The 72089-nt window shown below is 43.0% G+C and overlaps 2 protein-coding genes across 5 annotated transcripts; both read left to right on the top strand.

The window, feature by feature from the left end:
* Nucleotides 1–24086: 24086 nt before the first annotated feature.
* Nucleotides 24087–39263, top strand: LOC110617723 (small nuclear ribonucleoprotein-associated protein B'). Of its 4 annotated transcripts, none has more exons than XM_043957711.1 (2): nt 24087–25113; nt 28207–29106. In XM_043957711.1, exon 1 carries the CDS (start codon nt 24237–24239, stop codon nt 25107–25109), a length of 873 nt encoding a protein of 290 aa, XP_043813646.1. In that variant the 5' UTR covers nt 24087–24236; the 3' UTR covers nt 25110–25113; nt 28207–29106. The 4 variants fall into 4 exon arrangements, with proteins under 4 accessions (XP_043813646.1, XP_043813645.1, XP_021616388.1 ...); XM_043957710.1 differs by lacking the exon at nt 28207–29106 and adding an exon at nt 27527–28110; XM_021760696.2 differs by lacking the exon at nt 28207–29106 and adding an exon at nt 38953–39263 and having other exon boundaries at nt 24088–25113.
* Nucleotides 39264–50197: 10934 nt separating this feature from the next.
* Nucleotides 50198–52907, top strand: LOC110616893 (myb family transcription factor EFM). Its single transcript, XM_021759411.2, has 4 exons — nt 50198–50641; nt 51028–51681; nt 51816–51892; nt 52081–52907. The coding sequence occupies exons 1-4, from the start codon at nt 50449–50451 to the stop codon at nt 52594–52596; spliced, it is 1440 nt and encodes a 479-aa protein (XP_021615103.1). The 5' UTR covers nt 50198–50448; the 3' UTR covers nt 52597–52907.
* The last annotated feature ends 19182 nt before the right edge of the window (nt 52908–72089 follow it).

The raw sequence follows: 72089 nt of genomic DNA, 5'->3' as shown, positions 1-72089 counted from the left end.
TTCTTTTTCTTTGAATGAAATTTCATTTTCATTTACTTCGCTTGTTTTTTCCTTTTTGCCTTCAAGCCCATCAGAACTAAAATTCTATCAATTGACTGAACTTTTGACTTATAAATTTATCTATTTCACTAAGGCATTCTTATCTGTAAGCTCTTTCCGAGCTGGACTAGCCGTACCCATGAGCTCTGTTTTTAACAGTGGGCTGAACTCTCGACCTACGAGTTTTTATGATTCTTGTAAGGACATCCTCATTTTTCTCTTATTACTTCGTTACTATGAGCTCGGGCATACAACCTTTGTTTAATAATAATAATAAGTCAGATCATGTACCTTTAAAGGTGATGAGCAGGGCTGGCCTTTTTGCTTTTAGTTCTGATTTGATAAGAACTGAAGCTGGGGTCTCATCTGCTCACGCCATTGGATTTCTCTTCGAGTTGCCCCTTTACCTCCTCAACATTTATTACATGAGTGGTGAGGGGGTAAATCCCTAGACTTTATTTGTAACTGCACGGCTTCATTTTAGATGATTTTGCCTCTCTTTCTGGTTATGAGCTCGGATATCTAGTCCCTCTTGAAGTGACCCTTTGTCAGTCGGTGCGGTCTCGGTTGTATGCTCCACTGGAATGGGGAGTTCAGCTTTTTTGTCGTTTTTCTCTCCCAGGGTCATTTTTGCTAAGTGTTTGTTTACTGTGAGTTAATCCAAGCTGTGGGCAGGGTCTCTTACTTTTGTCTTGAGTCCGTCCATTCAGCGGATTAAGGAGCTCGGATTTTTGTTCTTAGCATAAGCATTTGCGCTACCAGTGTGACGGGCTCAGTAGTTCGGAATTTCGTCTTCCTCACTGTGAAGTCAATATTTAATTTCTTGCTTTCTTAACGAGCCTTATACGGGCTATGTTTCAGGGATCCTGGCCGTTTTTGCTCCAGGAGATCTTACGGGATCCTGGCCGTTTTTGCTCCGGGGAGATCTTGGTGATCCCGCCGGCCGTTTTTGCTCCAGGAGATCTTACGGGATCCTGGCCATTTTTTCTCCGGGGAGATCTTGGTGATCCCGCCGGCCGTTTTTGCTCCAGGAGATCTTACGGGATCCTGGCCATTTTTGCTCCGGGGAGATCTTAGTGATCCCGCCGGCCATTTTTGCTCCAGAAGATCTTACGGGATCCTGCCCGTTTTTGCTCTGGGGAGATCTTGGTGATCCCGCTGGCCTTTTTGCTCTTCCTTGAGGTCTTGCGCAAGATTCGGGCTCCTTGGCCTTACTGTCGCTTCGTCTTCTCAGCCGGTTTTGTGGTGTTGGGGGCCTTTTGGGAGCTCGGCCACCTACCTAACTGAGGTCTTGGGCATTTATGCCTGTTTCATTTTTCTTTTTTATTTCTTTCATGAAAGCAATGTGAGTAGAGACAAATAATGAACCTTGCCTGAATATTTTATTGGCCAGTGTTCCTACGCCTTCGTGAGCTCCGCACATTCCCCTGTGTATCTCTTCCATCACCTTTATCGCCTCCTCCGGGCTCACACATCGGAGCCATGGGCTGGACTTTCCCCTTCTGTACAAGGTCCCTCTTACTGCTTGGTAATTAGCAGCTCGAGCTGCTATCTTTCTTGCTTCATCCTTGTCTTCGGGGAGTTTTCCTTTTTCCAGATATTCCAGGTACGGGGTCATCCAGGTCTGGCTTTGTTCTACCTGCAACACGGTGGCTGTTTTATTAAAAGCAGGTGTGCTGACATGCTGTATGTACACTTCATCAGGGAGTTGTTCTAGTTCTTCCTTGGATAACCGACTAAGCAGGTCTGCTTCTTCGTTTTCTTCTCGAGGTATTCTTTGGTATTTGATGATAGCTCCCCGACCCTTGAGCTCGGCTTCTATGGCTTTTACCTTTGCTAGGTAATTCTGCATGGTTGGATCTCTGGCCTAATATGCCCCAGTTACTTGATTGATCACTAGCTGGGAGTCACTATTCACTTCGAGGTCGGTTGCCCCTACTTCCATTGCCACCAGCATCCCATTTATTAGGGCTTCATACTCTGCCACGTTATTGGAGGCCTTGAATTCCAGGCGTAGGGCGTAACAGACCTTAAATTCTCCAGGTCCCTTAAGCATTATTCCAGCGCCACTGCCCCCGGCGCCTGATGCCCCGTCTACATACAACTTCCAATTGAATTCTTGGGAAGGCTCTCCTTCTCTCCCATTCCTCGACGCTTCGAAAGATGACTCTCCCCGCTCTTCATTGAATGAGCACTTGCTCAGAGGCCGCCAAGTATATCAGAAGTTCTTCTCCTTCCAAGGGACTACTGAGCACATGGGGCGAGCTGAGGTAGCCTTTGAGCTCTTTGAAAGCTTCTCGGCAGTCTTCTGTCCATTCGAAGTTCGGTACTTTCCTCAACTTCTTGAAGAATGGCAAGCATTTCTCTACCGACTTTGACATAAAGCGATTTAACGCCACTACTCTCCCAGTCAGTCTCTGGACATCCCTTACACAGGTCGGCTCTGGCATATTCAGTATAGCTTCTACTTTCTCCGGATTGGGCTCGATGCCTTTCCCACTCACCATGTATCCCAGGAACTTTCCTCCCCTGATGAAGAAGGCACACTACGCTGGGTTCAGCCTCATTCTGTACTGTTCTAATACCCCAAATACCTCCCTCAGATCTACCATGTGCTGCTGGAAAGTTGGGCTTTTGACCACCATATCATCTACATAAACTTCTACGTTTCTGCCGATCTGATTTTTGAAGATTTTGTTCATCAGTCTTTGGTATGTTGCCCCGGCGTTTTTTAGCCTGAAGGGCATGGCTTTATAGCAGTAGGTCCCATCTTCTGTTATGAACAAGGTCTTTTCTTCGTCCGACCTGTCCATTGGAATTTGATGATAGCCAGACATAGCATCCAAAGAAGACATGTAAACGAAACCGGCCGTAGAGTCGACCATTTTATTAATATCAGGGAGGGGATAACAATTTTTAGGACATGCCTGATTCAGGTCAGTAAAATCTATGCACATCCTATATTTGGACTAATACAGGATTTGCCAACCACTGCGGGTACATGACTTCCCTAATAAAGCCTGCCTCTTCTAACTTCCGTACTTCCTCCCTGGTGGCCTGTTGCTTCTCCCTTCCTTGAAGAGAAAAGACCAAGGAGGCATTTACAGGTTCGGCCGCCAAAAGTGAAGTTCGACTGCCGAACGTTGCATGGTTTTGCTGCCTCCGAAGGCCATGTTCGGCTGCCGAACGTGGTGGAGGTTTGCATGTAGGTTTGGCCGCTGGAAATGGTTGACCAAGCTGCCTATAAAAGGCCCCTTGTCCGAAAAAAGGGGGAGTTTTCTCTCCATTCTTGGGCTAAGGTGAGTTCATGCTCTCCTTGGGTTGTTTTCATGGTTTTTCTTCAAATCCTTCAAGGTTTTCATGAGTTTTCTCCTTGTGTTGAAGAGTTGTGAGCTTGGAGCAAGGAGGTGGAGCTTGGAGACTTTTGGAGCTTGGATCTCCAGATCTTCAAGTTTGGGGTCACACCAACTCTTGATCTTCAAGAGGTAAGTGTAGATCCTTGGCTTTTATAGTGTTTTAAGTGAGTTTTATGAAGGAAAAAGGGTTAGGATTGCATGGTTTTGCATGGTTGTGCATGATAGGGTTTATGTACCCTTTATGCCTATGTATGCTTTATGTGTTGTTTGTTGGAGTTTACGCTTGTTTTAAGCTCCGTTATGCATGGTTAAGGGTTTATGCATGTTGTATGCATGTTTTGGAGAGGTTGGATGCATGTTTTGGGTGTTTGGAAGGTGTGGGAGGCTGGTATGCATGCGAGGCTGAGTTCTGGATGGACTCAGGTTCGGCCGTCGAAGGTGGTTTCGGCCGCCGAACCTGCCTGTGAATGCATGGTTTGGCCGCCTAACCTTTCCCCCGAAAGTTGAGTTTCGGATCTGGAGCAGACTTTCGGCCGTCGAAGGTGCCGCCGAAAGTGCCTGACTTTCGGATCTGGAGAGGGTGTTCGGCCGCCGAAGGTGCCCTGTCCAGCCTTTCTTTGCTTGTTTTTCCATGCATGCTTGAGGTGTTTTAGGGGGTTTATGGGGGAATGTTCAGAGCTATGTTAGAGTTGTTTGATCCCTCATTTGAGTCCACCTGTGTAGGATCGGACCTGAGGAATCGAGGTGTTTAGCAGTGTTAGCTGCTTCAGAGTGAGTCCAGAGTTAGCCCAGCAGTTGCTAGAGGTGAGTGGAACTGAACTATGTTTTTAATGAATGTTTTAGCATGTTCCATGCATCACAAATGCCATGTCTATAGTAGGTTGTATTGCATTAGTAACCACGAAGATGACGCATTGCATTATTTGTTGTGGATGTGGATGGACAACAGGATGACTCATTAGCCTTCTAGTTTCCGGGTCGTTACAGATTGGTATCAGAGCCCTAGGTTCATATGATCGGATCTATAGCTTGTTTTTGGGCTCATAGAGGTTATAGTAGGGCAAGCACAATAGGAAAGATCATGTCCACTAGGAGAGGATGTGGAGTCCTGTCTTGTATGATGATGTGTATTGCCATGATTTTATGCATGTGCAGTGTGGATGATATTGGATGATCCTCTAGCCCTCAGTATCATATGTGATGATATGATATGAGCAGAGAAGACCAGGTGTGGCTTAATCACCCCTGGCACAGAGTTTATGCTATGTAGAGGGCTATTGGTGCCAAGTTCATCCTTGATATGCTATGTATGTGATTGGGTTCATGTGTTTTCACTTGGACCATATGATATGATATGCTATGCTATGTTTGATGTGAGGCTTCATGTGTACCCGCATGGGCCATGTGAGGCTATGGTTTCTATGTGTGTGCTCTTTTTCTAGTAGGCAGGATGCGAGGTACTCGTTGATCTACGTGATTGACAGGAGTTCTGCTCAAGAGGAAAGGTATAGAGACTTTTCCCCCTGTTCTGCCAAGAGCGCAGTAGTGTAGCATCAGCAGAGAGGGTTCAGCAAGGGACCCTAAAAGGTCTTTTGATGCAGTCAGAGGAGGACTGGATCCTAAAGGATGTTAGCTGATGTGTGAGTTTAGCAGAGTTGAGTGTTCAGAGAAGAGGTAATAGCTAGAGGTTAGTGTTCCATAGAAGGGTAAGAGAGTTGCTAGGAGGTGCTCTGGCCTCGGGTTTCACAACCTCAGGTACAGGGAGAGTTGATCTCTCATCTCTGAGTGCAACCCCCCCCACAAGAGGTGTAAAGTGGGGCAGAGCCTTAAGGAAGAAGTAAGAGTAAGTTCAGGAGTGGTTTTAGTTCGGTCTGGGATTAGGTGGTGGTTGAGCTCTGGTCCAGATAGTTCTGGATGCACGAGGTGTAGTAAGCTACACGAAAGAGTCTGTCGGTATGGGACTACGGCATGTTATAGATGCGAGCAGGAGGGGCACGGTCACATGGCATGTGAGTGTCCTACTGCGCCCTGGTTGGCATAGTCCCAATGGACGACTTCAGGCAGTGTGGCTCAGCCAATGGCTCCAGCCATGTTTCAGGGCAGTGGTTGAGGCAGAGGGAGAGGGTTGCCTTTTCTTCAGTAGGTTCCCGCAGAGAAGGTCCGTCAGCTTCAGCTCGGATCTTCACCCTGACTTAGCAGGAGGCTAACACATCGAACACGGTGACGTCAAGTACGTTCACTTATGGATGTTCTGATGTGTATGCTCTTTGAAACCCTGATGTTTCTCTTTCCTTATTGCTTTGAGAGCCGTAGAGAGGTTGGGTTGATAGCTTCTAGGCTTAGAGTGTTCTCTTTGGGTTAGTAGACCCAAGTGTGATCCATCAGTGGTAGAGTCAGTCTGCCAGTATAGTGTGAGTAGGTGCCTTCCAGCCGACCTTATGGTTCTAGCTTTGATTGTGTGATGTCATTCTAGGGATGGATTGGCTAGCTACTCATGGTGCTACCTAGGTCTGCAGAGACAAGGTAGTCAGGTTCAGAGAGCAGGATGGATCAGAGGTTGTCCTTGGAGGAGACAGAGTAGAGGTGCCTAGAGGTTTGATGTCAGCCCTACAGGCTCATAGTTTGCTCAGGAAAGGTTGTCAGAGGGTTTCTAGCTCTTGTTGGAGAGTTTAGCAGTCAGGGTAGGGAACCAGCCTCAGTGCCCGTAGTTAGAGAGTGTTTAGATATTGTTCCCAGACGAGCTATCAGGTTTACCACCTGTCAGGAAGATAGAGTTTGGAATAGGAGTGGTATCTGGACTCAGAACCATTTCTATCCTTCCCTACAGGATGGCACCTGCAGAGTTGAGGTAGTAGTAAGAGTAGTGGTGAGACTTGGTAGACAAGGGTTTTATCCGCCCTAGTACCGCACCCTGGAGTGTTCCAGTGTTGTTATGGGAAAAGAAGGATGGATCCTTGAGACTTTGTAGCGACTGTAAGCCGTTGAACAAGGTCACTACCAAGGACAGGTATTCCCATTCAGGATTGATGATCTATTGGATCAGCTAGTAGGAGCTGGTTGTTTGCCTAGATAGGTCTGAGATTTGGGTACTACCTGTTGAGAGTTAGAGAAGAAGCCAGTTTAGTAGAGATGAAGAGAGAAGGGCAAGGATCAGATTGGGCAGCGGAAGCTGTGAAGGTTCAGGCGAAGGTTGAGATATTGCTGGCAGTGTCTCCTAGACAGGGTGATTCGTTATGGGGAGGAGAGCCATTTGGTTTTCTATGTTTTCTTGAAAGTTCGTGTTGGATCCGAGTGAGGTTCGTTCTGAACTAGAGGTGAGGATCTCAGGGGATCTCACCTATGTTGAGTAGCTAGAGCGGATCATAGACACGCCGAGTAGAGGAACAAGGAAATGCCGAGGTGGAAGTCCCTTAAAAGCACCTCAGTTGTTTAGTGTGTTTGGGAGACCGAGAGTTTTTGCGCCAGTAGTCTTGTGCCTCTTTTTATGTGAATATTTATGTGTTTATGTGTTCTTCCCTTGCATGAGCTAGTTGGGGAACATTCGGGGATGAATGTTCGTAAGGGGGGGAGATTGTAATACCCGGCTAGACGCCGGCATCGGAATTCTTACTTTTCGGCGGGATTTCCGTTGGAAGCTGGAATTCGAGGATGTCGGGGGTTCCTAGAAGGGTAAACGAGAAAGGTTTTCAAAAGGTTTTTAAGTGTTTTATGGTTTTGAATGTAAAGGATTTGAGGTTTGAAGAGAAAAGACCAAGGAGGCGTTTGCAGGTTCGGCCGCCGAAAGTGAAGTTTGGCCGCCGAACGTTGCATGGTTTTGCTGCCTTCAAAGGCCATGTTCGGCCGCCGAACGTGGTGGAGGTTTGCATGCAGGTTTGGCCGCCGGAAATGGTTGACCAAGCTGCCTATAAAAGGCCCCATGTCCCGAAAAAGGGGGAGTTTTCTCTCCATTCTTGGGCTAAGGTGAGTTCATGCTCTCCTTGGGTTGTTTTCATGGTTTTTCTTCAAATCCTTCAAGGTTTTCATGAGTTTTCTCCTTGTGTTGAAGAGTTGTGAGCTTGGAGCAAGGAGGTGGAGCTTGGAGACTTTTGGAGCTTGGATCTCCAGATCTTCAAGTTTGGTGTAACAGCCCGGAAATCGAACTGCTACCGGCACTAGGATCCAGATCGACTTAAGGTCGCCGGGACCCGTAGTAAGCCTGCTATCCTGTCTGTGTACCTGTGAAATCCCATACATGATCATACATTTTCTGTCAAACATTAAAACTTTTCTTTCCTCCTAGGGCTTAACCTGTGCATGCACTATTTCTGATCTCTCTACTCCTAGAGTTAAGCCTGGTTTTCTCATAGACATCATCAATAAAGGAAACATACATATCAAAACTGACCATGTATATACAACAAGGGATTACAACTCTCTAAGTCAAGCACAAGTCTATACACTGTACACTATCTCTTTACAATTTCATGTCCATACTAACTATTACATAACTTTTCTTCTTCCATACCCTGCTGGACTCCCTCTGGACTCTGAACCTGCAAACCTGGGGGATAGGGGAGAGGAATGAGCTATACAAGCCCAATGAGCAGAACTATAAAACATGAGTTAAAAACATGATCTCATGAAATGCACTACATCACATCATCTCAGGGATCAGACATGACCACCAACAATCCCACTCAAGGATGCCTGACCTAGCCAGGTCTTACAACCTCCGTCTGCCTGGCCCGGCCAGGTCTTACACTCTGCCTGCCTGGCCCAGCCAGGTCTTACTATCTCTGCTGCCTGATCTAATCAGGTCTTACCTACAGATGGCTGCCTGGCCCGGCCAGGTCTTATAACAGAGTTTGGGCTATTGGAGTCGCATTGGTCTATCCACAGCCTCATACGCATCGTATTATGCAATGCATCATATTCGTGAAACTAATGCAATCATCCTACTAGACTCATTATGATGCATGATATATGCTCAAAGCAGTTTAAATCTGAAAAGAGAAGTTCCACTCACCTCTGGCTGACTCTGTACTAACTCTGCAGGTTCTGACACAGTGCTCACTGCTGACTTCCCTGATTCCTCTGGTCCGTTCCTACACAAATGAGGGACCAAACTAACTCAAGACCATCTCTAAGAAACTCCCCAAAAACCCTCTAAACGATCCCCAAACAATCACATAAAACATGCAAAAGAAAGCTGGATAGGGCACTTTCGGCGGCAGGTTCGGCGGCCGAAACCCCTCTCCAGAGACGAAACTCATGCATGTTCGGCGGCACCTTCGGCAGCCGAAAGTCTCGTCTAGAGACGAAACTCAACCTTCGGCGTTACTTTCGGCGGCCGAACCTTGCCTCCAGAGATGAAAGTCCCAAGTTTCGGGGGCAAGCTTTGGCAGCCGAAACTGCCTCCACAAGGGGTTCGGCGGCCGAACCTTCCTTCGGCGGCCGAACCTGGTTTTGCCCGCTGGGCAGAACCCTGCTCTGTTTCATGCAAAACTTACCCAAAACGTACCCAACATGCATCTCAACTACTCCCAACTAGCACATACCATCAAACATGCATAAAGAGGTCCAAAACTAGCCTAAAACCTCAAACAAACACATCAAACAACACTTAACATGCTTGAACATAAACATCTCCCAAAACCTCACCTAAACCTAATCATGCATACTACCCATCAAACTCCCATAAAACCTTTAAAAATCACCAAAGAAGTTCAGGATCCACCCTTACCTCCTTAAGAACTTGAGGATAAGTGATCCTAACGTGGAGATATGAAGAAATCCTCTTCCAAAGCTCCAACCTTCCAAACTTGCTATTTTTGCTCAAAACCTTCAAAACACACCAAAACGCTTAAAACCATTGAAAGATTTGGTGAAAAACATGAAAAACATGAAAGTCAACGTGGGAGAGGCTTGAACTCACCTCTGGCTGCAAGTGGCGGAGAAATATCCTCCTTCCACCGACCCTTGGCCCTTTTATAGGTGGCTGGCCAGACCACCTTCGGCAGCCGAACGTGAATCCGAAACCATGCAATGTTCGGCGGCCGAAAGTGACCTTCGGCGGCCGAAAGTGACCTTCGGCGGCCGAACCTTTGCATTTCTCCCTTCTTTCTTTTCTTTCAAAACTCATTTCTTTTCACACTTGAAAACATTCAAAACTCTTAAAACACTCATGAAAACATAGGTCTTACCCTTCTCGAGGATTCCGACACCCGAGATTCCACCAGACGACAGGAATTCCGAGGCCGGACTCGAGCCGGGTATTACATTCTTCCCCCCTTAAGAACATTCGTCCCCGAATGTTCCTCACACAACTAAACAGATAAACACATAAACACAGAAAAAAGGGGAAAACCGAACCTTAAAACAGATATGGATATTGTTGGAGTATCGAATCCCGTGTCTCCCAGGTGCATTCTTCTAGGTGTGGTGGTTCCACAGGACTTTCACCATTGGTATCTCCTTGTTTCTCAGCTTTCGAATCTGGGTGTCAATGATCCGCACTGGCTGCTAGACATAGGTGAGATCGCTTAAGATTTCCACCTCAGGCTCACTAAGAACCTTCTCTGGATCTGACACGAACTTTCTCAACATAGAAACATGAAATACCGGGTGAACTCGTTCCATTGATGCAGGTAAATCCAGCTTATACGACACAGGCCCGATCTTCTGCAAGATCTCAAAGGGACCTATGTACCGTGGAGCCAATTTACCCTTCTTTCCAAAGCGAACCACTCCTTTCATTGGAGACACCTTGAGCAATACCATATCCCCCTCCTGGAACTCTATCTGCTTCCTACGGATGTCTGCATAGCTTTTCTGTCTGCTTATAGCTGTTCTAATCTTTTCTCGGATTACAGGCACTAACTTGCTGGTAATCTCAACTAACTCTGGCCCTGCAAAAGCCTTCTCTCCTACCTCTTCCCAGCAAACAGGTGTTCTGCACTTCCTCCCATACAGAGCTTCATAAGGAGTCATTCTTATGCTAGCATGATGGCTGTTGTTGTAGGCAAACTCCACCAGAGGTAGATGCTGCCTCCAAGAACCGCCAAAGTCTAACACACACATTCTCAGCATATCTTCTATGGTCTGGATGGTCCTCTCTGACTGACCGTCTGTCTGTGGATGGAAAGCAGTGCTGAAATCCAATCTTGTACCCATAGCAGCTTGCAGACTCCGCTAAAACCTGGAGGTGAACTGCGGTCCTCTATTTGATACTATCGACACTGGAACTCCATGCAGCTTGACTATCTCTTCTACATATACCTGCGCTAACTTGTCCACAGAATAGTTGCTCCTGACTGGAATGAAGTGAGCAGATTTCGTGAGTCTGTCCACAATCACCCATATGGAGTCTAGCCTGTTGGACATCGCCGGTAACCCCACTACAAAATCCATCGCTATGTGCTCCCATTTCCACTCTGGAATCGGCAGTGGGTTAAGCATTCTAGCCGGCTTCTGGTGTTCTAGCTTCACCCTTTGACATGTCTCGCTGGCTGACACAAACTGTGCCACTTCCCTCTTCATCGCTGACCACCAATATACTCTTCTCAGGTCTTGATACATCTTGGTGGCGCCAGGGTGAACGCTATACCTCGCACTATGAGCTTCCCTCATAATGTCTTCCTTCAAACTGCTATCATCTGGTACACATAATCTCTTACCGTGACGAAGAATCCCCTCACTATCAAATCTGAACTCTGCACTGTTGCCAGACTGAACAGTCCTGGCAATCTTCACTAACTCAGGATCTTCGTACTGTTTCAGAGCCACTTGCTCTAGAAACACTGGTGTCACTCTCATCTGTGCAATCAAAGCACCTGTACCAGATAACTGCAACTGGAGCCCTTCATCCATGAGTCTGTAAAAGTCCTTCACCACCGGTCTTCTCTCTACTGCAATGTGAGATAAACTGCCAAGTGACTTCCGGCTTAAGGCATCAGCTACAACATTAGCCTTACCCGGATGATATTGGATCTTACAATCGTAATCACTGAGCAATTCTACCCACCGTCTCTGCCTCAAGTTTAACTCTCTCTGACTCAAGATGTGCTGCAGGCTCTTATGATCTGTATAGATCTCACACTTTACCCCATAGAGGTAATGCATCCACATCTTAAGTGCAAAGATAACAGCTGCCATCTCAAGATCGTGTGTCGGGTAGTTCAGCTCGTGCCTCTTCAGCTGTCTAGAAGCATAAGCTATCACTCTGTCATTCTGCATTAACACACAACCTAATCCCACTCGGGATGCATCACAGAACACTGTGAAATCATCATCACTGTTCGGCAGAGCTAACACCGGTGCTGAAGTCAACCGTCTCTTCAACTCTTCAAAACTCTCATTACAATCCTCTGACCACACGAACTTCTGATTCTTCCTAGTCAGTCTGGTCATAGGAGCAACTATCTTCGAAAAGTCCTGAATGAACCTCCGATAGTAGCCTGCCAAACCCAGAAAACTCTTGATCTCTATCACTGACGTGGGTGTAGGCCAATTGGCTACTGCCTCTACCTTCTTGGGATCTACTGTTATTCCTTCCTCTGAGACGACATGTCCCAAAAAGGCAATGCTCCTTAGCCAGAACTCGCACTTGGAGAACTTGGCATACAAGCCATGCTCTCGCAAAGTTTGCAAAACTACCCTCAGATGCTGGGCATGCTCCTCGGCATTCCTGGAGTACACTAAGATATCATCTATAAAGACGATCACAAAACGATCCAAGTACTCCCTGAAAACCCTGTTCATGAGATCCATGAATGCTGCAGGGGCATTAGTCAACCCGAACGACATCACTAGGAACTCATAATGCCCATATCTGGTCCGAAAAGCAGTCTTGGATACATCTCCTTCCCTGATCTTCAACTGGTGGTATCCAGATCTCAGATCTATCTTAGAAAAACAACCTGCTCCTGATAGTTGGTCGAATAGATCATCGATCCTGGGTAAAGGATACTTGTTTTTTATAGTGACTTTGTTCAACTGTCTGTAGTCGACACAAAGTCTAAGAGGTCCATCCTTCTTTCTGACAAATAATACTGGAGCACCCTAAGGGGAGATACTCGGGCGGATGAAACCCTTTGCTACCAAATCTTGTAACTGTTCTTTCAACTCTCTTAACTCTGTTGGCGCCATCCTGTAGGGAGGAATAGAGATCGGTCTGGCACCGGGCATCAACTCTATCTCGAACTCTATTTCCCTATCAGGTGGTAGTCCTGGAAGCTCTTCAGGAAACACATCTAGGAATTCTCTAACAACTGGTACTGAGGATGGTTCCCTAACCCGACTATCTAGCTCTCTCACAAAAGCTAGGAACCCCTGACACCCCTTCCTCAACATCCTACGAGCCTGAAGGGCTGATATCAAACTCCTAGGTGTCCCTCTCTTGTCTCCTCTGAAGACACACTCTGACCCATCCTGGTCTCTGAGACTCACTACCTTGTCCCTGCAGTGCAAGGTAGCACTATAGGTAGATAACCAATTCATCCCTAGAATGACATCAAAATCTGTCAACTCTAGAACCACAAGGTCAGCTGGAAGGCATCTACCCTCAATAAACACTGGACTGAACTGACAGACTGACTCTGCCAATGATGGGTCACATCTAGGTCCACTGACCCAGAGAGGACACTCTAACTCGGATACAATCAACCCCAATCTCTCTGCGGCTCTAGAAGAAATGAAAGAGTGAGAAGCACCGGGGTCCATCAAAGCATACACCTCTGAACACCCAATGATGAGAGTACTTGACACCACTGTGTTCGAAGTGTCTGCCTCCTGCTGCGTCATGGTGAAAATCCGTGCTGGAGCTGACGGACCTGCACCTCGGGAACCCATCCCTGATGAAGAGGCTGCCCCTCTTCCTCTACCTCTGCCACTGCTTGGTGGACAGGCTGAAGCTGCTGACTGGACGACACTACTTGCGGTCATCTGCTGGGATGGTGCAACCAAAGTCGCCTGAGGACATTCCCGTGCATAATGTCCCTCCTGCCCACATCTATAGCAGGCTGTAGATCCCAACAAATAAGCTCCTCTATGCGGTCTCCCACACCTATTGCAAACTGGAAGATCTGTGCCAGAGCTGGAGCCGCTACTCATTCCTAGACCCGTCTTAATCCTGTTCCAGAACTTGCCTCTCTTTCCTCTGAATTTATCCCATCTCTTTTTGCTCGCACTTGCCGTACTCTGTGCGGAGGAACCTGGTTTCGCACCAGAAGTTTGTGCCTTGAATTGCTTAACTACACCCTGACTTATGGCACTGGCCTCCATCTTTCTAGCAGCATCCACAATGGAGTGGAAACTCTCCTTCTCCGCGTGGAGAATCAAGGAGAAATACCTGGGATGAAGCCTCGTGGCATATCTCTTTGCCTTCTTCTGATCCGTATCATACGCCTGACCCACGTATGGTAACAATTCCAGGAACTTATCTGTATACTCATCAATGCTCATCTCCTCCGTCTGTCTCAACTGTTCAAACTCCACAACCTTTAGCTCTCTGGAACTGTCAGGGAAAGCCCACCCAGCAAATTCGTTGGCGAACTCTTCCCATGTCATACTGTCTATTCTGGGGTCCACATAGTTCTTGAACCATTCTCTGGCTTTCTTACATTTTAATGTGAACCCTGCCATCTCAATGGCCCTGCTCTCATCTGCTCCCAACTCACTTGTTATCATCCTGACTGCACTGAGATACTCAAAGGGATCATCTCCCGTATTGAATTTAGGAGCATCCAACTTTAAGTACTCCGTCATCTTCACCTTATTGCCCCCTGAAGAACTGGGTTGTGCTTCAACAACCGGGGCTACTGGTTCAGGTGGTGGTGGTGGAGGTACTGTTTCTCTGGATTCAGGCTGTACTGGACTTGGATGAACAGGTGGGGGTGGATACATGTGATATGGTGGATAGAAGGAAGGATAGGGCATATATGGCATGTAGGGTGGATATGGGGCAAAGCTGGAGAAATCCGACGTGCCTCCCATCGGATCCCCTAGGCCCTGTTGAAAGGGTGGATAGCCAAACCCCGAGGCCTGTGCGCCTCCCTGAGACTCCCCCATACCTTATTCTGACCTTCCTACACCCATACTTACATCTCTACTCTGAGCCTCCTCCATAGCAACTCTCTCTTCTTCTGATCTTCCCCCTCTGCCTATTCCTCTTCTACTCTCGTCAGAAGACCTTCTCGGGTCTCTTGACATTCCCTCCCTACTTGACCTGTGAGTCCTTGCCCTTAGCAATGCAGGAGGACGAGCAGCTGTACCCTCACTTTCAGGTGGGACTCCAGTCAATCTCGCGGATCGACGAGTTCCGCGCATCTTAACTCTCTCTGGAAAACAACACATCACAGAGCACATAAGCAACACATAAAGGAAAACAACACATGCATCATGGCATTACTCATCATCAGATAGACAGGACGAACATCCTATCCTAGTGGACATGTTTTCTTATTGTGCTTGACCCACTGAACCTCTATGAGCCCAACTCTATCTCTATAGGTCCGATCATATGAACCTAGGGCTCTAATACCAATCTGTAACAGCCCGGAAACCGAACTGCTACCGGCACTAGGATCCAGATCGACTTAAGGTCGCCGGGACCCGTAGTAAGCCTGCTATCCTGTCTGTGTACCTGTGAAATCCCATACATGATCATACATTTTCTGTCAAACATTAAAACTTTTCTTTCCTCCCAGGGCTTAACCTGTGCATGCACTATTTCTGATCTCTCTACTCCTAGAGTTAAGCCTGGTTTTCTCATAGACATCATCAATAAAGGAAACATACATATCAAAACTGACAATGTATATACAACAAGGGATTACAACTCTCTAAGTCAAGCACAAGTCTATACACTGTACACTATCTCTTTACAATTCCATGTCCATACTAACTATTATATAACTTTTCTTCTTCCATACCCTGCTGGACTCCCTCTGGACTCTGAACCTGCAAACCTGGGGGATAGGGGAGAGGAATGAGCTATACAAGCCCAATGAGCAGAACTATAAAACATGAGTTGAAAACATGATCTCATGGAATGCACTACATCACATCATCTCAGGGATCAGACATGACCACCAACAATCCCACTCAAGGATGCCTGACCTAGCCAGGTCTTACAACCTCCGTCTGCCTGGCCCAGCCAGGTCTTACTATCTCTGCTGCCTGATCTAATCAGGTCTTACCTACAGATGGCTGCCTGGCCCGGCTAGGTCTTATAACAGAGTTTGGGCTATTGGAGTCGCATTGGTCTATCCACAGCCTCATACGCATCGTATTATGCAATGCATCATATTCGTGAAACTAATGCAATCATCCTACTAGACTCATTATGATGCATGATATATGCTCAAAGTAGTTTAAATCTGAAAAGAGAAGTTCCACTCACCTCTGGCTGACTCTGTACTAACTCTGCAGGTTCTGACACAGTGCTCACTGCTGACTTCCCTGATTCCTCTAGTCCGTTCCTACACAAATGAGGGACCAAACTAACTCAAGACCATCTCTAAGAAACTCCCCAAAAACCCTCTAAACGATCCCCAAACAATCACATAAAACATGCAAAAGAAAGCTGGATAGGGCACTTTCGGCGGCAGGTTCGGCGGCCGAAACCCCTCTCCAGAGACGAAACTCATGCATGTTCGGCGGCACCTTCGGCAGCCGAAAGTCTCGTCCAGAGACGAAACTCAACCTTCGGCGTTACTTTCGGCGGCCGAACCTTGCCTCCAGAGACGAAAGTCCCAAGTTTCGGGGGCAAGCTTTGGCAGCCGAAACTGCCTCCACAAGGGGTTCGGCGGCCGAACCTGGTTTTGCCCGCTGGGCAGAACCCTGCTCTGTTTCATGCAAAACTTACCCAAAACGTACCCAACATGCATCTCAACTACTCCCAACTAGCACATACCATCAAACATGCATAAAGAGGTCCAAAACTAGCCTAAAACCTCAAACAAACACATCAAACAACACTTAACATGCTTGAACATAAACATCTCCCAAAACCTCACCTAAACCTAATCATGCATACTACCCATCAAACTCCCATAAAACCTTTAAAAATCACCAAAGAAGTTCAGGATCCACCCTTACCTCTTTAAGAACTTGAGGATAAGTGATCCTAACGTGGAGATATGAAGAAATCCTCTTCCAAAGCTCCAACCTTCCAAACTTGCTATTTTTGCTCAAAACCTTCAAAACACACCAAAACGCTTAAAACCATTGAAAGATTTGGTGAAAAACATGAAAAACATGAAAGTCAACGTGGGAGAGGCTTGAACTCACCTCTGGCTGCAAGTGGAGGAGAAATATCCTCCTTCCACCGACCCTTGGCCCTTTTATAGATGGCTGGCCAGACCACCTTCGGCAGCCGAACGTGAATCCGAAACCATGCAATGTTCGGCGGCCGAAAGTGACCTTTGGCGGCCGAAAGTGACCTTCGGCGGCCGAACCTTTGCATTTCTCCCTTCTTTCTTTTCTTTCAAAACTCATTTCCTTTCACACTTGAAAACATTCAAAACTCTTAAAACACTCATGAAAACATAGGTCTTACCCTTCTCGAGGATTCCGACACCCGAGATTCCACCAGACGACAGGAATTCCGAGGCCGGACTCGAGCCGGGTATTACATTAAGTTTGGGGTCACACCAACTCTTGATCTTCAAGAGGTAAGTGTAGATCCTTGGCTTTTATAGTGTTTTAAGTGAGTTTTATGAAGGAAAAAGGGTTAGGATTGCATGGTTTTGCATGGTTGTGCATGATAGGGTTTATGTACCCTTTATGCCTATGTATGCTTTATGTGTTGTTTGTTGGAGTTTACGCTTGTTTTAAGCTCCGTTATGCATGGTTAAGGGTTTATGCATGTTGTATGCATGTTTTGGAGAGGTTGGATGCATGTTTTGGGTGTTTGGAAGGTGTGGGAGGCTGGTATGCATACGAGGCTGAGTTCTAGATGAACTCAGGTTCGGCCGCCGAAGGTGGTTTCGGCCGCCGAACCTGCCTGTGAATGCATGGTTTGGCCGCCTAACCTTGCCCTCGAAAGTTGAGTTTCGGATCTGGAGCAGACTTTCGGCCGCTGAAGGTGCCGCCGAAAGTGCCTGACTTTCGGATCTGGAGAGGGTGTTCGGCCGCCGAAGGTGCCCTGTCCAGCCTTTCTTTGCTTGTTTTTCCATGCATGCTTGAGGTGTTTTAGGGGGTTTATGGGGGAATGTTCAGAGCTATGTTAGAGTTGTTTGATCCCTCATTTGAGTCCACCTGTGTAGGATCGGACCTGAGGAATCGAGGTGTTTAGCAGTGTTAGCTGCTTCAAAGTGAGTCCAGAGTTAGCCCAGCAGTTGCTAGAGGTGAGTGGAACTGAACTATGTTTTTAATGAATGTTTTAGCATGTTCCATGCATCACGAATGCCATGTCTATAGTAGGTTGTATTGCATTAGTAACCACGAAGATGACGCATTGCATTATTTATTGTGGATGTGGATGGACAACAGGACGACTCATTAGCCCTCTAGTTTTTATTGCATGTAACAGAAGTCCTGAGGAGCCCCCTGAGGGCCGAGCATAGAGCTATGTATGTAACAGAAGTCCTGAGGAGCTCCTTTGAGGGCCGGGCACAGAGTAGAGGGAGTTTTGAGTCAGTCCATCCTTTATATGATTTAATTGTAATGTGATGCATTCCATGATGGCATATGTTTTAATGTTTTTATAGTTCTGCTCATTGGGCTTTGTAGCTCACCCCATTCCCTTAACCCCATGTTTTCAGGGCCAGAGAAGTCAGAGTCAGCAAGAGTAAGAGCAGGGCTATGGTTATGTAATAGAAGTGTAGTGGACATGATGTAAAGTAAGGTTATGGTATGTAAAGACATGTTATAACATGTAATGTAATCAGAGTTATAGTATTGTGCTTGGCTCGAGTTGGATAATCCCTTTGTACATGATGTTTTATGTTAATGTTTTATGATGAAATGTTTATGGACCGAGCTTGACATATAGTATGCTGACCCAACTAGAGCATTTGATGAGGGCTCTAGTATAGGGGTTCTATGTTTTCAGACATAGGGCATGCACAGGTCAAGCTTGGTAAGTGAAAAGTTTAAAGTTTTATGGAAATGTTGAGCATGTACGGGATTATACCAGATGTACAGAGTGCATAGTAGACTTGCTACGGGTCCAGGCGGCCTTAAGCCGATCTAGATCCTAGCGCCGGTAGCGGTCCGGTTTCTGGGTCGTTACAACCACCCTCTTCTTCTGCTTCACCGGTTTGGCGTCGGGGAGGACGTTCAGCTTATGGGTCATCACCTCAGGGTCAATCCTGGGCATGTCAGAAGGCTTCCAGGCGAAGCTAGATGAGTGACCTCGGATCAGGGCTATGACTTCAGTTTTTTGTTCTTCAGTGAGGCCGACATTGAAACTGAAGATCTTATCTGTCTCTGCTTCTGATAAAGGAAAAGTCTCCAGTTCTCCGACCGGCTCTGTTCTGGTTTCTTTCTCCTCATCCCTGACCTCTAGCACCCCTGAGTCGAGTCTCTCTGCTGTCGAGCTTGGCTCTGCAACTGTGGCTAAGTACACCGCTCTCGCCTCTTCCTGGCTTCCCCGGACTACTCCCACTCCTGCCTCCGCTGGGAACTTCAACGCCAGATATCTAATACTGGTGACGGCCTCGAAGTCAAACAGCGCGGGTCTCCCCATGATTGCGTTGTAGTTCAATGGGAGTTTGACCACTAAGAACACCGCATAATGGGTACGGGTTCTTGGCGCTTAGCCTAAGGTGAGAGCCAGCTTTACCTTCCCCTCCACGGGCACTGGTACCCCTTCGATCCCTTTGACCGGTGCCTGATCCCGGACTAACTGCTCCTCGGGGATTCCCATTTGCTGGAAAACCCGGTAGGGCAACAGGTTCACCTTGCTCCCGTCATCCACTAAGATCTTCTTAACTCAGTAGTTGTGAATGACGGCTTCAATGACGAGGGCGTCATCATGGGGCATCTGAACACCCTGAGCATCTTCCGGAGAAAAAGTGATGGCCACTGGAGTGTGTTCGACGACCTGCATGACCTCGGCGCTACTGCTCTCCCCCTCTCGACTCCTCTTTTTCCCCCTACGGCTCATCCGACCTCCTGTTCCCCCCAACAATCATGTTGATGGTCCCACTGGACCCATCATTCACTGGTCCAGCTCCCGCTCTCCTTGGCACTGGGGCTGCCGGATTGGGCTGAGGCCTCTGTCCCTCCGGTTTCTACATGAAGTTTTTGAGGTGCCACTTTTTATCAGCCTCTCGATCTTTGTGATCAACTGGAAGCAGTTATTGGTGTCGTGCCCGTGCATGCGATGGTACTGACAATATTTGTCAAGATCTCGCTGGTTTGCTTCCGTTTTCATAGGCCTGGGCCATTGGAGGAACTCCTTACCTTGGATGGCTATGAGCACTTCGGCTCTAGAGGCATTGAGAGGGGTCGGCTTTTCTGGAACCCACGGAGGGAGTGGCCTCTGTTCTGAAACCCGAGGAGGGAGAGGTCTTTGGTCCCTTCGCTCCCAGGGTTGTCTGTAAGGCTCAGGCCTCTTGCCATACTTTTTCTCGCGCCTCTCCAGCCTCCCTTCCTCCGGTGCTTTCTCCTTATATGTCGCTCCCCTGGCGAACCTGCTTGTCACCAAGGCATCATCCTGCCTTATGTATTTTTCAGCCCGCTTCATCAGCTCGGCCAGTGAGGTCGGAGGCTTCCTGCTCAATGAGCCAAAGAACTCGGCAGAGGTCGTCCCCTTTTGCATGGCCTCCACCGCCCTTCCCTCATCGAGCTCGGGAATCTGCAGGGCCTTCGTGTTGAAACGAGCGACGTACTCCCTGAGCGATTCGTCTCTCCTCTGTCTGATCGTCTCCAGGTAACTCGTCTTCCTATCTGCGGGCACCCTGGCGATAAACCGGCTGATGAAGCGAGTGGCCAAATCTCCAAAGCTGCTGATACTTCCGGCCTCAAGGCTGTTGAACCACGCCCGTGCTGGCCCCGAGAGTGTCGTTGGGAATACCTTGCACATCAAGGCATCTGACAAAGTCTGCAGCTCCATGAAAGTCTTGTAGTTCAAGACGTGCTCCCGGAGGTTCCTAGCTCCGTCGTACGCGGCCGTAGGTGGCATCATAAATTTCTTGGGAACAGTCTCTTGCTGCACCCACTTCGAGAAGGGTGAAGAGGTGGGCAGGAGAGTTTGGTTCTGATCCTTCGTTCCCAACTCGGCCAAGAGCTGCTCTCTCATTTTTTGCAGCTTTTGGTCTACACTTTCCTCCTCCTGCCTGGGTTTCTTCTCCAGGTGGTACTCTTCCTCTTCCATTTCGCTTCTCGTCCACCTGGTTGTTCCGGCAGAATAACTGTCGGCCCCATCGTTCTCAATCAACTCCCTCGCGCTCTTTTCGTGAACCCTTGCTTCCGGTTCTTCTTCTTCCCCAGCTCTTCTCCCCCTTTCTCCGGTTTCTCGACTAACTGTTTGGGGATGGTTGAGGGTAGGTTGAGGGTCATTGGTCTGGGGCTCCTCTACCATTGGCAATACGTTTGCTGGGGTGCTAAGGCCCCGTTGCTGCATTATCTGCCCCAGCCAGTGGGCGGTGTTTTGTAGTTGTAGGGCGATGGTTTGGAGGTCCTGGTCGGACAAGGTAGTGGCAGAAGCATTCTCTGCCAGGCTTGGCGAAGGGTTGAAAGGGATGAGTGGTTGATTGTTTGGAGTTGTAGGACTGGAAAAGGAGAACTGCTGCCCCTCTTGAGCAGAGCTCAGGTCATTTGGAGTGACGTTGTTTTCGTTGTGATTAGCCATTGTGGATCTCAGTGGGTTTGTTTAGAGTGGAACTCCGGTGATGAAAAGATCTCCTTCGTTCCCACAGACGGCGCCACTTGATGATCTGAGATCCAGAAGATAGGGTTTTACAATGGGTTCTGTAAAACTGGAAAAAGCTTAGACCTAGAGGAGAGTATTTCTCCTTTTATATATTTTCTTTTGTCCGCTAGTGACGTGTAACAGAATGTACGTCATTGGGCCACCTGTCCCTGTCACGTTGATATGGACGTACGATCGCTGCTCCATGCGTAACGGCCCCCTGATTCTCCCCGGGCACGCATGTGGATGGTCCCACAAGGCGAATGGGCTGAATTCCTTCCTGGTTCCGAGCTGGGCCGGAAGATAAGGTTAAGATTAGGCTCCTAATGGGCCTGGCTTTAGACCGGAGCGAGGAAATCCAGCGGTCATCAACGGGTATGGCAGCTTTGAAGGCAAATATTAGTAAAGCCTATCACAGGCTCGAATGGACGTTTCTGAGGGATGTTATGTTACGTATGGGGTTTTGTGAAGCATGGATGGATATGATACAGTATTATGTTTTGACAGTTAGTTATAAAGTTTTGCAGTAAGGTCAGATTTTAGGGCCTATTCAACCTGCGAGAGGATTACATCAGGGCGATGCTTTATATTATGTGCGGAGGTGTTATCCCGCATTATTCAATCTCGGTTGAATCAAGAAATCTTCATGGTTGTTGTGTTCGAAGAGGGACGCCAGAGGTTAGTCATTTATTTTTTGCGGATGACAGTGTATTGTTTTTTAAGGCTACGGAGAAGGAAGCCAGAGTTGTTAAAGATGTGCTCAAGGTTTATGAGAATGCTTCAGGTCAACCGGTAAATTTCATGATGTCTCTTATTTGTTATAGCCCAAATACCCCATTGAATATAAGGAATACAGTGGGTGGTATTCTACAGGTAGCTGAGCATGATAATCTAGGTAATTATTTGGGCCTACCAACTGCTATAAGGCATAACAGGAAGGAAATCTTTACTTTGTAAAAGACAAAGTTTGGAAAAGATTGAATTCATGGAGGAATAAGTTGCTATCTAAGGCAGGGAAGGAGATTTTAATTAAAATAGTTCTCCAAACAATTCCAAATTATGTCTGTGTCTTTATTTTTATTACCAAAAGGGACATGTGAGGATTTTGAGAATTTTTTGTTGACTTTTGGTGGGGAAGAAATCAAAGGGGTTTGAATAATATGCACTGGATTGCTTGGTCAAGGTTGTGTTGGTATAAAATGAAAGGAGGATTTCAATTTAAGTGCATTCGTGAATTCAACTCAACTTAGCCAAGCTGGGTCGAATAGGATGGCGGCTGCTGAAGCATCCTAATTCACTTAGAGCTCAAGTTCTAAAGGCCATGTATTTTGCTCATACGAATTTTTTAGAAGCCGATATTGGGTAAAACTATAGTTTTGTGTGGAGGAGTATTTGGGAAGGGAGGCAGGTGTTACAAAAAGGGGTGTGCTGGAAGGTGGATTCAGGAAAGGATATTTCTATTTGGTTTGATCCTTGGATTCAAAATCTTGGGAATCGATTTATTTCTTTGGTTTTATCTTTTGATAAGCATGTCTTTATGGCTCGGGATTTAATCAAGCAAGAAATTCAAAATCTTGGGAATCGATTTATTTCTACGGTTTTCTCTCTTGATAAGCATGTCTTTATGGCAAGAGATTTGATCAAGCAAGAAAGCTGGGACAAGGAGCTTATTGTATCTGTGATTAATGAAAGGGGTGCTCAACAAAGTTTATCTATCCCATTGAGCAACCAAACAAATTATTATTTCTTTTGGCTCTTTGAAAGAAGAGGTTCCTTTTTGATTAAATCCGCTTATCGAGCTCTTCTATCGACACCAGACACAAATCCTGATCAGCATAGCAAGCGAATATGGAGGAAGTTGTGGAAATTGCCATTGTTGCCGCAGGTGATGAGTTTTGTATGGCGTGCTGGCAATAATGTTATACCGACAAGTGTTTCACTTTTACAAAGGTGAGTCCCAGTGCCAGAGATTTGTCCGATGTGTAACCTGGCTGAGGAATCAACGATGCATTGAATCCTTCGGCTTTTGGATGGTACCGTCCTGCGGTTGGGCCATTCTTTGATTGGCTTAAGGCAATGATTTTGCTGTTTAATGAGCTTGATACTAACTTTGTTCTAGGTGTTTGTTAGGCTATATGGAATGCAAGGAATGCTGTGGTCTAGTCGGATAATTATAGAGAACCGATTGGCACATGGCTCGCTGCACAACACACACAAATTGATTGGCAGAATGCTCAAGTGAAGGCTCTACACGTTCAGCAGCAGGGTAGGGAAAGATGGTGGTGAAAACCATCAGCAGATTGGATAAAAATAAATATTGATGCTACGACAAATGTTGGTGGTTGAGACACAAAAGTTGTGTTTATAGTTCGAGATGATCAAGAAAACTTCTTGACTGCAAGGAATAGTCGGATCACTGGAGTATTTTCACCGAGGGTGGCTGGAGCTTTGGCTATGAAGAAAGCATTGAGCTGGGTACGTGGGAGGAATTGGTTGAATGTGGTCTATGAGGGAGATAGTTTGGAGGTTATTCAGGCTCTTGAAGGTTATTGGGGCTGAACTTAACTTCTTTTGGTGCTTTTATCAAAGAAATTAAGCTGTTACAAAGAGAATTACATGATACTTATAAATTTGCTGCGATTCCTCGACAAATAAATTTGATTGCCTTCACGCTAGCTCAGACTATTAGAGATTTTAATAGCATTGGTGAGTGAATACATATACCACCCAACTTTGTAAAAGATGTTTTATTAGCTTATTTTTATTAATAAAACAACCCTGTTCTATTCAAAAAAATTGAGGGATTTTAAAATATAATAAACTTAAAGATTCAGGGACTTAAAAGTAAGTTCCCAAAGTTTATGTTTCTCATCGCAACCTAAAACCCATGCTCATTTTACCTTTGATCCCGAACCCCAATTCCACTTTTCCTTCTCCAGAATCCAGACTGGTACCAAAAGATTTACACGTCGGAGGAACTCGAAAAACCCTAGATTGGGAAAATGTCGATGTCCAAGAGCTCCAAGATGCTTCAGTACATCAACTATCGGATGCGGGTTACCATCCAGGACGGCCGCCAGCTGGTCGGAAAGTTCATGGCCTTCGACCGCCACATGAATCTCGTCCTCGGAGACTGCGAGGAGTTCCGCAAGCTCCCACCCGCCAAGGGCAAGAAGAACAACGAGGAGCGAGAGGACCGCCGCACTCTAGGCCTTGTTCTCCTCCGTGGTGAAGAGGTTATTTCGATGACCGTTGAGGGTCCTCCTCCTCCTGAAGAATCTCGAGCTAAGGCTGTTTCTGCTCATGCCGTTCCTGGTCCCGGCATTGGCCGAGCAGCTGGCCGTGGGATTCCCACTGCTCCTCTCGTTCAGGCACAGCCTGGCCTTGCTGGTCCTGTCCGTGGCGTTGGTGGGCCTGCACCCGGCATGATGCAGCCGCAGCTCTCGCGTCCTCCGGTCCCACAACTTTCTGCTCCGCCTATGACTTACCCTGCAGCAGCGGCTCCACCGGCTGGTGCCGCCCCCGTCTTACGTCCACCTGGCCAGATGCCTCCTCCTGCTTATCCTGGTCAAGCTCCTCCAATGGGTCGGGGTCCACCTCCACCGCTGCCACCTCAGTTTGCCGGTAGGCCACCGCAACAGGGTTTCCCAATGCCACCCCAGTTTGCGCAGAGACCAATGGGAATGCCGCCTCAGCAACAGGCACCAATGATGAGAGGGCCTCCTGCTCCACCAAGACCTGGAATGCAACCCCCACCTCCTCGCCCTGGAATGCCTCCTCCGCCTGGTGGTGTTCCTGTTTATGGACCTCCCCGTCCTGGTATGCCACCTCCACTCAATCCCCAACAGCAGCAGCAGAATCAGCAGCAACAGTGATTAGGTATGCCTAATTTTTTATGTTTGGGACTTTGCATCCTGGCGGTTTTCCTGTTTGAGCTTGTTACTTTCTTTAAGAATTTTTGTTCTTTAAGCTTCTTTCTGGAATTTTTGTTTGTGACTTTTCAATTTCATTTGATGAATTGTGGATTAATCCGTTAATGTGTCTATAGATTGCAGAATTGCCTTATTGTCGAAGTTATTATTTTATCACCTTTCTCTGTTCCGTTGCATATTCTGTGTCTTTTTGGTTATAGGTTGGCAATCATTTGAGACGAGGAAAATTAATACTGACTGAACATTGCTATTTTGGATGTTAGAGCATCCATGTGATATGAATTCTAGTTAAATATTTGATGTTTACGTTCTGACACGCTTGATTGTTTTAGTTACTGATAGAGAGGTTATAAACACTATTATTATAACCTTAAATTTAAGGTTACAAAATATGATAATATTCAAAGTTATGGGACAATGGGTAAAATTACCCAATAAACATCCTTCTATGCAACAAAGAGGTTTAACCTACAGCTGGCAAAGTAATTTAGGACGAATCGAAAGCACTTACAAACATGAAGTAACAAAACTAATAGTGCTATCTACTCCAATTCAAGCTACTAAAATGTATAATAAGTTCTCTTTTTAGTCTTTGACGGGCCAACTCAAATTGGCTTTATGTGAGAGATTGAAGAAAGTATGATATGCTTGGTTTTTCTTGTGCTTGGAAAGCCCCATATCAATTTATGTTGGATGAAAGGAAAAATAAAGTAAGATGGGAAGGAGTGGAATAGTCTACTGGACATCTCATTAATGTTTGCATCTCTTTCTAATTTTCCCTCCACGTGTCCCATTTATTAGTTCTTGGCAAAACCAAGGAATAAAGGAAATGTGTCACGAAATCCATATACATGTTTCTCTCTTATCACCTTGGAGTTTCAGTTACATAGAGTCTCGTGTTTTGAGATCCAATAGAAGGATGGATTAGGGTATGTGTGTGTAAATCTAGCCCAAATAGCTTATGCCTCCATTTATTATTTTTTTTTCCTTTCGTCCTCCAGTGACGTGTGACCGCCACTTTGCTACAGTACAATATGTCGTTGTCATGCAAAGTCGTACGTATAGACGCACTTGTCTTTTTCCATCGTCATGCGGCCATTTAATTCCTTCCGGTGCCTATGTTGACATAATCCCGGATGTGAGGGGTTTGTTGCCCCACTGATCCATCAAGTCATCTCTCTTAGTTGGGTCTGAGCCCTGCTTTGTCCGTCTTGCTGGCACGGGGCTTGGACTGCGCTTACATGGATGGACCGACCGGCGTGTTGGCTTTCACAGAGCTATAGCCTGGTCTTCCTTCATGGGTTTAGCTGTGGCCTGGGTATTCAAAGCCCAACTGTTATCAAGTGCTCCTTTATCCACTCATTAATTATTCCATGATTAATGAGGGGTAAATCTCGAAATCCCAATTATTACTATGCGGCTCTAGGAGTGCTTTTGTCAAAACGTCTTTTCTCCACATTTACCCATTTCAAATTCATACTTTTGATTTTGCTCTCGATTCTTCTTCTTGTGCTGCTTCTGCTAACTTGCTCTCCTTCTCCTCTGTAATCTCTGCTTTCTCACTTCGAGGTACGTCTCACTCTTATCATGGCTTCCGTTAGAATCCCTAATGTCATGGGTTTGGTGTCCTTTGTTACCCCTTCTTCCCTTTTTAATTTCTTATTCAGCGAGTACGTTGTCACCACTATCTATAGGATTAGACTCCCCTTCCTAATGAGAGGATTGTTCTTCTCAATCCACCTTGCAGGCTTAATAGACGCCCAGCAAGGATGTAGCTTAGTTTTCTTTGTTAAGCAGCGGGATTTCGGGCTGACATTCCCTTTCACCCCTTTTTTTATTGTGGTCTTCCGTCACTTCGGAGTGACCCTCCGTATGTTGTCCCCCAACTCCATCCTCATGTGTTATTTTGAGTATGTCTGTTTGTGTTGGGTTTTTGCCCCCTCTGTTGCATTGTTTTCCACCTTCTTTCGTCTCGTTAGATCCAACCATGTGTTTTATTATTTTGGTTATTAGGGAGGGTTGTCTATTTTCACCGAGTACAAAGACTTGATAAAGGGCTGGGCTGAGGCCTTTGTGGTAGTCGAGCTGAACGAGAGCTCAGGAATCAACTAGGATGTTGATATCTCTTGGGGGAAGGCCCTCAGGGCTGCAACGACTTCCCCAGGCTGACCCTGTTGGATCAAGCCTACTTTCTTCGATTGACCTCATACGGAAGAAGTATGACGTCGAGAAGTGCATGTTCATGTCCAACTTCCAAGACTGCCGGTGGTACTGCTAATTATTATTTTTCTACTTTCCTTTCTTGTTGTGCTTTCTTTTGTTATTCGGAGTTCTAATCCGAATTGACTTCTCTTTTTCAGCTTCTGCCATTCCCATGGACAACATTAAGCTCTCGAAGAACTTCTTCCTATCCCGGAATAGCATGAAAGCCACGTTGGATGCCTTCCAAGGTTGATAAAACGGTGGCTGACGCGACCCAAGGTGTCTTTCATGCCGTGGCCCTTGCTGCAGCAAATCGGACTACTGCTCCTGCCTCAATTTGGCATTGGTAAGGCGTTTTCCAAGGAGCCTATTGCCATCAGCGAGTCTGCTTAGAGCGGTTTGAAAGAGGGCAAGTAGCAAGCGAGCTTAGACCTCTTACTGAAGACAGGGCTGCTAAGCGAGCTCGTGCTACAGGGCCTACGAAAATAGTCCCCCTCTGTTGACAAAGGGAAGAAGGCAGTGGAGCAATTATCCTCAGCTCTTGACACCAAGCTCTGGAACGCTGTCGAAGTGACTCCTGAATCTATGCCGGCCTCAACAACCAAGATGCTTTGTAATAAAATGTTTGGAGGGACTCCGGATGCTTCGGATCCCCGTTTCCAAGCTCTCATTAGCCACTTTGCCTGCTCCACCAAGCAACAGATAGCGTTCAACACTCGTTCCTTGGATGATCTCGAAGACAGTTTGAGGGAAATGTTTCTCATGGCAAGCCATTTGCTATTTTCCAGGGTATTTTTGAGTTTTTTAACTTAATTTTGTTTTTCTTTTTCTGTGGCAGGCTTTCGGGGTGTTCCTTGAGATCGACGCTAGGAACCGGTCTTTTCAGAGTTTGGTGGAGCAGCGCATAGCTGAGGAGCGCCGTGATGAAAACATTGTTGCCACTGGTGAGGCCCGCGGACAAATCATTGAATTCAAAAGGGTTATTGACGACCTCACCAAGCAATTGGGGGAGATGAGGGTAGAGGTTGCCCAGGCCTTCCAACGAGTTTCTGCGGCTGAGTCTCAGTGAGACGAGGCCTTAGCACAACTGTCCTCTTTAGAGGAGTCCTGCTGTCAATGTGATGAGGCCAAGGCTCAGCGTGATGAGGCCTTAGCTCGCACGGTGTCTTCCAGCAGGAGTTCAGTAAGCACATCGAGGATCTAAACGGCATGGTTTTGGCAGCGGAAGAGTCTCATCTCCAGCAACAACTCTGTCAAAAGGTCACTGCTTTGGAGAAGAGGTGTTCCGCATTATTGAGGGATGCCCGGACCATAGAGGATAGGGTCCAGCAGGCTTGTGAGGAGCGCTTGCGGGAGTATAAGGACTCTGCCGAGCTAAAAGCCAAGATTCAACAGGCTTGCGAAGCGCAATTTGAAGAGTACAAGGCCTCGGAGGAGATGAAAGAAAAAATATACAAGGAGGCCTTCTGCATGTTCACTTCGAACTACAATCAAGGCCTTAAAGCAGCTAGGGATGCCTCTTACTCCGTTGGCAAACCTATGAGCTCCTAAAGTGGTCTTTGATGGCAAGGAGTTGTGCTACAGAACAGACAACTGCCTAAAAAGGCTCCTTGCTTGCCTTCTGGATCTCAAGGGGAAGACACTGTAAATAAGCTTTTAAATGACTTAGTTTTGGTTCCTCCTCTCCTGCTGCCTCTGTAATTCATTCCAACAATTAATAAAAATTTATATTTCATTATTTTTCTCTATCTATTTTTGTTTTTTATACTTGTTAAATTTGGGTTAGGCCTAACTCACCCCAAAAGCTAGCTCAAGGGGGAGGAGTGCCTATGGCCCATATAAGGGACACATTACCCATTTCCATAACCGATGTGGGATTCAACACCCCCTCGCACCCAGAATTTTTACTGGTGCGTGGCACATTTATGGGGCGCCCAATATCGGATGGAGAGGCTCTGATGCCATGTTAAATTTGGGTCAGGCCTAACTCACCCCAAAAGCTAGCTCAAGGGGGAGGAGTGCCTATGGCCCATATAAGGGACACATTAACCATTTCCATAACCGATGTGGGATTCAATAATACTTATTGAATTTATTTGTATGTCTGTACTTGAACTGTTAACTTGTGAATGTTACTGAGCTGGCAGCTCGTTAATTTTGATTTGTTTGTGTTTATATACTTAGACTGTTTTTGTATATACAGCCTGTGGACTTCACCGAGCTGGCAGCCTGTGAGCTCTGCCGGGTTGTTAGCTTGTTTAACTTAATTCGTTTGTGTTTATATACTTAGGCTGTTTTTATGTATACAGCCTGTGAGTTTTGCCGGGCTATGAGCTCGTTTAACTTAATTCGTTTATGTTTATGTACTTAGACTGTTTTTATGTATACAGCCTGTGAGTTCTGCTTGGTTGTCTGCTTGTTAATCTTGCTTTATGCATATCGCGTCTTTCTTGTTGTGTTATTTCTCCTTTTTACTGTATGTCTTGGCACTTTTGCTCTCTGTTTTCTTGAAGCCTTTATTTGAGCTAAAGTTTGGTTTTCTTATAACTCTTTATTTTAGCTTATATTGCCCCTTAGCTAGCTGAGTTTTTTAATTTTTCTTTCGTGTACTTGTTTATAGAGCTTAACAATAAGGCTCATTTTTATCTTAATTTTACCTCGGTTTTGTTTGCCTAGGGGTTTTAAGGGCATTGGGCTCTTTTTTGAGGTTTGTCTAGCATTTTGGCTCTGTGAGCCTTGAATTAGCTTTTCTATAGGCAATACCGTTTCGTGAAGTGGGCATTAGGATGCCTCAGGTTAATTTAATTTAAAATTATTTTTTAATTTTTTTTTACGCCGAGCCTTTACATGAGATCAGAATCTCATTTTCCAATGGTTCGAGCGCTTTAACTAGGTTGGAGCTAAGCTTTCTGCTAGTATTGCTGCAATCCGTGCCCTCGATGAGGTAGGATTCGAGTTTTTCACTTGTGTTCTTATGGTTCGAACCTTCGTGTGAGGTTGGAGCCAGGTTCTTATTTGTTATTTCTGTGCAATCTGAGCTCTTTTTGTGAGGTTGGAGCCAGGTTTTTATTTGTTTGCTGAGCCTTATTCGTGTCGAGGTCATTTCTTAGGTCGGCTGTGTATTTTTCAGTTTTTCTTCCTTAGGCTTATAGCCTTTGTTGATGTTGGGCCTTCATTATTGGCCTTTGTTCCTTTGCCGATTTTGTGGTGTCAGTGGTCATGTCACCTATCTCACTGGGGTCTTTTTGTTCTTAGTCGTTTATATGGTGCTGGCGGTCATGTTCCGAGACTGGTCACCTACCTCACCGGGAGTTTCATCTCCCCAGTCGGTTTTGTGGTGCCGGTGGTCATATTCCAAGACTGGTCACCTACCTCATTGGGGTCTTATCCTCAGTCAGTTTTGTGGTGCTGGCGGTTATGTTCCGAGACCGGTCACCTATCTCACTGGAGTCTTCTTCTCCTCAGTCGGTTTTGTGGTGCCGACGTCATGTTTCGAGACCAATCACCTACTTCACTGGGAGTTTCGTCTCCCTAGTTGGTTTTATGGTGCCGACAGTCATATTCCAAGACCGACTACCTACCTCACTGGAGTCTTTCTCTCCTTAGTTAGTTTTGTGGTGCCAACAGTCATGTTCCGAGACCGGTCATCTACCTCACTGAGGGCTTCGTCTCCTTAGCCGGTTTTGTAGTGCATAGTCATGTTCTGAGACCGGTCTCGAAACATGACTGCTGACACCATAAAACCGACTGAGGAGAAGAAGACTCCAGTGAGGTAGGTGACCGGTCATACTCGATTGTGTTGTGGCCGGGCTGTTGATAGCATTTGCGAACCTTTAATAGATGTCATATCTTCTAACAAACTCCTCTGCTTCTTTTTTGGTTGTGGGCCAGTAGTACTCCTGCCGAAAGATCTTGTTTGCTAATGTAGTTGCTCTTTCATGAAACTTGCAGACTCCTTGATCTATCTCTCGGATTACCCTGTCTGCCTTCTTCCGAGCCTACACATCTTAGCCATGGGTTGGATTTTCCCCCTTTGGTATAAGGTTCTTCTTGGTAATTGGCAGCTTTAGTTGCGATTTTTCGAGCTTCTACTTTATTATTGGGTAACTTCCATGCTTTAAGGTATTCTAGGTATGGGGTCATCCAGCTCCGTTTTTCTTCGATATGCATGACAGGGGCTTTCCTTTTGAAGGTAGGGGTATTTATTTGCTGCGTGTATACTTCGTTTGGGAGGTGTTCTAGTTCTTCTGCGGACAACTTATTGAGCAGGTCTGCTTCTTTGTTTTCTTCCGGAGGTATTCTTTGATACTGGACAATGATCCCCTGCTCTTCGAGCTCAACTTCTAGAGTTTGTACCTGGCTAAGTATTTCTGCATGGTGGGATCCTTTGTTCGGTACACTCCTGTTATTTGGTTTACAATAAGCTGGGAGTCGCTGTTTATCCTGAGGTCGGTTGCCCTCACTCCCAATGGTATCTGCATCCCATTTATAAGGGTTTCGTACTCTTGCCATGCTGTTGGGTGTGGGGAACCCGAAGCGTAAAACATAACACACTTTGAATTCATCTGACCCTTTCAACAGTACTCCTGCCCCACTGCCTGTGGAGCTGGATGCTCCATCTACAAATAAATTCCATCTGAATTCATATGGTTGTTGATCCCCTCCTTCTCTTCTACCGAGCTCGGTGATGCTTCCCCCTGTTTTTCTTTATTTGAGCTAAAGGAACATTTGGCTATAAAGTCAACTAGGGCTTGGGCTTTGATGGTTGTTCAAGGTCGGTAAATGAGGCAATACCGACTGATTTCCACGGACCAGGCTAGGATTCATGCTGAAGTCTCAGGCTTGTGTAAGATTTTCTTCAGGAGTTGGTCAGTCATTACCACCACTGTGGCCCTCCAGGTGCATTCTAAACTTCCTCACCGCCAACAACAAGGCGAATGTTAGCTTCTCAATATTCATCTATCTGATCTCGGTGCCCTTGAGTACCTTGCTGACGTAGAAGATAGGCTTCTGGACCCCTGCTTCCTCTCTTACCAGCACGACGCTCACTGCCTGTTTAGATGCAGCCAAGTAAATTAAGAGTTACTCTCCTGCTAAGGGGCTGCTAAGCACATGCGGGGTGCTGAGGTATTGCTTGAGATTTTTGAAGGCTTTTGGACAATCCTCTGTCCATTCAAAGTTCAAAACCTTTCTCAGCTTTTTGAAGAAAGTCGGACATCTTTCTGCTGATTTGGACATGAATCAGTGGAGTGCCACCAACCTTCCTGTCAGCCTCTGCACATCCCTTACACAGGTTGGCTTAGACATTGTTAGTATAGCCTCTACCTTCTCCAGGTTCGACTCTATGCCCTTTCCACTGACCATGTAGCCCAAAAATTTCTCTCCTCTGATAAAAAAAGCATACTTTGTTGGGTTCAACTTCACCTTGTACCGCTGTAATACTCCAAAGACCTCTTCCAAGTCGGCTAGGTGTTGTTAGAAGGTCTGACTTTTAACCACCTTGTTGTCAACGTAGACTTCCACATTTCTCCCTATATGATTCTTAAAGATTCTATTTATTAGCTGTTGATATGTTGCTCTGGTGTTTTTCAACCCGAAAGGCATAGCCCTGTAGTAGTACGTCCCATCTTCAGTTATGAATGAGGTTTTTTCTTCATCTGACCTGTGCATAGGGGTTTGGTGGTACCCTGACATAGCATCTAGGGACGACAAGTATCAAAACCGACCGTAGAGTCGACCATTTTGTTAATATTTGGAAGAGGATAACAATCTTTTGGGCATGCCTGATTTAAATCAGTGAAGTCTATACACATTCTATATTTTTCATTAGTCTTTTTTACTAGCACAGGGTTGGCTAACCATTATGGACACATGACTTCTCTAATAAACTCGGCCTCCTCTAGTTTCTGCACCTCTTCCCTCGGGGTATGTTGCTTCTTCTTCCCAAACACCCTTTTCTTCTGCTTTACCGGCTTAGTCCCAAGGAGAATGTTCAATTTGTGGGTCATCATCTCAAGATTGATCCCTGGCATGTCTGAAGGCTTCTAGGCGAAGCTTGAGGCATGTCTGAAGGCTTCTAGGCGAAGCTTGAGGCATGTCTGAAGGCTTCTAGGCGAAGCTTGAGGCATGTCTGAAGGCTTCTAGGCGAAGCTTGAGGCATGTCTTCTGATAAGAGCCATCACTACCTCCTTTTGGTCCTTTTCAAGGCCTGAGTTGATGTTGAAGACCTTGCCGCATTCTTCCTCGGATAGTGGGAATGTCTCCTGCTTATTTACTGGTTCAGTCCTAGTCTCCTTTTCATCCCGGACCTCCATGACTTCAAGGTTTATCTCTTTTGGCTAGGTGCTTGGCTTCTCTACCGTGGCCAAGTAGCTCTGGCTTCCTCCTATCTTTCTCGAACTACCCCCACCTCTGCTTTTGTTGGGAATTTCATGCTCAAATATCGGATGCTAGTCACTGCTTCAAAGTCATACAGCATCGGTCTTTCCAAAATGATATTATAGTTTAGGGATAGCTTCACCACAAGGAACACTGCTTAGTGAGTTCGGGATAGGGGTGGTTCTCCCAGGGTGAGGCCTATCTTTACCTTCCCCTCCATTGCCACTGAAGTCCCTCCTATTCCCTTAACTAGGGCTTGGTCCCTGACTAGCTGTTCATTTGCTGGAAGACTCAATAGGGTAGTAGGTTCACCTTATTGTTGTCATCTACTAGAACTTTTCGGACCCTGAAGTTGTGAATGACGGCCTCTATAACCAGAGCGTCATCGTGGGGCATCTGCACTCCCTGGGCATCCTCTGGAGAGAAGGAGATACTTACTGGGGAATGCTCCACTATTTGCATAACTTCAGCACTGCTCTCTGCCGCATTCCTATTTCTCTTATTTCCCCTTCTACTCATACGGCCCCCAGTTCCTTCCATAATCATGTTGATTGTCCTGCTGGAGCCGTCATTCACTGGTCCTCCATCTACCTCCAGGGCCTTTCCACCATTGCCTTCTACTGTGGTCTCTGGCCTTCTGGCTTTTTTACAAAATTTTTGAGGTGTCCCCTCTTAATGAGCTTTTCTATCTCATTTATTAACTGATAACATTCATTGGTGTTATTGCCATGAGTCCGGTGGTGTTGTGAATACTTATTCAGATCCCTCCTGTTCGCGTCTACCCTCATTGGCTTGGGCACTATACGAAGTCCTTGTCTTGGACAGCTACGAGCACCTCGGCTCTGGACATGTTCAGGGGTAATCACCTCAGGAATCCAGAGTTGTAGGGTCTCTGCTTCTTCCTCTCCCACTGGTGTCTGTTTAATGCTTCAGGCCCTCGGTTTGTCTCCTCTCTTGTCTTTCTGAGCGTTTGTCCTCCACAGCCTTTCCCTTGTCTCTTGCTTCTCTGACAAATCTGCTAGTGGTTAAGGTATCGTCCTGCCTTATATATTTTTCTGCTTTCTTCATCAGCTCTGCTAGGGTAGTAGGTGACTTTCTGCACAACGATCCAAAAAACTCCAAGGAGGTGGTCCCCTTTTGCATGGCTTCTGCTGCCATGGCTTCATCAAGCTCGGGGATTTGCAGAGTCTCCGAGTTGAACCTAGCCACGTATTCCTTTAGGGACTCATTCCTCCCCTGCCGGACCGTTTCCAAGTAGCTTGTTTTTCTTTCCGCTGGGCGATGAATCTGTTGATAAACACACTAGCTATGTCCATAAAATTTTTTATGCTTCCTGCTTCCAGACTATTAAACCATGCTTGTGTCGGTCCGGTAAGGGTGGTGGGAAAGATTTTACACATCAGGGCGTCCGAGTGAGTCTGAAGCTCCATGAACATCTTGTAGTTCAAGACATGCTCCCGGGAGTTCTCTGTACCGTTGTACGCGGCCATTGTCAACATCATGAACTTTTTAGAGATGGTTTCCTGCTGTACTCATCTCACGAACGGGAATGAGGTTGGCAGTAGGGGGCTGCTGTCGTCTCGTGCCTCTAGCTCTACTAGGAGTTGCTCCTTCAGCCTCTCTAGCTTCTGATCTACATTTGCCTCTTCTCTCTTTAGCTTTTTTTCCATGCGATAGTTTCTTTTCAGCTTTTCGCTTTTTGACCTTTCCGCCAGCTCAGAAGAATAGCTTTCGACCCCATCATTCTCGATGAGCTCTCTTATTACCTGCCATCTTGTTCTGGCCATAGGTTCGTTTCTCCTGCTGGCCTCTTCGTCTCCATTACCTGTCCTCCTGCCCTTTGTTAAGGGGTTTGGTGGTTCAGTGTGGGTTGGGGTTCGTTAACATTGAATCCTTCAGCTACTAGGGCTATGTTCAATAGGGTATTGAGTCCCCTTTGCTGCAGCATTTGCCTTAGCCAATGAGCAGTTTTTTGAGTTTGGAGAGCCATGTTTTGTAGCTTTTGGTCAGCTAGGGTAGTTCAGGACATAGTCCCTGCCGAGCTTGGCGAGGGGTTAAACAACATAGGTGGTTGGTTTAGTGGGGCGATAGGGCTGAAAAATGAAAACTGTGATCCTTCTTAAGCAGAACTCATGTCGTTTGGGGTGTTTCCGATGTGATTTTCGCCGTGATTGGCCATGTAGATCTCAATGGGCATGTAGATCTCAATGGGTATAATGAGGATGAGAACTCCGATGACGAAAAGATCTCATTCGTTTCCATAGACGGCGCCAATTGACGTTCTGAGATCCAATAGAAGGTTGGATTAGGGTATGTGTCTGAACCTAGTCCGAATGGCTCATGCCTCCCTTCATTTATTCTTTTTTCCCAATCATCCTCTAGTGACATGTAACCGCCATCCTGCTACAGTACAACTTGTTGTTGTTATGCAGGGTTGTACATACGGACGGACTGCATCTTTTTCTATCGTTAGGCGGCCATTTAATTCCCTTCGGCGCTTATGTTGACATGATCCCGGATGTGTAGGGGTCTTTTGCCCACTAACCCATCAAATCAGTTGGGCTCGAGCCCTACTTTGTCCGTCTTGCTGGCGCGGGATCTAGACCGCGCTTACATGGGTGGATTGGCATGTTGGGCTTTAACAAGGCTATGGCCTGGTCTTCTCTCATAGGCCTGTGGCCTAGGCATCCGAGTCCCAACTGTTATAAGAGTCTTTTCTCTACTATGACATTATCACTCCTACTTTGCCTCAAAACCATATTTAGAAACTATCTTTACCCCATAACATGGGTCAGGGTCATAGATGATTGAAGCCTGATTTAGTGCTTGGCCTTTGAGTAGACATGCATGTAGTTGCACAGGAGAATGAGTTAGAAACCAGACTGAGAGCAGTGTCAGTAAACTAGCTGCTAAAATGAGATAGCTGGGTTTGTAAAACTGTTGGGTCATGTAGGTTTGCTAAAATGTGGAGTCTCATGGGTTTTAACAAAGTTGCTCTTTAAACGGTCCAGTTGCTCACCCAGCCGAGGTAAATGAATGGCCACTGGTTTTATGGTCTTTTTAATGGCTTAAAGTGTGCCCTTTTAGTGGCATGCTCATATTGTTGATGTTGTACTATTTCAAAAGCTTATAGCGACTCCTTTATATTAAAAAGGGCTTCTGATGAATGTGTAATCTTGAGTTGGGTGTAGATAGGAATGTTGTGTGCGTAGTTATTAAAGGTGCAGGCATGCACTTGAATGACGTGAGGCTCAAAAAATGTAAAATTTAATAAGAAATTAGAGTTAAATAGTCATATATATATATAACTCTATTTAACCATACTTATGAAAATTATCACTACAAAACACTAACAAGCATAGTGAAAAACATAAAATGAATGTACACCATTGATATCATTCTCTCTTTAAGAGAACACTTTAAGAGCTTGTTAGAAAATAAAATAAATCTAAATTTTGAACACTCAAAAACCAATCCGAATAGCACTCTTATGTTATTACAGAAAGGAGGACAAAAAGGCAATTTTAGATGAACTAGAAACATTGGTACTAAATAACATGTTAGTGTTTCTTTCTTTTCTTTTCTTTTCTTTTTTTTTTTTTCTAAATAAAGAAATGGATGACCTAAATGGCATCTGGATGTGTGTCTATTTTTTTTAAAAAAAAAAAAGGGGAAAAACCAAAATAGAAGCAATTCTAGAAAAATCTATAAATAAAATACCCACTTGATATTATTTATGTTGTTAAATAAAAGAGGAAGATTCTAGATAAACTAGAAACAGAGGTCACCAAGAAATAAAAATGAGAGAGAGAATGAGAAGAGATTGTTACAAGGTATGAGAAGGATTGAAGGAGTGCGAGTGTTGAAAATGGAAACATGAGCAGCTTTGTTCTTGGGTGTGTAGATTGATAAGGTGCTGGCAACTTTCACTGGGACTCTAATTCTGAAGAATTCCTGGTGCATTTTCATGAAATTCTAGTAGATCAGCAAATTTCAATTCTGGTGGTGTCTTTGGCCAATGGAAGTGCTTGCTGGAGGGGAAAATAAAGAAGGCACGCCTTTGTAGAGCTTAGTGCGTGGAACAAGCGCCTGTTGAACATCATATGCCTTTCTCCTATAGACGCGGTATATGTTGGAGCCTTCTGAGCGTTGAACAAATTGTGTAGAAAGACTGGTCAAGTTGTGGCAAGAAGAATTGGCAAATCCAAGTCCAAAATAATTTTAGGGGGACTAATATTTCGCCTTAACAAAAATCCAATTCAGTACAAACTTGATTAACATTAACCATATTGCAGGGAAGAAAATATCACCCAATGTAAGACCAGGTAACCCAACCCAAGCCTGCTGATGTGCTAGGTCATCATATAGACCTGGTCCTCTTTTAGTTCAAACCTTTCTTGGGCCTTTTAATCCATGCATCCTAAACCTGTTTGTGGTATCTGTCATTAGGAATTGGACTTGGGGAACAATAGGCTGACCGTTAACCCCTAATGCTGTTTGTGTTATTTGTCAACAGTGGCAGCTGATGCATCCCCCAAATTTCTGCTTTCTGTTGCCAATTAATTTGCCAAGTGTTCAGGTCATTCATGTGACTGAGTGTTATGGCTGAGCTAATGTTTTTAGTTTGAGGTGTTTGTAACTGTATTATTGTAGCTCATTGCACATTATGTTGACGAAGAATGAGGGTTAGGTGGCAGGCATAAAGAATTTTTGCTGCATGATGTTTTATTTGAACATCTTATTTTTACTGGAGGATTAGATGTAAAGTTTAGCATTTCTTGACTCGACGTTTGCCCGAATTGCTCCCAAGTAAGCCATAGGCTTGACCTATATTCCTAACAGGCATTTTATTGGATCTAATTGAATTTGATTTTTACACTCATATGCATCATTATTAGCTTAGTAAAGCTTTTTGAGATATCTATGCTATAAATGCAATATTGGTATTTCTCTAGTATATTTTGCCTGCATTTGTCAATTTATTGACGTATATATTTAGATTATTGGAGCACCTGAATTTATGGCTTCATAGTATTTTTATGTTGCCAAGGACTTGTTTTGTTGGTTATCTTGTTTAGGATTTGTGTGCAGTATTTGTGCTTTATTCAGTAACATTCTTTGGCCACATGTTCATAGATAAATTCTTTATTAATTTAAAACTCCAACGCAAATCAATTATTTCCCGTTTCTTTCGGGGTTGTTGCAGTTAAAGTTTTCGGATGATAATTGTACAAGGGTTCTCTCGAGTGGTGAAGTCTTCATTGAGTTTTGCTCTTGGGATGTGCAACACCTAATTGCGAAAATCGCTAGCATTTTGAACTAATGTGTATCCTTCTCCTATTGTAGTTCAGGATTTTGCTGCGATGTAATGGTGCCATAAGCTATGTTTTGTTCTATTAAAATTTATCAGCATATATGAGCATTGGACAAAAAGAATTCTTGGTAGTGCAACGTTTTAACTGAATTTTTACCTGCTTTGGCTAAATGGAAGTGAGATGTATCTGGGATTTGATGGCTCGGCCCTGTTTTCTGTTCCTGCTAATCTCCCATCTTTTTCATAAATTTTCTTAGCATCCAAACAGAAGTACTAAGAAAGCAAAATTTCCTAATAAAAAGAGGAAAACCAGTGACAAAAGAAAACCCAAAAATCAGAAACCAACACAAATATATAAAAATACAGATTAAGCAATTAGGAAACCCACATACGGGGGAGAGCAGAGGGGTTTCATGGGGATAAGAGAGATAAGGCACGTTTGGTCTCTTTGATTTAACTCATTTCTGTCTCTTGCGAGTGATGAATCCGTTATATGTAATTCAAAAAAATATTAAATTTTTATAAGTAAAGGTGTACAGTAAATATTAAATTTTTATACGTAAAGGTGTACAATCACGTCGTACACTGAATGCACTATGTAATTTATTTTTATTATGAATTTTATTTACTATTATCTATTTTTAAAAGAAAAAAAAAAGGAGTAGAGTATTTAAATGTTAAATTTAAAAACTTTCAAAATTCAATTAATATATTTACCATTGAATTAAATCCATAAATGCAAGGAATATAGTTGTGTATATACTTTAACTTGATATAATGTACATTTTTTTATTGACATTTTGTGTTAGAAAAAGTCAACTAATGTTTATATATGTGGAGCTAATTAAAGACAATTAAATATTATTTCCAGGAAAAATTCCAAGCTTCAATGACACACTAAAATTGAACCTTTTCTTTCAAGTCTACTTTAGCTAAGAGGCCGACCAAAGCGATTCTAATTCTATTCTCCACTCTCTCATTCCATGCATTGCTCATATGCTAATGCTGTAGGTCAAACTCCTTTAATCCATTTTTCAAACTCTCAAATTTATTTAACTTCGCTCAAAAATTACACGTATCCTATATATATATATATATATATATATATATATATATAAAGATATATTATAATTTTAATTTGTTAAACGATAGAATTTGTCAATGATTCAGTTGTTGTATTCTTCTCTAGAAATGAGGTTATATATAGATATATTTACAACACAAAATCATGAGAGAAAAAGGAAGCAATCCTATTCTAAGGAAACAAGATAAGTCTGTATAGGAAATAATATATATCAAATCTGTTAATTGTGCAAATCCATATGACTACGTAATTTACTCCTAATTAGGCAATTCATTCCGACACTTCTCCTCAAGTTGAAATATGGATATCTATCATGCTTAACTTATCAGCAAACTGTTTTTGTGAGTTTAAAAAGTATATCATGGAATATCTTCCATGACACTGTTTTTGTGAGTTTATAGCAAACTGGTCTTCTGACTTGACAAATGGGAACTGTATAATATTCTGGCCTAGTTTTTCCTTGATGAAATGCCGATCAACTTCATCATGTTTTGTGTGATCGTGTTGTATGGGATTCTGTGCAATCTCAATTGCAGCCTTTATCTATTTTGGATCTGCTAAGGTATCCTGAGTAGAAATGTTGGTGTCCAGGATATTCTGAGTTGATTCTTTGGTCAATGGTGTTATCATGGGCAACTTTTCAGATGTTAGTGATTCTTCAGCAGACATTGGTATTTGTAATTTTATAGAAGGAACTAATAAATCTTCATCACATCTTTCAGGGAGACCTTGTTAACTGTTATACTGAAAACTTTCACTTACTTCCTCTAGTTCTAAGAAATTTGTCATGTTTTCTTGTGGCACATTCTCTTCACTAAAGCTCTCCCCCTGAAGAGAAGGAGGTGTGACTCCTCTAGAATAGTATAGTTCTGATTCACGAAAGGACACATCTAAGGTCACATGTAACTATCGTGAGTGGGTAACGTTAGCTGTGGGTATAAAAGATTGTGAAGAAGCATGAATGGATTGTAACTGCCCTGAATCTCTAGTCATATGATTAGATGCACCTGTATCAATAATCCAAGTACTATTCTTAGAAGTTGCAGAGAGTACATTTGCTGTAGGTTGTGATTTGTCCTCTATATTTTGTTATAAGTTTGAAAAACTTATTAATTGGTCACTCAAATTTTTAAAAAGTTTATTTATTAGTCCCTTCATATATGGATATTCTAGACTTTTTTAAAATACTTAATGGCTACAAAAATTAATTAATAAATTTTTTAAAATATAGAAATATTTTAATGTATTTTTTAAAATTATAAATTTCTCTTTGTAACTTTTCAAAACTTTTATTTGCAAAATCCTAACTATTCCACTAATTAAGATGGGATTACTAATTACCTAATTTTAATTCATTGTTTTGAAAAATGGCATATTGTTTTGAAAAATGGCATGTAGCTTTAGTTAGTATATATATAAGCAAATGTCATTTTATTAATAAAATCTGAAAAAATTTCAATATTTAGAGATTCGAATAAAATCAAATTATAAATTTTATTAAAATTTAGAATTTTTAGCTTAATAAGAAAAATGCGAAGAAAATAAATACTTTTTCGATTAATTTTTTATTTTTTTTTTGAAATAGGGGGTGGGGGAGTTGAACCTTTGACCTCACAAGGCTACAAGGATGCACTTTTTCTATTAATTAACTCGTCTTTTTATTGTTTATCTATATAATTTAATAAAGAAAAGATTAGAGAATAAACTTTACATTAAGATAAGTATGAGCATCAAAATAACTCGATATATATATCAAGAGCCGAAAATAATAATATTCCGATACTCCAAGTTTGCATCAATATTCAAATTGATTTAGAAAGGATTGAATTGAATGGAGCAATCAGTTTCCGAATTTGATCTCATTATAAATAATCAACAAACCAGTTCATGATTCTTATAAACAAAAGCCTAACACCCGTAAATGTATCTTTAGCTTTCTATAAAGCCTAAGAATATTTCATCCAATAGCAAAATTTAATAAATATTATTCTTTTTCTTTTTCTTTTTCTTTTTAATTTCTTCTTTTGAACCGAGTTGAACAATAATTTCGAATTTTGAATTCTTCATCATAAATTAAAGGTTTTATTGGTTAATAATTGGATTCAGATGAATAGAATCATTCTATTTTTTCTTTCCTTGCATGAGAGCAATTTGAGACTTTCTTTTCTTCATTATTCTCAAGTATCTTAAACAACTTTCACTAAGCACACTGTCAATTTATTTTTCCTATATCCATAATTAGAGGGTGTTTGGTTCTTGTTTTAGCTTCTGATGATATGAAATCCGATAGGTTCAAGAAAATGTATGCACATGGACAAAAGGCTTGATTCATAGAAAAATTAATAGATTTGAATAGTGGTTGAAAATTAATAAAGCTGAAAGTTGATAAAAGGCTTAATTTCATGGAAAAGTTAATAGATTTGGATAGATGATCGAAAATTAATAAAGCTAAAAACTGGTTCGGGAAGATTGAAGTTTTAGAGAAGGATTTGTGTGTACAGTGTATTGGTAAAACTGATAAAAATCTATCCCTTAATATAGTTGGTTCAGGGGTATTTATACCCAATCATATTGGTACATTCTAATTGACGTCCTATTAAATTGAACGGCAACATGTCATGGCAAAAGTATCAGGCGACTCATTAATGGTGGTTAGTCGATTAATAAATATTGAACTGCTTGACCTATATACAATCCATCATGCGCAACATGTCTGTTAGCCCTATCGCACACATAATCATGAATCTAGTGAGGTCCTGCGTACTTCAAAGAAGTCTATGACTTCGGTCCTTTAAAGAGGTCGGCCTGTTCATTCTAGACATTGGAAAAGCCGATAATGTTAAAAGGTATAGTCTTCGCAACTTACATGTTAGACCTTTTATTACTGGGTTAGACCAAATAGAATGATTCATATGGAACCCTATATAGACGTGTTATGATTTTAATGGACTATACTGTAAATAAAATGGTTTATAAAATCCTTTCATATCTTATATACACGTGTTACGATTTTAATGAACTATTGTTATGTTATCACTTCTCTAAAATGTAAAATCGAATTAAACTTTTGATGCGATTTCTATTTAATTTTCAATATTCTAAATTTGATTTTGATACCGATTTTTGATAATTTTCATACCGATAATTATCATAAAAATTCGTATCGAAATTATGATTTAAATTTGAAAATTGATTGTTAATATGCAGTAATATATTTTTAATTATTTATTAATTATATAATTTCTAATATATATATATATATAATTAAAATTAAAATATATAACATATTACAACACACTTATAATTAAGATTTATAATACAAGTAAATATATTTGTAACTAAAATTACAAAGAAAGAATATATTAGGTCACATATATTAGTAAATACAGACTAGAGAACAGCTTTGTGTTTGTGTCACCATGAGCTAGGCTGCATTTGGCCAACAAGATTCTGCAAGATTAAATTAATGAAATTTTCTGGGTTTCCAATCAAAAAGTTGGGAGGAATATATTGCTGACTAATGTTGGTTAAGCACTAACATAAAAAAAATTAATTAATTAAATAGAATAATAAAATTTCTTTTAATTGGCAGGCTAGATGTGGCCAATGAGCACTTAATTATTATTATTATTTATTTTATATATATTAAAAAATAATTTTTTAATTAACTTTTCAATTATATCCATCTTAATAATATTAAATTTTATTAAATATTTAAAAATATTAATTTTTTTTAAGAATTAAATAAAATTATAATAGTCAATTTATATATTATTATAATATAAAAAATGAATAATAATTTTAAAACAATTAATAAAAATTATGATATGAAAAAAAAAATTTAATCATTCAGTATTTGAAATTTATTAATTTAAAATTACATTAAATAGACCCATAAAAAAATCTCTCAATTTTTAAAAAATATATATTCAAAATTCAAATTCGAAATTATTAATTAAAAAAATAAATTGTACCATTCCTTCTTATTTTTTAGAGAATAATAAAATATAAATATTAATGAATAACCTAGAAAACCATTATATTCCAGGCTTTTTCTGCTTTTTTATAACATATATTTATTTAATTATAATCTTTAAATTAGCAAAGCTAGCCAATGGCCATACACAAAGACCCACTTTGAAGGTGGTCCTTAATTAGGTGGGCTTTTAGAATAAAGGTTAGAGAGAGCAGCAGAGAAGCTGGTAAAAAGTTTTAGATAGGCTGTTTCCTCTATGGATGCTTTGGCCGTATCGCCCATGGCAGCAAGAATCCAAAGACAGTACAAAGATTTAGTGGTCCACTTCATTTTTTATTTAGCTAGTACATTAAAATATCTATAATAAATCATGAATAAGAAAAATATTTTGTTTATTTCTATGATTTTTTAATTATGTGTATTTCCCAACTTTATTTTATGTGTTAATTGAAAAAATTATATATTTTTTTATTGTGTTAGCAATTACATCACATTTTTTTTTCAATTAAACTTTAACATTTTAAAATTATATTAAATACATTTTACGATCCTTAAAAACTAATAAAATTATCACGTCATTAACCCCGTTATTACGAAATTATTATACCACATTAATAAATTTTATAATAAAATTAATAATATTTTAAATATTTATAATACAATTATTAATTTTTCTGAAAAAACAGAGCTTTAATTGATAAAAAAATTAATATAAAGTGAAATTACAATAAAATTAAAAGTATAAAATATTTTTAATAATTATTTATTATATTAATAATTTTTTTTAATAGGAGGCGGAGAGTGGAGACTTGAATCTCCGATTTCCTATAAATTATATATACTTTTAGTTATTTAACCAAGTTATTTGAATCAAATACTAACTTCATTCATATATTATCAATTTTTTTGAAAATTTTATATTTAGTATAATTTAAAAAGGCTAAATGACTGAAAAAGTAAAATGATTTTGCCTTTTAATCAAAATATTTATATTTTAAATGAATTGGGACAATATTTAATTGATAAAAAATGGAAATATAAAGTAAAATTATAATAAAAGTAACGTTTTAATTTTTCTTTTGCTATTAATCTTAAATTTTGTTGAATTAAAATATTAGGAAAAAAGAATTGCCTCTACACATATAAATGTGATCATAAATTCATATATAATTTTTGGTATAAAATCACAATGGAATACGATGGTAAAAAAAAAAAAAAAGAAATATCACAGAAAATAAAAAATATTTATTTGAATTCAATCCCTTCAACTTTAAAAATGGATGAATCAAGTGATTTTTAAGGTATGAATTAGTGGATTTCTTTATAAAAAAAATAGACGAAACCAATTTTAATATGTTTTAAGTTATGTACAATTCGAAAGCTTGAAAAGTACTGCAAAAATGAGAAACTCCTTTCTTTTGTTATTCCTCCCTCTCCCCTCTCTCCCCCTTTGCCCCAAATATCTTTATTCTTCTCTTCTTTCCCAAACCTCTCTCTCCCCCTCTCATAATCTCAATAATAAAATCCTATACATGGAGCTTTATTTTGTCCATTCTCACATGATGAAAAGCTATCAACTTCCAAGACAATTTCCACAAAATTTTAAGAGCTTCAATCACTGACAAAATATAAGAATTTATTTTGGGAAAAATAATCTCTATTATATTTATTATACCTTCCAATTATTATTCAGAGTTAACTAAATAAAGAATAAATTGATATGTTTTTATTAGTAAGCACCAATATTAAAAGACTCGAGCAACTTGTGGTTGATGATGGATTGAATATGATAACAGTTGGGTTTTGGATACTCAGACCACAACTGAGCTCATGAGGGAAGACCAAACTACAGCCCTGTGAAAGTCTAAGCCATAGGGCGGACAGAGCAGGGCACGGGCCCAGCTGAGAGAGATTCAACTCAACTAACTTGATGAGTCAATGGGGCAATAAACCCCTACAAATTTGGGATCATGTCAATATAGGCGTCAGAGAAATTTAAATGGCCACCTGACAATAAAAAAAGACGCATTATTTTCGTACGTATGACCCTACATAACAACAACATATTATACTGTAGCATAATAGTGGTTATATGTCACTATAAGATAAAATGAAAAAAAGATAAAAGGAAAGGAGACATGAGTCATTTGGACTAAATTCATACACACCCTCTAATCCAACCTTTTATGTGAATATCAAAATATAACAAGACTTATGAATGGCTGGATAAGCAGCATTGAAAAGTTTGTTAACTAGAATATCAACACTTGATTCTTGTTTTTTAATTAAAAGAGTTGTTTAGTGAAAAACAAAAAAAACCAAACTCAAATGGGTATTTTAAGGAGTGGATGTACGTACAAAAACTTTCGAAAACTACAACGTCTTATGCTTGTTTCTTTCATCTTTAATTATACAGTAAGTTTAATTTTAATTTATTAAATTATTTTATATATACTATTCAGTATTCAGTATTTGAAATCTATTAATCACTATTTTTATAAAAAATTTTAAATATAATTTATATTTAGAACTCAAAATTAAGAAGAAAAAAAATTTATATTATCCCATTTCACTTTTTAAATATTTATAATATACGTATATAAAATTATTTGCAAGTCTAGAAATTGATTAATCCTTATCCAATATATATGAATTAAGTTGGTATGGAGAAAAGGTTTGTGTGGGACAAATAGCTAATCTTTTGTGAACACTACACGCCATTGCCAAGACAGCTTCCCATGTTTTAATCATGTGACTGGTTCAACACTTACAGGATTCCATGCATGCCTCACCACCATAGCACAGCCCCACTCTTAATTCATTATGCACCTCATATACCCACTATTAATTTCTTTTTTTTTTTAATTTTCATTATTCATAAATATAAATAATTTATTTTTTTTTTTTTTTTTGGTTTTCCATACTCGACATCCAGCTACGGTGTCGATTTTTAACAAGATTAATAAGAAAAAAAAAAAAAAAAAGTGAATATTCGGTCCATGTTTTTACACGAGACAAAAGGGATATTCACAAGGACGATATGAAGGAATATCAGGACGTGTCACGAGGAGAATCTTTTCCTTTCTTTTCTTTCTTTCTTTCTTTCTCGTTCATACATGCATAGAATTAGAAAAGAAATTAAACAAAAGGAAAGAAAACTTATATTACATGCATATACACAGAGACTAGAGAGAGAGAGAAAGAATAAACAAATAAATAAATAAAGAGAAAAGAAGAGAGAGAGAGAATCTGGACAAAAGGTGTGAGTTGGAGCCTTGTACTAGAAGACTGATTTAGAAAGCGACCAACCATCATCATCTCTCTCTCCTAAGGCAAGGGAATTCGATGCACTGCTCCTCTCAGACTCACAGCAAGAAGAACATGATGACTTTCACCTTTAACTTTCATGGGAAAGGCATTTCTCTAATCACTGATACACGCCGGCATATGGGTCCGACTTAATAATTACCCTCTCATTATATCACTCTAATTATACTTATAATTATGAACATAATAATAATGATGTCTTTGTATTTTTGTACATATTAAGAGCAATGAGTATTGTAATTTCCAAGTGATGTTCTCGTATGTGTAATTATAAATTTAGATGGACAGAAATGTGTTTCATTCTTTTTTTTTTTTGTTCACTAGTGATATTTAACGGCTTCTCTATTACAATGTTATATGTCTCTATCATGCAGGTCCGTACGTACAGGAATGGCGGCTATTCAATTTTTCCGGCATGCATGCAGTCATGGTGATATTTAACGGCTTCTCTATTACAATGTTATATGTCTCTATCATGCAGGTCCGTACGTACAGGAATGGCGGCTATTCAATTTTTCCGGCATGCATGCAAACATGACTGCAAAGTGACTAGGCCTGCTATCGTTTACCACGTCGCATCATCGGACTGGATTTCTAGTTACTGGACCTGGACTTATGAGTAACTCGACCTGCACCGCGTGTTGGAATCAAGGCTTAAGGTCGGCCTGCTGAAAACGGATTTCTGGAGTTGTAGACCTATTCCGCTTTTTTGAGCTTAGCCTCCCCTAAAATAAAGGAGGTCCGACGATCATCACTAACTAATATGATTTTTTTTTTCAAAGTTAAAAAGGGAATGGGGATTTGGGAAGTAAAATTCTCATAGGATGTTGAAGATAAAAATTGTAAGAAAATTTTAAGAATGAGAATCTTGTTACCTTGGTAGCCACTTCATTAAAGTGAGCAGCAGAAGGAGATTCCCAGCTCATAAGAGTCGTCCTTTGGATATTTGGCTTTAAGCATTCTCTTCTCTCTCTTAATTTAGAGTCGTAGAATTGGAACTAAAGAGATAACATATACTTCCTTTTAGCCAAATTAATATTATATTCTTTTATGATGTGTTTTACGTTTGGATTAGATATTCTCTTTCTTTCCCCTCTCTCTCTCTCTGAGTGCACTCAAATTTAGAACAATTATGCAACTTTTGAAGCCAAAAAGAAAGTTGCATGATGGATTCATACTGAATTATGCCATTTGAATATGTCCTTTCTCTCCATCTTTTCCGTTTATATGGTGGTAAAAATTAAATTATTTTATTTTTTAGTATGTGTGATTTATTTTTATATATGTCATTCGAAATTTGAAATTTACTGTCTTAATTAATACGGATTTATACGTTCCTTATACATTTTAAAGCTGTTCTATATTTAAATCTCAAAATTCAAGAATTTTGATTACGAGAGAAGAGATTTCTACTATCCATCTCATTTTTTGGAGTATTAATTTAATTTGTTATTTTCAATTCCCATTAGGAAGATAGCATAGTCATTAAGGATTCCTCCAAGTACTACTTGCCGTATATGTTTGTGCTATTTGAGCTTCTAGTAAAATGATCAAATTGATCTTAACCATATAATCCACCAACTTTTTTTTTTAAAGAATCGTAAAATACATATAAAAAATAAAGTTAAAAATGGTCCTTAATAATTTTCATACATTATTACATTACAATTTTAATTCTCTTCACGATCAAAAAGCATGATATATACACAACTATAAAAATAAATATAAAGTAAAGGCTACAAATAAATTACTATCTTATGTACTTAAATCATAGTCACAAATCAATAATAATAGTTTGAGAATTGCTAAATCTATTTATTTTACAATAAATGAATAGTTTACTTATTTTTTTGCAACAGATAAATTGTACCATTAATTTTAAAATTTTAATCTTATTAAATATAAAATATATTATTATATATAATAAAATAATTAATTTTTTTATTATAATTTTGAATTGCATCATTATCTTAATACTCCATTTATCCTATACTTTTTTATCACTTTATTTTTTTATACATATTAAAAAAAATAATTTTTTTAAATATATCTATTTTAAAAATATTAAATTTTATTTAATACTAAAAAATATTTGAAATACTTATTTAGAAAATAACAATTAATGGGAGGTTTTAAGAAAGCCTAAAGGTGGGTCCTATAGAAAGGGGATCTACACCATCAGTGTACGCCACGTGTATCTAATTACTCAAAAAAAAAGAAGATGTGAAATGATAATTTGATTAAAATATTTATGTGAAGGAGAAATGAATTTTATAAAATAATATATTTTGTAAATTTTAATTGATCTTTCCATTTGTTTATCATATGATATTAATATGGTTATTTCATGGATTAGTCATACATGAAATCATCGTTTTCCAGGGACTCAATCTAATGTGGAAAAGATATGAGAGATTTCATAAACGTTAGTGAGATTTGGTTTAAATAAAAAGTTGGAGAAGAATCATAAGCTAATGAATTAAAGAAAAAGAAAGAGAATTAATTAAAAAGTAGAAAAAAAGGAATAAACAGTAGGAAAGAAGAATCATCTTTTTATAAGGATAATTTGAATTCGTACAAAGCCTCCTAAAAATCACACAAACTCTTAAGCACATGAGCCATGAAGTGTCAGAGACTGCTGCTCTTGATTCCCTCTCTGATTTTAAGCTTTTTCTTCTGGCTTTGTTCTTTGCAAGAAGTTACCATCCCTCTTTATCCCTCCCTTATAACTTTTTCTTTTCCTTTCTCTTTCTCTTTCTCTCTCTTGAACTCTACTTTATTCCCTCTCCTCAGCTCTCCTCTAAAAAGAAGACATCCTCCATCGATCCTCCTTGTGTTCAGAAATCTGCTCTTTCTTTCTTCTTCCTGCATATCCCAGTTCTTGTTTTTAGCTTAAGATTAAGGAAAGGAGCGTATTTGTTGAGTAGATAGGGAGAGAGAGTTTAGTTTCTTGATTTCTTGCTACGGCTGCTTCATTTGTTTACGTGAAATTTAAGAGGGTATGGCTTCTCCATCTGAGCTAACCCTGGATTGCAAACCCCACAGCTATTCTATGCTATTGAAATCTTTTGGGGACCAGAATGATCACCAGACTCAAAAACTTGAAGAGTTTCTCTCTCGCCTTGAGGAAGAAAGGCTAAAGATCGATGCATTCAAGCGCGAGTTACCACTTTGCATGCAGCTTCTCACCAACGGTATTTGAGTCTTGATTCCTCTTTCTCATGCATTTCCATGTGTAAACAAGTGCTGGATTCAAGATGGATTCATGGTCCTTGCTGCTATATGAATTTCTATTATTAAACTATAGAGAGAGAACAGTGGATATTCATGTAATCTCTTCCTAAATCCTAACTCCTACTACCTTTTCCTTTATCCTTTTTCATTTATAGAAGTTTGAGATGGCTTTCTATCTTTGTGGCTTTATTTGTTATAACTTCTTTTCTTAATTGATGTTAAAGTAGCCATTGTTATTCATAGATTTCGTCTAAAAGAATTCAAGTCGATATAGTTTTAACAGAGGAAGATGCTGTAAATAACTAATCACTATTTCTTTCTTTCCTTTTTCTTTTTACTTCTTCAGCTGTAGAGACTTCAAGGCAGCAACTACAATCCTACAGAGCAAATCAAGGGCCAAGGCCAGTCCTTGAAGAATTCATACCACTCAAAAACTCTACTTCTGAAACCTTGGATAACTCATCAAACATCTCTGATAAGGCAAACTGGATGACTACAGCGCAACTCTGGAGCCAAGAAAGCAACGAAACTAAACTTCAAACCACGTTAAACACTTTCCCCAAGAAAACTAATATAGGATTCAGCGTTAGTCCCAAGATAAGTTTAGACACCAAACAAAGAAATGGAGGAGCTTTCCTTCCATTCTCAAAAGAACGAAACTTATGTCCAAGCCCAATCTTAGCCCTTGCTTCTACTGAACCAGAAATGGAAGACCAGAAATGTTTGGAAACCGAGAATGGATTTTCTTGTCCAAAGAGGGGGAATTCTGAAAAAATTGGCAATAATAATGGTGGGGTAGTAGTGATTGAGCAAGGAAAAGGAACTGGTAATTCTTCATCTGATGGGCAAGCAACAAATACAGGGACAGGTAATTGTACAAATAATACAACTACTAGCACTACAACAAGCAGTCAAGCTCATAGGAAGGCGAGGAGGTGTTGGTCCCCAGATTTGCACCGAAGATTCGTGAATGCTCTGCAAATGCTTGGCGGTTCTCAAGGTAAATTAATATCATTAAAAAAGAAAGAATACAAAACCCATGTTAATCAATTATTTTGATCATGATTGCTTTTCTTGATTCTGTTATACTTCACTGTTTGTCTGATTTCTTCTTTACGGATCATATGAAAACAGTGGCCACACCAAAACAAATAAGAGAGCTCATGAAGGTTGACGGTTTGACCAATGATGAAGTTAAAAGCCATCTGCAGGTATGTTTCGGGTTCAGACATGCATGAAAGGGGCTTTGGTTGTACAATTTCTTTTGACCTGACAATGTACACACGCAGAGTTCGCAGTTTTTGTACTGCATAATGCATATACTTTGAATATTTTATACACTTAGTGGGTACAGAACTCTCATGATGATATTTTTATTGTTTTGTTGGTGGCGGCACAGAAATATAGGCTTCACACACGGAGACCCAGTCCAAGCCCACAGGCAACTGGAGCCCCAGCACGGCTCGTCGTTCTAGGAGGCATATGGGTCCCACCGGAGTATGCCACCGCAGCTGCAGCAGCTCACACCGGGGCACCTACCCTTTATGGCGCCCATCCAGCTTCCCATGCACCGCCACCTCACTTTTGTGCTGCACCACCTATGCCTCAAGACTTTTACACTACAGCAGCAGCAGCAGCTCCATCTTCGCCGCAGCCAACTCACCACCAAATGCACCATCACCACCATACACTTCACCAACTCCATATGTACAAGGCTACATCACAGGCTCATAGCTCGCCGGAGTCTGACGTAAGAGGTGGAGACCGGTCTGAAAGCATTGAAGACGGCAAGTCAGAGAGCAGCAGCTGGAAGAGCGGCGAGAATGGTGGAGACAGAAAAGGGTTGGCTTCATTGAGGGAAGACGGTGATGACAGCAACGGCAGTGAGATCAGTCTCAAGCCCCTGCGGTATTAGGGTTAGGGTTTAGGATTAGGTTAATCTAGAAGTTTGATTCTATAGACTTACTACCAAAAAAAAAAAAAATTGAGCGAGAGAGAGAGAGAGAGAGAGGGGTAAAAAGGGTATAACGATAAAGTGAGTGTTTGTTTTGTCGGACCTCTTGGTAACGTCGTCCATGCAAATGATTGAAACATTAGTTTCATTTTTTTGGCTTCTAGCGATATTCTGGCCAATTCGTCTCATGGACAGATTTGCCCTTATCATTACAAAATGACTGTCGGCACAAGGGAAATTGAATGGAAAAGACTCATTAATCCTTTTATCCATGTATATTTCTCATTATTTAGATTTTCTTTTAACAGTATGTTTATATGGTTGGATTAATTTAAATTTAAATTAGATAAATTCATTAATTTTTAAAAATATTTCATACTCATAATTCAAAATCAAATCGAAATTGAAATGAGAAAGTAATTTATACCACCCACCCCATCTTAAATCTTAAAATATGTTCTAGGGCTTTATTGAACTTGTTAAGAAACCTAAACGTGGATTTACAAAAGAGACACCGAAAGTGGGGTTCTGCCTGATTTATTTCCTTTCCAGCCTGATATCTCGGAAGCTTTCTTAAAAACACATAACCTGCAGGGGTGGCTTTTCTTCTTTCTCTCTGTTTTTAATTTTATTTAAACAATAGCTTTCAATTTGATCGGAAGCTGAAGAAAAATCCATATCTTAGGATTCACACCATGTGTATTCGCTTTGGATAAAGTGAACATTCAAGGACCTATAGCATCCTTTGGAAGAGTAAACAATTTTGCCCACTTTGAAAAATGAACGAACTTTACCATTTTTCTATAGTTCAAGTCTGACATTGTTAATTTCTTGCAATTTCTTATTAAAAATTGTTTCTTGTATTTGGTATGTGCCTTGTTTGGTTGAGCACTAACATTTTTCATTTCATTGTATAGTGATGATCTGAGATCCAGAAAATAGGGTTTTACAAGGGTTCTATAAAACTGAAAAAAGGTTAGATCTAGAGGGGAGTATTTCTCCTTTTATATGTTTCCTTTTGTCTGCTAGTGACGTGTAACAGAATGTGTGTCATTGGGCCACCTGTCCCTGTTATTTTGATATGGACGTACGAGGAAATCAAATCGCTGCCCCATGCATAACGGCCCCTGATTCTCCCGGACGCGCGTACGAGTGGTCCCAAGTGAAGGATGGGTAGGTCTTCTTCTTGATTCTGGGCGGGGCCGAATGATATGATATGGGCTGAACCCGGAGAGGATTTTATTCATCGGGCCCAAAGGGCTAGGCCGGCCTGATTGAAGAGATTGATGGGAGTCCGACCTTCAGGTTGAGTGGGCCGGACTTGATGCATGTGATGAGGCTTGAAGGCCCCTAGAAGAGATGCTGGTGTCGTGGGCCTGGCCCCAGACCGGGGTGGAGAAATTCAGCGGTCATCAATTGCCCCTTTACCTTCTCGTCAGTTATTGTCTGGCTGATGAGGGGGTAAATACCGAGAGTAGTAATGACCGCGCCGCCTAAAGGATAAGTCTACTCAAAACATCTCCTCGTTTCATCACTGTTTCAAATTTTGAATTCTTTATGTCTTCTTGAAACCTTTGCCCTCTTCTGTCCTTTGTTCGATTTGCCTACATCGCCCCTCTGCTCCAGCCACTTTTAAGGTACGCTTCTTCTCTTTGTCCTTCCATGGATAGCCCAAGACTTCCCGACGTTCTTAGAGTAAAGTCTAATGTTACTCCGTCTTCCTTAAAAAATTTCTTCTCTAAGGAGTATTTAGATACCCCTCTCTTTCGTATTCGGGCCCCCTACCCGAACGAGAGGATTGTTTTTCCTGATCCTCCTCCCTCCGACCTAATCGATCCCCAAAAGGATCTTAGCCTGGTCTTTTTCGCTAACCAGAGGGAGTTTGGCCTAACCTTCCCCTTTTCTCCTTTCTTTACCGAGGTCTCCGGTACTTCAGGATAACTCCTCGGATGTTAGTTTCCAATTCCATTCTGTTCATGTCCTCCTTTGAATCCGTATGTCTGAGCTGGGGGTTCAAACCCATGGTGCATTTGTTTGTTTCTTTCTTCCGATTAGTTAGGGCAAACCAGGGTTTTTATTATTTTTCCCCTCGGGGGGGCTTTCAATCTTTTCGGGTCATAAAGACTCAATAAAGGGCTAGATGGAGGGCTTTGCAGTAGTGGAGCTCAAGAAGGAGTTCGGGCTCATCTGGGACCTAGAACTCTCCTAGGAGGATGTTTCACTGAACTGCAATGACCTGCCCTAGCTGAGCCTTACTGAACAGGTCGGGTATATTCGATTGACTTCTGTTAAAAAGAAGTATGATGTCGAGAAGTGTATGTTTGTATCTAATCTTCGTGATATTAGAGACGCAGGTACTTTACTCCACTTAGCTGTGTCATTTTGCCTTTGTAATCTGCGCGGCTTGTTACCTTTGTGTTGATTGTGAACTTTTGCAGCTTCCGAAGTGAAGATGGACCAAATCAAGCCCCCGAAGAACCTTATACTGTCCCGAGAGAGCATGGACGATGCTCTGGATGCTCTCTTGGCTGGGCAATCTGTGAAGGAGGCTACTCAAAGAGTAGCCGAGGTTATTTCTTCCAGGTCGGTTACTCGACCTCCTCCTCCCCCAGCATCTTCTCAGGCTCCCAGACTGAGTTCCCGACGTGGCAAGTCGTCTCGGCCCTCTAGCCGCAGCAGATCGAGCTCGACCCACCAATCTTCTGAAGCCCCCCAGCCTCGACGCTCTTCTACTGAGAGAATGGAAGATGCTCCAGGGGTTATTTCTGAAGTGGCTGAGGAAACCAAGCTGGCAAGGGTGGATCCCCTTCTTCCTCTTGTGGATGCTTCTGCTGTGGGACTTGAGGTCTCCATTACTGAAGAGGAGGCTCCAGAACAAAGAAAAGAGGTTATTCTTATAGACGAAGATGTTCAGGAGGCTCCAGAATAAAGAAAAGAGGTTATTCTTATAGACGAAGATGTTCAGGAGGCTCCTGCCGGAGATGCCTCTGTTCCTGATGAGGTTGAATCCGGCCTTGCTAGTGATGGAGGTGTTATAGAGAAGGCTGGGGACAAGCGCCCCGCCTCCGCCTCCCCTGAAATGTCTGCCCCAGCTCCCGCTCGGAAGAAATCTAGGGCTTCCAAGGGGTCGGCTCCAGCTCTCCCTCCTCTTGAGAAGAAAAAGGATGTTCCCACGGTGCCCCTGATGTCTGCTTCCGATAACGACATTTTGAACGTGGAAGACATCACTCATCAGTCTCCTGCGAGCGTAGTTGCTGAAATCATCAAGGAGCGAATGTTTGGTGGCGTCACAGAGGCTTCAGATCCACTCTTGCTTGCTCTTACTGGTCTTCTAGCTAGTTCTACCAGGGAGCAGGCAGCGTTCCGGTCTCGACCTCGGGGGGAGTTGGGAGATACGATCAGGGAGATGCTCCTGATGGTAAGTCGTTCATTTTGGTTTCTGCTCGTATTCTAATTTTCTTTGTTTCTTTGTTATGACAGCTTTTTCTTTTTGCGCTAGGTGATGGGCCTCTTCATGGAGGTGGACGCTCGTGACCACTCTCTCCGGGAGTCGCTGGATCGTCGGGTTGAGGAGGCCCGTTTAGAGGAAAATCTGTCCGCTACCAGTGACGCCCGGGGTAATCTGGCCGCAGCCCATGAGCACACCAAGTCCCTAGAGGCGGAGTTATCTCACGCCCGAAGGGTTCTTAAAGAGTCTGACGAGAGGGCAGCTGCAGTAGAGGTTCGTTGTGAGGAAGTTCTGAAGCAGCTGTCCTCCGCAGTGGATGCTCTACGTGAGAGGGACAAGGCTGTGAGCCAGAAGGAGGGGGTCCAGCGCCAGTACGAGCAGCTGAAGGTAAAATTTGATGCCGTTCTGGCTCAAAAGAGTGAAGCTGTAGCTCGGATTGTGGTCCTGAAGCAGGAGCTGAGCAAGCAAGCTGATAGTGTTAAGGGTTTGGCTTTGGCGGCAGAGGAGTCCAAACTTCAGAATCAACAACTCTGCCAACAAGTCAAATCCCTGGAAACGAGGTGCTCAGCTCTGCTTGAAGAGGTCAAATTGGCTGAGGATAGGGTCCAGCTAGAGTGCGAGAGGAGCTTGAGGGAGTATAGGGAGTCGGCTGAGCTGAAGGAGGAAGTCCAACAAGCCTATGAAGCTCACCTCAAGAATTACAAGGAGCCCACTGAGTTGAAGACTGAAATAGTTGAGGCTTGTGAGAGGCAACTTGCGGAGTTCCAAGGCTCTGATGAGATGAAAACTGCCGTATAGAATAAGGGATTCTGCATGTTCATTTCTGGGTATAATAGAGGTTTGAAGGTAGCTCGACACAATCCCACCACCCCGTTGGCTAAACTCTGAGCTGCAGAGGAAGACTCTGATGGCGAGGAGGTGCTTTATGGGGAGGACGACAGGCCTTTGCCCAAGAGAGCTTCTCGTACTGCAGTTGGTCCTTCTGAGGCAGAACCCAAGCTGGGGAATGACGATGTTGGGCCTCAAGGGCAGGAGATCATGCCTTTTGCAGGCACTGGGGGGGCCTAAGCCAGAAGGTGCTGGGCCTCCCATAAACAGTAATGTAAATAATGTAAGTGTAGATAACATAGGGGATAATGTAGATGATAATGCCCTTAGGCATGCGAGTCCTTTAAAGACTGTCTTTCCTTCAGTAGAGTAAATTGCAAAGCAGTTTGTGATAAAATTTGGGTTGTGTTGTTATTTTGAGTTTTTTTTATTGCTTACTTATTTCTCTGGCTTTATTCGTACTCGAGCTGTTCCTATCTTTGCTTGTTTTTTCCCCCTTTATCAGGCTACTTATTCTATTTAGATGTTCTGATTTGTTTAATTTTACAAATTTGAGAATGAGACAATAAAACTGTGCCTAATAAACTTGGTAAGGAATTGACTACATCGCCTTTTATTCTTTGCCCCTCATTCAATCAGGGCTAAAAACTTAGTAAGAGACTTAGTCTCTGACTTATAATCTCTGCTAATTTCACAAGGGGGCGCTCTTATCTATGAATTTTCTCCGAGTTGGATTTGTCTTAAGGCCAAGGTGTTCAAGCTGTACTTTTATAGATTTCGACTTCATTAGGTCTTTACTATGAGCTCGGTTCTCCGACCTCATTAGGTCTTTATTTATGAGCTCGCTTTTTCGACCTCATTGGGTCTTTATTTATGAGCTCGGTTTTTAGCAGCTGACTGAATGTCTTCAACTTTTCTTTTCATTATTTCACATGTACGAGCTTGGGCGTGTAGCTCTTTATAACCAAAGCGAAATGTATCATGTACCTTTTAAAATGTTGAGCAGGATTGGCCTCCTTGTTTTTAGTTCTATTCTGACAAGAGCTGAAGCTGGGGTCATCTGCTCATGCCTATTGGATTTCTCCTCGGGTTGCCCCCTTTACCGCCTCAGCATTTATTTCATGAGTGGTGAGGGGGTAAATCCCTAGGCTTTATTTGTAACGACGTGGTTCCATTTTAGACCAAGTTGCCTCTCTTTCTGGTTATGAGCTCGGACAGCTAGGTTCTCTGTGAAGTGACCCTTTGCCAGTATGTGCGGTCGGGGCTGTATGCTCCAATGAGCTGTATGTTTTTTTTTTTTTTTGAGCTGTGGGCTGGGTCTCTTGCTTTTGTCGTGAGTCCGTCCATTTAGCGGGCTAAGGAGCTCGGATTTTTGTTTTTAGACTTTTGCGCTATCTGTGCGATGGACTCAGGAGTTCGAAATGAAGTCAATACTTAATTTCGAGCCTTATACGGGATGTGCTTCAGGGATCTTGGTCATTTTTACTCCGGGGAGATCTTGCCAGCCGTTTTTGCTCCAGGAGATCTGATGGGATCCTAACCGTTTTTGCTCCAGGAGATCTTACGGGATCCTGGCCATTTTTGCTCCAGGAGATCTTACGGGATCCTGGCCGTTTTTGCTCCGGGGAGATCTTGGTGATCCCGCCGGCCGTTTTTGCTCCAGGAGATCTTACGGGATCCTGGCCGTTTTTGCTCCGGGGAGATCTTGGTGATCCCGCTGGCCATTTTTGCTCCAGGAGATCTGACGGGATTGTAACAGCCCGGAAACCGAACTGCCACCGGCACTAGGGTCCAGATCGACTTAAGGTCGCCGGGACCCGTAGTAAGCCTGCTATCCTGTCTGTCTACCTGTAAAATCCCATACATGATCATACATTTGCTGTAAAAACATAAAACTTTTCTTCATTCCAAGGCTTAACCTGTGCATGCACTCTCTCTGTGCTCTACCAATCCCTACTAGAGCTCCTCATGGCTCGAGGTGGATCAATCTCATAATGTTAAGCCTGGTTTTGCTCATAAACATACAACCAGAAAGAAACATACATAAACTGATCATGTGACTCCAAGGGATTACAAGTCTTATAAATCAAGCACCATTCTATACACTATACATATACATTATCTCTATACATTTACATGTCCACACTAGCTATTACAAGACTCTGGACTCCTCCTGTACCCTGCTGAGTTCTCTCTGACCTCTGAACCTGCACAACTGAAGTTAGGGGAGAGGGATGAGCTACGATAGCCCAGTGAGTAGAATAGGCAAATACAGGTGATAAAACATGCTCTCATGGAATGCAACACAGAATCACATCATCTCGGCCGGACGGATCAAAACTCCCTCTATCTCATCTGGGGTACCTAAGTACCATGTGCCTGGTCCCCGTAGGGCTGTTCCAGGTCTTTCTGTGTGTGCCTGGTCCCCGTAGGGCTGTTCCAGGTCTTTCCTCTGAGGGCTAATGAATCCTCACGAAGTCCGTGCCGTCTCACATAAGCAATGTACAAGGAGCAGTGCCAAGTACAAGGAGAAATGCAATGCATCATCTTTGTGTACACTAATGCACTCACCCTAGAGCATATTCATGATGCATGAAGCATGATAAAATATTCAGTTGTCAGATTAAAACATTAAGTTAAGTTCCACTCACCTGTAGTTCTCTCTGAACTGACTCTGCAGGTTCTGACTCTGGACTCACTGCTGATGTCCCTGATTCCTCTGGTCCGTACCTACACAGGTGGACTCAAATGAGGGACTAAACTCACTCAAGAACATCTCTAAGAAACTCCCCAAAACCCTTCTAAACAATCCTCAAACCATCACATAAAACATGCAAAAGGAAGCTGGACAGGGCACTTTCGGCGGCAGGTTCGGCGGCCGAAACCCCACTCCAGAGACGAAACTCATGCATGTTCGGCGGCACCTTCGGCGGCCGAAGGTCTCGTCCAGAGACGAAACTCACACACTTTCGGCGGCCGAACTCCCTCTTTCGGCGGCCGAAAGTCCCTTTCTAAACCGAAAGCCTAGCTTTCGGGGGCAACCTTTGGCAGCCGAACTGCCTCCACAAAGGGTTCGGCGGCCGAACCTGGTTTTGCCCGAAGGGCAGAACCCTGCTCTGTTTCATGCAAACTTTGCCCAAAAACCTACCAACATGCACATCAACTACTCCCAACTAGCATATACACATATATATGCACAAAGGGGTCTAAAACTATCCTAAAACCCCAAACAAACATAACACACAACACTTAATCATGCTGGAACACCACAAATCACCAAAAACCTCACCTAAACCTAAACATGCATACTACCCATACAAACTTCATAAAACCTTTCAAAATCATCAAAAAAGCTCAGGATCTTCACTTACCTCTTAAAAAACTTGAGGATGAAGGATCCCAACGTGGAGATATGAAGAAAAGCTCTTCCAAAGCTCCAAGCTTCAAAACTTGGTTCTTTTGCTCAAAACCTTCATAAATCACCAAAACTCTTAAAACTCTTGAAAGATTTGATGAAAATCATGGAAAACATGAAAGTCAACGTAGGAGAGGCTGAAACTCACCTCTGGCTGCAAGTGGAGGAGAAATAACCTCCTTCCACCGACCCTTGGCCCTTTTATAGGTGGCTGGCCAGACCACCTTCGGCAGCCGAACGTGAAGCCGCAACCATGCAATGTTCGGCGGCCGAAAGTGACCTTCGGCGGCCGAACCTTTGCATTTCTCCCTTGTTGCTTTTCTTTCAAAACTCAAGTCTTTTAACCCTTCAAAACATGAAAACAAGTGAAAATACTTTGGAAAACATATGCATTACCCTTCTCGAGGGTTCCGACACCCGAGATTCCACCGGACTACAGGAATTCCGATGCCGGACTCGAGCCGGGTATTACATTCTCCCCCCCTTAAGAACATTCGTCCCCGAATGTCCCTAACACAACAGAAACACATAGAAAAGGGAAAAAACTAACCTCAAAACACATATGGGTATTGCTGGAGCATGGACTCCCGAGTCTCCCAAGTGCACTCTTCTAGGTTGTGGTGGTTCCACAAAACTTTCACCATTGGTATCTCCTTGTTTCTCAGCTTTCTGATCTGGGTGTCAAGGATCCGCACTGGCTGCTCTACATAGGTGAGATCACTTAAGATTTCCACCTCAGGTTCACTAAGAACCTTCTCGGGATCTGACACAAATTTTCTCAACATAGAAACATGGAATACCGGGTGAATTCGTTCCATAGAAGCCGGTAAATCTAGCTTATACGATACAGGCCCGATCTTCTGCAAGATCTCAAAGGGACCAATGTACCGTGGGGCCAGTTTACCCTTCTTTCCAAACCGAACCACTCCCTTCATCGGAGACACCTTAAGCAATACCATATCCCCCTCCTGGAACTCTATCTGCTTCCTACGGATGTCTGCATAACTTTTCTGTCTGCTTACAGCTGTTCTGATCCTCTCTCTGATGATAGGCACTAACTTGCTGGTTATCTCAACTAACTCTGGCCCTGCAAGAGGTTTCTCTCCTACCTCTTCCCAGCAAACAGGTGTTCGGCACTTCCTCCCATACAGAGCTTCATAAGGAGCCATCCCTATGCTAGCATGATGGCTGTTGTTGTAGGCAAACTCCACCAGAGGTAGATGCTGCCTCCAAGAACCGCCAAAGTCTAACACACACATTCTCAGCATATCTTCAATGGTCTGGATGGTCCTCTCTGACTGACCGTCTGTCTGTGGATGGAAAGCAGTGCTGAAATCCAACCTTGTGCCCATTTCATTTTGCAGACTCCGCCAAAACCTGGAGGTGAACTGAGGTCCTCGATCTGATACTATCGACACTGGAACTCCATGCAACCTTACTATCTCGTCTACATACACCTGCGCCAACTTGTCCACAGAGTAGTTACTCCTGACTGGAATGAAGTGAGCAGATTTAGTGAGTCTATCCACAATCACCCATATGGAGTCTAGTCTGTTAGACGTCGCCGGTAACCCCACTACAAAATCCATAGCTATGTTCTCCCATTTCCATTCTGGAATCGGCAGTGGGTTAAGCATTCCAGCCGGCTTCTGGTGCTCTAGCTTCACCCTTTGACATGTCTCGCAGGCTGACACGAACTGTGCCACTTCTCTCTTCATTGCTGGCCACCAATACACCCTTCTCAGATCTTGATACATCTTGGTGGCTCCCGGGTGAATGCTATACCTCGTATTATGAGCTTCCCTCATAATGTCTTCCTTTAAACTGCTATCATCTGGTACACATAACCTCTTACCGTGCCGAAGAAGCCCCTCACTATCAAATCTGAACTCTACACTGTTGCCCGACTGAACAGTTCTGGCAATCTTCACTAACTCGGGGTCTTCGTGCTGTTTCAGAGCCACTTGCTCTAGAAACACTGGTGTCACTCTCATCTGTGCGAGCAAAACACCGGTACCAGATAACTGCAACTGTAACCCGTCTTCCACGAGCTTGTAGAAATCCTTCACCACCGGTCTTCTCTCTACTGCAATGTGGGATAAACTGCCAAGTGACTTTCGGCTTAAGGCATCAGCTACAACATTCGCCTTGCCTGGATGATACTGGATCTTGCAATCATAATCACTGAGCAATTCTACCCACCGTCTCTGCCTCAAGTTTAACTCTCTCTGACTTAAGATGTGCTGCAGGCTCTTATGATCCGTATAGATCTCACATTTTACCCCCTATAGAGGTAATGCCTCCACATCTTAAGTGCAAAGATAACAGCTGCCATCTCAAGATCGTGTGTCGGGTAATTCAGCTCGTGCTTCTTCAGCTGTCTAGAAGCATAAGCTATCACTTTGTCATTCTGCATCAACACACAACCTAATCCCACTCGGGATGCATCACAGAACACTATGAAATCTTCATCACTGATCGGCAGAGCTAACACCGGTGCTGAAGTTAATCGTCTCTTCAACTCTGCAAAACTCTCCTCACATTCCTCTGACCACACAAACTTCTGATTCTTTCTGGTCAGTCTGGTCATAGGAGCAGCTATACTGCCTCTACCTTTTTGGGATCAACTGCTATACCTTCCTCTGATACAACATGTCCCAAAAAGGAAATGCTCCTTAACCAGAACTCACACTTGGAGAACTTGGCATACAAGCCATGCTCTCTCAAGGTTTGCAGCACTATCCGAAGATGCTGGGCATGGTCCTCTGCATTCCTGGAGTACACCAAGATATCATCAATAAAGACGATCACAAAACGATCCAAGTACTCCCTGAAAACCCTGTTCATGAGATCCATGAATGCTGCAGGGGCGTTAGTCAACCCGAACGGCATCACAAGGAACTCATAATGCCCATATCTGGTTCGGAAAGCAGTCTTGGATACATCTCCTTCCCTGATCTTCAACTGATGGTATCCGGATCTCAGATCTATTTTAGAAAAACAACCTGCTCCTGCCAGCTGGTCGAATAGATCATCGATCCTGGGTAACGGATACTTGTTTTTGATAGTGACTTTGTTCAACTGTCTGTAGTCGACACAAAGTCTAAGAGGTCCATCCTTCTTTCTGACAAACAATACTGGAGCACCCCAGGGTGAGGTACTCGAACGGATGAAACCCTTAGCTACCAAATCCTGTAACTGTTCTTTCAACTCTCGCAACTCTGCTGGTGCCATCCTGTAGGGAGGAATAGAGATCGGTCTGGCATTGGGCATCAACTCAATCTCGAACTCTATTTCCCTATCCGGTGGCAATCCTGGAAGCTCTTCAGGAAACAAATCTAGGAAGTCTCTGACAACTGGTACTGAGGCTGGTTCCCTAACCTGACTGTCTAGCTCTCTCACATAAGCTAGGAACCCCTGACACCCCTTCCGTAACATCCTACGAGCCTGGAGGGCTGATATCAAACCCCTAGGTGTCCCTCTCCTGTCTCCTCTGAAGACACACTCTGACCCATCCTGGTCTCTGACACTGACTACCTTGTCTCTACAGTTCAGGGTAGCATCATACGTAGATAACCAGTCCATCCCTAGAATGACATCAAAATCTGTCAACTCTAGAACCACCAGGTCAGCTGGAAGGTATCTACTCTCTATGCACACTGGACTGAACCGACAGACTGACTCTGCCAAAGATGGATCACATTTGGGTCCACTGACCCATAGAGGACACTCTAACTCAGACACCATCAGACCCAACCTCTCTGCAGCTCTAGAAGAAATGAAAGAGTGAGAAGCACCGGGGTCCATTAAAGCATACACCTCTGAACACCCAATGATGAGATTACCTGACACCACCGTGTTCGACGTGTCTGCCTCCTGCTGAGTCAGGGTGAAAATCCGTGCTGGGGCTGACGGACCTGCACCTCGGGAACCCATCCCTGATGAAGAGGCTACCCCTCTTCCTCTTCCTCTGCCACTGCTTGGTGGTACGGCTGAAGCTACGGGCTGAACTACACTGCCCGTACTCATCTGCTGGGATGGTGCAACCAAAGTCGCCTGAGGACATTCCCGTGCATAATGTCCCTCCTGCCCACATCTATAGCAGGCTGTGGATCCCAACTGACAAGCTCCTCTATGCTGTTTGCCACACCTCTTGCACACTGGAAAATCTACGCCAGAACTGGAGCCACTACTCATTCCTAGACCTGACTTAAGCCTGTTCCAGAACTTGCCTCTCTTTCCTCTGAATTTCTCCCATCTCCTCTTACTTGCACTTACTGTACCCTGTGAGGAGGAACCTGGTTTAGCACCAGAAGACTGTGCCTTAACTACACCTTGACTTATAGCACTGGCCTCCATCTTTCTAGCAGCATCCACAATAGAGTGGAAACTTTCCTTCTCCGCATGAAGAATCAAAGAGAAATACCTGGGATGAAGCCTTGTGGCATATCTCTTTGCCTTCTTCTGATCTGTATCATATGCTTGACCGACATATGGCAACAATTCCAGGAACTTATCTGTATACTCATCAACGCTCATCTCCTCCGTCTGTCGCAACTGCTCAAACTCCACAACCTTTAGTTCCCTGGAACTGTCAGGAAAAGCCCATCCAGCAAATTCGTTGGCGAACTCTTCCCATGTCATACTCTCAAGTCTCGGGTCCACATAGTTCTTGAACCATTCTCTAGCTTTCTTACACTTTAACGTGAACCCTGCCATCTCAATGGCTCTACCATCATCTGCTCCCAACTCACTTGTTATCATTCTGACTGCACTGAGATACTCAAAGGGATCATCTCCTGTATTGAATTTAGGAGCATCCAACTTTAAGTACTCGGTCATCTTCACCTTACTTCCCCCTGAAGAACTGGGTTGCTGTGCTTCCACAACAGGGGCTACTGGTTCAGGAGGTGGTGGTGGAGGAACTGGTTCCCTCACTTCAGGCTGTACTGGACTTGGATGAACAGGTGGGGGTGGATACATGTGATATGGTGGATAAAAAGCAGGATAGGGCATATAGGGCATGTAGGGTGGATATGGGGCAAAACTGGAGTAATCCGACATGCCTCCCATCGGATACTCTGGGCCCTGTGGAAAGGGTGAATAGCCAAACCCCGAGGCCTGAACGCCTCCCTGGGACTCCCCCATACCTTCTTCTGACCTTCCTACACCCATGCTTGCATCTCTACTCTGATCCTCTTCCCTCACACCTCTTTCTTCTACTGACCTTCCCCCTCTGCTTACTCCTCTCCTGCTCTCGTCAGAAGACCTTCTAGGGTCTCGTGACGTTCCTTCCCTGCTTGACCTGTGAGATCTTGCCCTTGGCAAGGCAGGTGGACGAGCAGCTGTACCCTCACTTACGGGTGGGACTCCAGTCAATCTCGCGGATCGACGAGTTCCTCGCATCTTCACTCTCTGGGAAACAACAAACACATAAAACATAAGCAACACATCAAAAAAATGCACATGCATAACTCATGGCATTGCACATCAGCATATAGACAGGACTGACATCCTATCCTAGTGGACATGTTTTCCTATGGTGCTTGACCTGCTAAACCTCTCTATGAGCCCAACTCTCTCTCTATAGGTCCGACCATATGAACCTAGGGCTCTGATACCAATCTGTAACAGCCCGGAAACCGAACTGCCACCGGCACTAGGGTCCAGATCGACTTAAGGTCGCCGGGACCCGTAGTAAGCCTGCTATCCTGTCTGTCTACCTGTAAAATCCCATACATGATCATACATTTGCTGTAAAAACATAAAACTTTTCTTCATTCCAAGGCTTAACCTGTGCATGCACTCTCTCTGTGCTCTACCAATCCCTACTAGAGCTCCTCATGGCTCTAGGCGGATCAATCTCATAATGTTAAGCCTGGTTTTGCTCATAAACATACAACCAGAAAGAAACATACATAAACTGATCATGTGACTCCAAGGGATTACAAGTCTTATAAATCAAGCACCATTCTATACACTATACATATACATTATCTCTATACATTTACATGTCCACACTAGCTATTACAAGACTCTGGACTCCTCCTGTACCCTGCTGAGTTCTCTCTGACCTCTGAACCTGCACAACTGAAGTTAGGGGAGAGGGATGAGCTACGATAGCCCAGTGAGTAGAATAGGCAAATACAGGTGATAAAACATGCTCTCATGGAATGCAACACAGAATCACATCATCTCGGCCGGACGGATCAAAACTCCCTCTATCTCATCTGGGGTACCTAAGTACCATGTGCCTGGTCCCCGTAGGGCTGTTCCAGGTCTTTCTGTGTGTGCCTGGTCCCCGTAGGGCTGTTCCAGGTCTTTCCTCTGAGGGCTAATGAATCCTCACGAAGTCCGTGCCGTCTCACATAAGCAATGTACAAGGAGCAGTGCCAAGTACAAGGAGAAATGCAATGCATCATCTTTGTGTACACTAATGCACTCACCCTAGAGCATATTCATGATGCATGAAGCATGATAAAATATTCAGTTGTCAGATTAAAACATTAAGTTAAGTTCCACTCACCTGTAGTTCTCTCTGAACTGACTCTGCAGGTTCTGACTCTGGACTCACTGCTGATGTCCCTGATTCCTCTGGTCCGTACCTACACAGGTGGACTCAAATGAGGGACTAAACTCACTCAAGAACATCTCTAAGAAACTCCCCAAAACCCTTCTAAACAATCCTCAAACCATCACATAAAACATGCAAAAGGAAGCTGGACAGGGCACTTTCGGCGGCAGGTTCGGCGGCCGAAACCCCACTCCAGAGACGAAACTCATGCATGTTCGGCGGCACCTTCGGCGGCCGAAGGTCTCGTCCAGAGACGAAACTCACACACTTTCGGCGGCCGAACTCCCTCTTTCGGCGGCCGAAAGTCCCTTTCTAAACCGAAAGCCTAGCTTTCGGGGGCAACCTTTGGCAGCCGAACTGCCTCCACAAAGGGTTCGGCGGCCGAACCTTCCTTCGGCGGCCGAACCTGGTTTTGCCCGAAGGGCAGAACCCTGCTCTGTTTCATGCAAACTTTGCCCAAAAACCTACCAACATGCACATCAACTACTCCCAACTAGCATATATACACATATATATGCACAAAGGGGTCTAAAACTATCCTAAAACCCCAAACAAACATAACACACAACACTTAATCATGCTGGAACACCACAAATCACCAAAAACCTCACCTAAACCTAAACATGCATACTACCCATACAAACTTCATAAAACCTTTCAAAATCATCAAAAAAGCTCAGGATCTTCACTTACCTCTTAAAAAACTTGAGGATGAAGGATCCCAACGTGGAGATATGAAGAAAAGCTCTTCCAAAGCTCCAAGCTTCAAAACTTGGTTCTTTTGCTCAAAACCTTCATAAATCACCAAAACTCTTAAAACTCTTGAAAGATTTGATGAAAATCATGGAAAACATGAAAGTCAACGTAGGAGAGGCTGAAACTCACCTCTGGCTGCAAGTGGAGGAGAAATAAACTCCTTCCACCGACCCTTGGCCCTTTTATAGGTGGCTGGCCAGACCACCTTCGGCAGCCGAACGTGAAGCCGCAACCATGCAATGTTCGGCGGCCGAAAGTGACCTTCGGCGGCCGAACCTTTGCATTTCTCCCTTGTTGCTTTTCTTTCAAAACTCAAGTCTTTTAACCCTTCAAAACATGAAAACAAGTGAAAATACTTTGGAAAACATATGCATTACCCTTCTCGAGGGTTCCGACACCCGAGATTCCACCGGACTACAGGAATTCCGATGCCGGACTCGAGCCGGGTATTACAGGGATCCTGGCCGTTTTTGCTCCAGGAGATCTTACGGGATCCTGACCGTTTCTGCTCCAGGAGATCTTACGGGATCCTGGCCGTTTTTGCTCCGAGGAGATCTTGGTGATCCCGCCAGCCGTTTTTGCTCCAGGAGATCTTACAGGATCCTGGCCGTTTTTGCTCCGGGGAGATATTGGTGATCCCGCCGGCCGTTTTTGCTCCAGGAGATCTTACGGGGTCCTGGTCTTCTACCTCCAGTAGGTCTCTCTGTCTCAAGGAGGTATTCTGATATCTTTCTTTTCTTTTCCTGAGAGGGTTAATACTCACAATAATAGAGATAATCATTGCATTTATAAGATGGCGTTATTTCATATTTTCATAGTACAAGAATTTTTTTTTACGAATATTCTAAGAAAAGTACCTCTCTAGTCTGTTCGACCTTTTGTTCCTCCAACAATCATGTTGATGGTTCCACTGGACCCATCATTCACTGGCCCTGCTCCCACTCTCCTGAGTGTCTGCCCTGTTGGGTTTGGCTGAGGCCTTTGTTCTTCCAGTTGCTTTATAAAGTTTTTGAGGTGTTCCCTCTTTATTAGCCTCTCGATCTCAGCAATCAACTGGAAGCAGTTATTAGTGTCGTGGCTGTGCGTGTGGTGGTATTGACAATATTTGTCAGGATCTCGCTGGTTTGATTCCATTTTCATAGGCCTGGGCCACTGGAGGAACTCCTTGTCCTGGATGGCCATAAGCACTTCGGCTTTAGAGGCATTGAGAGGGGTCGGTTTTTCTGGAACCCACGGAGGGAGTGACCTCTGTTCTGAGACCCGAGGAGGGTGAGGCCTTTGGTCCCTTCGATCCCAGGGTTGTCTGTAAGGCTCAAGTCTCTTGCCATGCTTTTTCTCGTGCCTCTCCGACCTCCCTCCCTCTGGTGTCTTGTCCTTATCTGTCGCTCCTTTGGCGAACCTACTTGTCACCAAGGCATCATCCTACCTTATGTACTTTTCAGCCCGCTTCATCAGCTCGGCCAGTGAGGTCGGAGGCTTCCTGCTCAATGAGCCAAAGAACTCGACTAAGGTCGTTCCCTTCTGCATGGCTTCTACAGCCCTTTCCTCATTGAGCTCGGGAATCTACAGGGCCTCCGTATTGAAACGAGCGACGTACTCCCTGAGCGATTCATCTCTCTTCTGCCTGATCGTCTCCAGGTAGCTGGTCTTTCTATCTGCGGGCACCCCGGTGATAAACCGGCTGATGAAGCGAGTGGCCAGATCTCCAAAACTGCTAATACTTCCAGCCTCAAGGCTGTTGAACCACGCCCGTGCCGGCCCCGAGAGCGTCGTAGGGAATACCTTGCACGTCAAGGCATCTGATAAAGTCTGCAACTCCATGAAGGTCATGTAGTTCAAGACGTGCTCCCGGGGGTTCCCAGCTCCGTCGTACACGGCCATAGGTGGCATCATAAACTTCTTCGGGACGGTTTATTGCTGTACCCATGTTGAGAAGGGTGAAGAGGTAGGCAGAAGGGTTTGACTGGGGTCCTTTGCCCCTAACTCGGCCAAAAGTTGTTCTCTCATCTTCTGCAGCTTTCGGTCTACGCTTTCTTCCTCCTGCCTGGGCCTCTTCTCTGCGCGACCTTCCTCCTCCCATGTCTCGCTCCCCACTCTTCCGGTGGTTCCGGCAGAGTAGCTATCGACTTCATCATTCTCTATCAACTCCCTCACCCTCCTTCCATGAACTCGAGCTTCCGGCTCTTCCTCTTCTCCGGCTCTCCTCCTCCCGTCTCCGATTTCTTGGCTGACAGTTCTGGGGTGGTTGAAGGTAGGCTGAGGTTCGTTGGTCTGGGGTTCTTCTACCACTGGCAACACATTTGCTGGGGTGCTAAGGCCCCGTTGCTGCATTATCTGCCCCAACCAGTGGGCGGTGCTCTGTAGTTGGAGGGCCATGGTTTGGAGGTCCTGGTTGGACAAGGTAGCGGCGGAAGCATTCCCTGCCAGGCTTGGCGAGGGGTTGAAAGGGATTGGTGTTTGGTTGTTTGGCGTTGTAGGACTAGAAAAGGAGAACTGCTGCCCCTCTTGGGCAGAGCTCAGGTCATTTGGGGTGACGTTGTTTTCGTTGTGGTTAGCCATTGTGGATCTCAGTGGGTATTATAAGAGTGGAACTCCAGCGATGAAAAGATCTCCTTCGTTCCCACAGACGGCGCCAATTGATGATCTGAGATCCAGAAAATAAGGTTTTACAAGGGTTCTGTAAAACTGGAAAAAGTTTAGACCTAGAGGGGAGTATTTCTCCTTTTATATATTTTCTTTTGTCTGCTAGTGACGTGTAACAGAATGTGTGTCATTGGGCCACCTGTCCCTGTTATTTTGATATGGACGTAAGAGGAAATCAGATCGCTGCCCCATGCGTAACGGCCCCTGATTCTCCCGGACGCGCGTACGGGTGGTCCCAAGTGAAGGATGGGTAGGTCTTCTTCCTGATTCTGGGTCGGGCCGAATGATATGATATGGGCTGAACCCGGAGAGGATTTTATTCATCGGGTCTAAAGGGTTAGGCCGGCCTGATTGAGGAAATTGATGGGAGTCCGACTTTCAGGCTGAGTGGGCCAGACTTGATGCATGTGATAAGGCTTGAAGGCCCCTAAAAGAGGTGCTGATGTCGTGGATCTGGCGCCAGACCGGAGTGGAGAAATCCAGCATTCATCACATAGGCAATTATGAGTTGAAGTGTTTTGTTCTGCCACCATGCATGATTAGCACTTCCAGGGTCAGATAAGTGCATCAATCAAGTGCCAGTGGAGACTAGGTTCACCAGAGTTTACCAAGTCCACCAAAAAACTGCAACCTTGCAATTCACAGAAACTAGGGAGATGTGCCTCATCTTAACAACATGCCACACCAGACATGCAGATTACAGTGTTTATATGCGTATCACATTTATCTGTTTTTTACCACAACAGAGAAAATAGGATTCAGAAAATGTAGCAGCAAAAAGAAACAAATTAAAACCAAAATTTTCTTTTATGCTGACATTTTGGCCAAGTATTGGCTGCAGCAGGTGACCAGCATCAGCATGCCAACTATGGTGAGTAAACCTCTGATCTGCTATAGAGAGGACACATGCAGGGTATTGAAACCTCTGCTGTATAACTGGTGGCTGAGAAAACCACACAATTCCCTGATCCTCAATACAAGAAAATGAAAAAAAAAATAATGAAATTTATTAATCGATTATCAATCTCCGATCCATCATTTGAAATACAAATTATCGTCCGTTTATTAACGAAAAACCATAATTATTTTTTCACTTTTTTATATAGTGGATGAATAAAAGGATGATTGGCCATACAATCTGCTCCAGATTTGACTTACATGTGTTTTCCACTTTTGATTTCTTCAATACAGTATGGCCAATCCTTCAAACTGAATTAATAATCAAATTGGAGTCAAAGATCTAATTTATACTTAACCTGATTTAGATAATTTGTATTGATATTGCTTGTCAAGAAAGCTCTTAGAGTTGTCAAATTAGAAGTCACTCACAGGGGAAATGTACCCAAGAAGATACCAAATCTCTGGGTTGACGAGACAGCCTCAATTCAAAGGAGCTAATGTACAAATTATATCCATTTATCCTCTTTCTTATTCTTCTCGCCCATCTTTATTCTTTTAAGCTTGTTATACATTTTCCAAAACTACAATTTATTGAATCATGATCCTAATAGGATTAGGAAAGACTTTCTCCAAAAAAAAATAAAATAAAATAAAAAACAAAGAATATGAGCAAGATGCCAATGCAAAAGAGTTTGGCATCAATATCCTTTGCTTGAAATCAATGATTTTGCAAAATTTTAATTTATTTTATTTCTTTTCTAACATTTATTTTGTTTGCCCTTGTTTTTTTTAAACCCTTCCGCTCTTTTAGCTGAAACTATCACGTTCTCAGTTCCCCTTCCCTCCTCTTCTCTTCTCTCTGTGTAATGCTCTGTTTCTACCTTTTACAT

The sequence above is a fragment of the Manihot esculenta genome, chromosome 6 (assembly GCF_001659605.2).
Source record: "Manihot esculenta cultivar AM560-2 chromosome 6, M.esculenta_v8, whole genome shotgun sequence".
Lineage (NCBI taxonomy): Eukaryota > Viridiplantae > Streptophyta > Magnoliopsida > Malpighiales > Euphorbiaceae > Manihot > Manihot esculenta.
This window is presented reverse-complemented; position numbering and strand designations above follow the sequence as displayed.

Coding starts and splice junctions, on each gene's coding strand:
- LOC110617723 (XM_021760696.2), top strand. CDS start 24,237: ATGTCGATGTCCAAGAGCTCCAAGATGCTTCAGTACATCAACTATCGG.
- LOC110616893 (XM_021759411.2), top strand. CDS start 50,449: ATGGCTTCTCCATCTGAGCTAACCCTGGATTGCAAACCCCACAGCTAT. Junction 50,642..51,027: donor CATGCAGCTTCTCACCAACG/GTATTTGAGTCT, acceptor TTACTTCTTCAG/CTGTAGAGACTTCAAGGCAG. Junction 51,682..51,815: donor AATGCTTGGCGGTTCTCAAG/GTAAATTAATAT, acceptor ATATGAAAACAG/TGGCCACACCAAAACAAATA.